Source organism: Papaver somniferum, chromosome 7 (assembly GCF_003573695.1).
Source record: "Papaver somniferum cultivar HN1 chromosome 7, ASM357369v1, whole genome shotgun sequence".
Classification (NCBI taxonomy): Eukaryota; Viridiplantae; Streptophyta; class Magnoliopsida; order Ranunculales; family Papaveraceae; genus Papaver; species Papaver somniferum.
The window spans coordinates 70189155-70261243 of NC_039364.1; the positions used below are offsets into that span (position 1 = coordinate 70189155).

At 36.1% G+C, this 72089-nt stretch overlaps 3 protein-coding genes across 4 annotated transcripts; 2 read left to right on the forward strand and 1 right to left on the reverse strand.

Annotated features, from left to right (window-relative positions):
• The first annotated feature begins 31744 nt into the window (after positions 1 to 31744).
• Positions 31745 to 33105, forward strand: LOC113294737 (uncharacterized mitochondrial protein AtMg00810-like). The gene is made up of 2 exons (XM_026543113.1): positions 31745 to 31948; positions 32119 to 33105. The coding sequence occupies exons 1-2, from the start codon at positions 31745 to 31747 to the stop codon at positions 33103 to 33105; spliced, it is 1191 nt and encodes a 396-aa protein (XP_026398898.1).
• Positions 33106 to 34105: 1000 nt separating this feature from the next.
• On the forward strand, positions 34106 to 36910 carry LOC113297572. The gene is made up of 5 exons (XM_026546083.1): positions 34106 to 34599; positions 34954 to 35049; positions 35147 to 35195; positions 35294 to 35429; positions 36642 to 36910. The coding sequence occupies exons 1-4, from the start codon at positions 34210 to 34212 to the stop codon at positions 35386 to 35388; spliced, it is 630 nt and encodes a 209-aa protein (XP_026401868.1). The 5' UTR covers positions 34106 to 34209; the 3' UTR covers positions 35389 to 35429; positions 36642 to 36910.
• Positions 35601 to 38137, reverse strand: LOC113297573. Of its 2 annotated transcripts, XM_026546084.1 has the most exons (4): positions 37745 to 38135; positions 37591 to 37644; positions 36112 to 36181; positions 35601 to 36015 (listed from the first exon to the last, which is right to left on the reverse strand). In XM_026546084.1, the coding sequence occupies exons 1-4, from the start codon at positions 37955 to 37957 to the stop codon at positions 35918 to 35920; spliced, it is 435 nt and encodes a 144-aa protein (XP_026401869.1). In that variant the 5' UTR covers positions 37958 to 38135; the 3' UTR covers positions 35601 to 35917. The 2 variants fall into 2 exon arrangements, with proteins under 2 accessions (XP_026401869.1, XP_026401871.1); XM_026546086.1 differs by lacking the exons at positions 35601 to 36015; positions 36112 to 36181 and adding an exon at positions 36857 to 37340 and having other exon boundaries at positions 37745 to 38137.
• Between the last annotated feature and the right edge of the window lie 33952 nt (positions 38138 to 72089).

Sequence of the window (72089 nt, forward strand, 5' to 3'; positions counted from 1 at the left end):
GTGTTGGCTTTGATCAACTTCTTACATCCTATATGCCAGCAAGGCAATTGTCTTACCAACTGGTTGGGGTCTTGGCTTCAACTGGTAATTTTGTATTGTTCCATTACCATTCTATGCTCCTCTCGTTAACTAGAAGTGATTTCAGACTTTTAAGAAGAGGGTTATGTTTGCATTATCAAATACTTGCACCGGTTCTCTATGGAGTTCTTATTATTCTAGAGGGAGTTAAAATGGTAATTCTATACTCCCCCATGTTTGATCTTCTATCTTTTTATTATGCTCCACATGAATACTGTTGTTGTACTCAAATGTAGAATTTGAGTGGTGGTAAAAATGATACTCTATGGAAACTTCGGCATGGTTTACTCAATTCTACAAGGGTTGTGTCGGGTGAATGGTTGAAGGTTAACGCAAGAGAACATAGGCAGAGAAATGTGCTGTCAATACACTCGCAGGAATTTAAGTATCTCCCGTTGCTTCTTTTTTCTGTTCCCACATATGTGAAAGATCATGTTCATCTTTTAGAAACTGGGCTCTTGCACTCTTTATTTACTACATCTGACGTTTATGGTAGGCTTAAGATTCAAGACAGAGTCCTAATGGCAGTTAAGATTTACAGTTGGAGATGTCGTCACACCTTGCACCATGGCTGGTAGTTTAATTCTTCCTGCAACCAACTGATGGGTATGTGCAAGTATGATTCCACTTGGCACTGTCATAGGACTTATAATTTTATACGGGGGTTGGAAGATCAAACTGAGAAGAATAAATTTCGAATGGCATGACAGTTGGTGGTTCCCTTGACTGGGAAGTTACAGCGAGTTGTTATGCTAAGCTCAGTTATGTAGTGGTGGTAGTTCCTAGTCAGGTTAGACATTTTAATGGATATTCAACTTCTGCTAGTGAGATGATTGCGAAGGAAACTCTGAATTTTGACTGGATTGGGTTCTACTTCTCAAGTCATACTCGATATTCTCCTTATTGCTTTCGCCAGATGTGGGAGTTCATAGATCAACTCGAGAAGTTTTTTAATTCGTCAGTATTCCCTACAAGGATAGTGGGAATTCTTGTCATGATTATTACTGCCCGCTTCCCAATTGCATTTAGGTTTATCGATTATTTGAGGTGGAAATACAGATGGGTTTCAATTAGTTTGTGGAGTGTGAGAATTGTTGGCTGGGCTGGTAACATTTTTATTTCAATTGTGTACCTCGACATTAACTTGAATTATAAGAGTAATTTGTTCTGCGAAATTGTGGTTTATAATCAAGTTGCAGCAATTCTTCACATGTTGATGTGGCTGGATCATCTGCAATGAAAGTTCAAATTCTTAACTTGAACTTCCATTAACTTGAATTATAATTAATTTGTTCTGCGACATTAACTTGAATTATAAGAGTAATTTGTTCTGCAAAATTGTGGTCTATAATCAAGTTGCAGCAATTCTTCACATGTTGATGCGGCTGGATCATCTGCAATGGAAGTTCAAATTCTTCTCAACTGTATTATGGAGTATAGAGAATAATAGGCGGGTGATACCAGAGAGAGATAAGAAATCTGCATCTCATATCATGTCAACTACCAAGGAAAGGGCTAGTAGTATTCTGAAGAAAGTGGATGTTTTATATGTGCTCCTGAAACTCAATGTTGGAATTGAAGTGATGAAGACATTGGCAAGGGTTTTGGTAATCTTAACCCCATACTTGGTATTCACTACTCAGTTCAGGGTACCCAGGATGGTCAGTGTGCAATTGAAGGAGAACATGGTGATGATTGATGAGTTTGGAATAGTTCAGCCAATGGAAGAACATCCATCTGGTTTACCCGATATGAGAACTACAAAGTTCCCTGGTGCTATAGTAGTTCAGAATGATAATAGAGAGGGTTCCATAGTGTTCAGCAAGCTAGTGAATGGATCTAAAACACGTTATATGGAAGAGGAATCTGGGTTAGTCACTGTGATGTGGAAATTTATAGCAACTTGTGGTGCTAGACTCAGCTGTGTAATAATGGGGTTTCCTAGTCAGGTTTTAATTCTGGATGGTTATACATCAAGACCATTTCTCTCTGAAGTTTATGCTGTCATTTTTACCGTGGTGTTAACTTGTGAGGTGACGGTCTATACCGTAGTTTCTGAACAGCCAAAATGGTTTGTATCCTCCTGAAATCTAAGGAAATGATGGAAGAGTTTCTTCATTCCAGTGCATATCAAGTCGAGACTGACAATACCAGGGCATCAAACAGTATGGGTCCAGCAAATATCTGGTCTGATTGCGGGTGGAAGATGAGAACAAGACAGTTTAGTGCATTGGTGGATATCGAGAGGGTGACTACCCCCATTTATGATCAGCACAGTTCACATGGGAATGAACAGTGGACTGTTGAGCTTGGTGTGGAAGTGCGCAAGGATCCAACATGTTTTCTGGACATTTTGGTTGCTGGTCTTAATACGCGACTCTGCAACACTCAGGTTGACTGATTTAACTCTCATCCTTGAGGACAAGGATGTTTTGAAGGAGTGGGTATTGTCATATCACGGACTTTTGGGAGGATGGTGCCCCATAGCCATTTCATTGTCTGCCGATAGCCGGTTGCATTTATCAGTGATTAGTGATAGTTTAATTAAACAGATAATTAGTTGTTAATAACTATTGTAACAGTTGGTTGAGATGTAACCATCTGGGAGCCTTATGGCCGTAGATCTTAGGTCAGTATAGTGAGGCTTTATAAGCGTGTGAGTCTGTAGAGAGAAGGTTATGAAAAAGATAATCAAAAGGATCGATTTTAATCGATTAGGCTTTGGTTCTGTGGAATCAAGGAGGTTACTGTGTTTCTATCAAAGTCTCGGTCCAATCTTGTTGTGGAAACATAATATTTTATTACCTAATGCTCAGACGAGCGCTATTTTAATAAATGATGAAACCAGCATTTAATCATCATTCTTTCACCAACTGGTCAACTCAGGATCCTGGTGCACGCTCACTCGAGCACTTGGGCACCACATGGTCGTCCATCATCCCATGTAGTCGGTCCCTCCTTCACTCAGTAACCTATTTTCAGCAATTCATCAATTGGCGAACAATTGATCAAAATTAGGGTTTCGAACAAACGCTCCACAAAATCATCATTCTGAGCAAGTTCAAACACTAATAAATTTATGTTGATCCAGCAATCAACATCTGGATTAATTACGTAATATTCGGTAATTTACCAATATTTAATTAATATTTTATTGGGTCACGTCACCAATAAATAATTCGTCGAATTGAGCAATACTTGTTCAGTTGCTCGAATATTGATCCAACTATCAATATTCAGTAATTTATCGGTAATTCGTCGAATTGACCGATACTTGCTCAGTTGCTCGAATATTGATCCAACTATCAATATTCAGTAATTCATCGAATTGATGCTCAGTCGTCGAATTTACCATCTTTGCTGATACGCACAATGTCAACATCATTCAAAGAACTATACGTCTCAACAGACATGTTCGATCCATGAATCGCTGAGCATTTGTCACTCATGCTCAATTCAACAAAACCTAGACTCATTGTCTAAACAGTCAACAACTGACTATTAAACACACGTCTGTCATGCAGACTCCACGATTCGTGAGACATCAATCACGTCACATGGGGGGATATCAATTAGGGTTTTGGTCTGGCGGCCTACGGCACGTGGATTCATCCACGATGAGAAATGTGAGTAAGTCGTGCAACGGTTGAAGGAGTTAGCAAAGTAGTGGGTGGACGGTTAACCAAGTCTCCGCACGACCTGGAACTGGTTTCATCACGATTTTCCACTTTCCCACTCTTTCAATGTGTTCGCTATTCTGACAATATAAATAAGTCTCTGGATCCACTATTGAACAAGAACAATTTTTCGAGCAATCACTCTCAGAAAATTTCATCAATCGACCAGAGCTTATTCACAGAACTCAACATTCAGCAGTTCATCAATTTTGCAGAAATCTTCAACACATCCACAATCCTTGATCATCATTGATCCCACACAATTCTTAGATTCCCTCCTACAGATCAACCTATCTCCCTCTTTGTGACCGAATTGACTCTGGAACATCCATTGTCTTGGTTTAGGCCGGATTCTTACAGATTGATCTCTCGAATCTAAGCACTCCCTTTGCAGTGCATCTGTGTGAGGTTCAACAGTTTACTCGGTTGAGGAATCTCGTCCAAAACTCGACTCTTCACTTCCCTAAAAAACCAGCAAATCATTTTTCCCCATCTACAATCCCCTTCGTGAAATTTTTTAGGCTTGGTTGCTCGTTCCCTGAATATCTTCTGCTGGTTCGGAATTCCTCGTCTAGTGGGATTCCACGTTTGTGGAGCTTTCCAATCCTGCGACACATGTGGACACTCGTGCAAGTGAGAATATTTAGGATATTGATTATTGTACTCGGTCATTATTCCGTCAATGACTGTGTTAGTGAGACGCTGGATTCGGAGAGGCTCTGCGTCCAACCACTTGGTGAAATATTGCTAAGGCGAGACTAACCACTCATAACGTTTGGTGATAGCTAAGTTGTGAGTAAGATCAAGTCCCCGGACCAGAGTAGCATATTTGTAAGTTGATAATATGGACGCATGAAGGGGAATGAGACTTTCTTGAGTGCGGAACCTTTTGATGAAAGCATGGGCATCTTCCTCAGGTTTTTGCGTTAGTTCCATCAAGGCTTTGACTTTCTCCAGATGCTCGAATGATGGAGTATCCTCTATTTCTTCTGAATCGGAGCTTTCTTTAACAGAGAAATGTGCAATTGAATGTGTCAGAGTTACCTTTCCAGCATGAATCCATGTTCGTCCAAGGATCATATCATATCCTGGGTCCTCCCTAATTATGTGAAATTTGGTTGCTGCCCAGGTTGAACCGGTTTTCATCTTGAGAATGATGTAACCATAAGCATCCATGGAGACTCCTTCATGGTCTCTGACTGAGACAGGAGCATGGGTGGCTTCTTTTCGAGTGATACCTGTAGGTCTGAGAGTTTTCAAAGGAATGATATTGACAGCAGTGCCAACATCGTCCAACGCTCGCTTGAATTCATTCTCTTTGAGATTGATTGTGGTGAGCATTCCCCAGTCATACATCTCTTTGTCAGTGACTGGAGGCTCAAGGAGCGTTTCTGGAATGGACAGTTGTTTCCCAGACACTATATGGTTCAAATCCGCAAACATGTCCATCCTTTGAGCCTTTGACAGATAAAGCAGTTCGCAGACATGCTTGATCAATGATTGAACTGCTTCTTTGACTGGTTGTTCAGAGAGTGTGAAGCTTCTGATTGGGCGAGGATTCTTGTGTACTCCTTCAGTCCCTAGTTCTCCTGAATCGGCTTTTTCCTTGAATATGCGCTTCAAAGTTCTGCAATCACTTGTCGAATGACTGACATACCTATGAAAGGAACAGTAGCGTGGATTCTCCACTTCCTCCTCTGTCGGCTCTCTCCTAACGGGAGGTAGTTTGATCGCACCATCTTGAATCCAGACTTCCAACAACTCGATTACCTCTTCAATGGGAAAAAGGAAGTATGGCTCTTCCTAACTGGTGGTTGTGCATTTCTGTCTGTTTGTCATTCCTTGGTGCTTTTGCAGGATGAGACGTTGGAGGAGCATTCTTATGTTTTTGTGCTTCGCCTTTCCTTTTGCTTCCTTCAGCAACATTCATGGAAGGTTGGAGATTGTACTGCTTGTTGATCAGGCACCTGCCGCCTCGAGTTTCTCGTGGTTCCTCGACTTTTGTAGTTCTTGTTCTTTCCGGTAGAGCCGGAGCAGTAGTTGTTGATCGCTTGGCTGCTTCATGGAGTTCTGAGAAAGTCTGGAACCGGAGATTTTCCAACAAGGCTCTATAGACTGGGATCATCCCATTGATGCAGAAGTCCACCAATTGTCGCTCGGTGACATTAGAGTCATGACAATCCAAATCTTGAATTATGAACCTCTTCACATAATCGTTCGTATGTTCAGTGTTCTTCTGAGCCAATCTTCCTAAGTCGGAGAGAGTAATCTGCTCAGAGACGAAGAAGTATTTCCTGTAGAAGGCATTAACTATTTCTCCCCAACTAGTGATGCTCTCAGGTGCAATGTTATTATACCAGGTGTATGCTCGGCCTGTCAGATATTTCGATAATTCCTTCAGACGAACGACATGGTTGTGTTCGTGCTCTCCTAGTGCCTCCAGGAATCGAGAGTTGTGTTCTCGAGCGTTCCCTGTTCCATTGTATAGTGTGAACATTGGGGAAGTGTAACCCTTTGGTAGTGGAATTCTTTGCGTAGCAGCTGGATGTGAAGGTTGATGACGATGAACATATGGTATTTTGTCTTTTCCTCGATCCTCCATGAAGCTTTCCAGGTCCTCACGGGTGATGAAGCCTGCAGGTTCCTTCGTTGGTGGATTATCTGCAACCTTTTGGAATTCATCATTGTCTACTACATGGATTGGAGTGACTTCAGGATCAGCAGTCGAAGATGTTTCTTTGGCTTTTCCCTTCTCTTGAGTTTTCTCTGACATCTTGTCAGTGAGAGTTTTGAGATAATTTCACAACTCTTTCTGTATTGCAGCCATGTCAATCTGATTTTTGGCGAGTTTCTTGCATCTTCATAAGATCAGCTATGGTAGGTGTATTTTCTCTGACTTCCTTGGGAGATCGGCTGAAGAGAGGATGGTAGCCGATGTTGGTTTGAGGAGGAGTGGTATCACCAGCACCGTTGTTGGAAGCAGGAGTAGTTTCTGGAGTACCATCGTTGTTTGTGTTAGGATTTGTAACTGAACCTGACCTAAGATCAACCATTTTGTGAAAGTTGAGATAGAGATTAATCTCCCACTGTGGTCGCCAATATGTAGATGGGGAAAAACGATTTGATGGTTTTTTAGGAAAGTGAAGAGACGACGGTTCGAACGAGACTCCTCAATCAAGCAAACTGCTTAACCTCATACAGATGCACTGCACGGGAGTGCTTTGAGTTCGAGAGATCAATCTGTAGGACTCCGGCCTAAACCAAGTCAATGGCCATTCCATAGTCAATTCGGTCACAAAGAGGGAGATGGGTTGATCTGTAGGAGGGAAGCTGAGAATTGTGTGGGATCAATGATCAAGGATTGTGGATGTGTTGCGGGTTCCCGCAAGTTGATGAACTGCTGAGTTCTGGAAAATAAGTTTCAATCGAGAAATTGTTGTCCTTTAATCATCAATTTAGAACTTATTTATATAACCAGAACAGTAAACACATTGATCCCTGTAAGTGTGACGATTTCTTGAGTGAAAGAGTAGGAAAGTGGGAGATCGTGGTAAAATCAGTTTCGTGTCGTGCGGAAACTTGGTTGATCGTCCACCCACTACTTTGCTAACCCCCTCAACCGCTTTCACGACTTACTCACATTTCTCATCTTGGATGAACACACGTGCTGTAGGCTGCCATACCAAAACCCTAATTGATATTGAAAAAACGGGGTCTAACAACACCTCCCAATATTTCGCTTAGCAATCTGTATGGACTAACTCCGAAATAATTTTTAGAGAATCAACTAGACAGTCAGACTCAGTCTAGGTAAAAGTATCTCGAGGAGTTAATATATCTATCTTGTTTTGATTTACTCAAGCTAATAGAAATCAGCGAGTCTTTAATCAAACACAAGGAATAACTTGGACGGCACCAAAGACCAATGTCCAAGGATCAATCAACGACAATCAACAACCAAGGGTTGGATTATGCTAATTGATGATCGAACGCACAACCTGTATTATTTCAATTATAAAGATAAAACAATATAATGCGGAAACTGAAATAACACAAACACCAGAAATTTTGTTAAACAGGAAACCGCAAATGCAGAAAAACCCCGGTACCTAGTCCAGATTGAATACACATTGTATTAAGCCGCTACAAACACTAGCCTACTCCAAGCTAACTTCGGACTGGATTGTAGTTGAACCCCAATCAGTCTCCCACTGATCCAAGGTACAATTGTACTCCCTACGCCTCTGATACCAGCGGGATACTGCGCACTTGATTCCCTTAGCTGATCTCACCCACAACTAAGAGTTGTTACGACCCTAAATCGCAGGCTTTGACAATAAATAAATCTGTCTCACACAGACAAGTCTATCAAAGGATCAATCTGTCTTCCACAGAAAAACCCTAAAGTTTTTGTTCCGTCTTTTGATAATAATCAAGGTGAACAAGAACCAATTGATAATCCGGTCTTATATTCCCGAAGAACATCCTAGATTAATCAATCACCTCACAACAATCGTATGGTAGCGAAACAAGATGTTGTGGAATCACAAACAATGAGACGAAGATGTTTGTGATTACTTTTTATATCTTGCCTGTCAGAGATATCAAATCTCAAGCCAATCAATCTGATTGTACTCGGACGATAGAAGATGTAAAATCAGATCACACAACTACGATAAAAGTAGTACCGGTCTGGCTTCACAATCCCAATGAAGTCTTTAAGTCGTTAACCTGGTTTAGAAGAAGAAAACCAAAGGCTAAAGGAGAACCGACTCTAGCACGCAAAATAGTATCACACGTAAGGTGTGGGGATTAGTTTTGCACAATACTAGATGTCTCCTTTATATAGTCTTTCAAATCAGGGTTTTGCCTTGGTAGTAAAGCAATCAATATTCACCGTTAGATGAAAACCTGATTTAGATTCAAGCTAATATTTCTCAACCGTTAGATCGAAAACTTAGCTTGTTATACACAAATGAACTGCACGCTTCAAGGTTTGTTAACCGTACCCAAACGTGTACATTGTTGGTTCAACAATAGTTAACCAAAAAGGTTATCCATATGAGCATTTTATATCAACCATGTTGTTCTTCACCATAACTAGTTCAAATGACTCAAATGAACTAGTTAGAGAGTTGTTCAATTGCAAGGAAATCTTATGTAACTACACAAGACACAATTGAAGCAAAGATGATTTGATTCACTAGAATTGGTTCATCAACTTTTATAGCCACGGTTTGCAAACTGCATTCCTTAGTCTTTTTAAAGTTTCAGTTCAGAAATCATCTTCAGATATATAACCTTCTTAAGTTCACACACTAGGTTCGCGGACTGAGTTTGCGGACTTGGCAACAAGACATTCTTCCGGTTTCTCTTGATCAACAAAGTTCGCAAACTTTGGTTCAAGGAATAAGACTTATACATAAATGTGTTTCCACAACAATGCTTATGTCCATCATTGGTTATGTAATCTAAACTCTCATTCCAATCGTTGAAACATTCTTAGAGGACGTTATATAATTGTTACACCATTTCTCGTCAAAGCAATTTTCAAAGTGATTGAAACATATCATGACTTTCGTCAATAGGTAAAGATAAACTTGGTCGAAGCGAAAAGCTTACCAACACATATTTCGAGATATAAATAGGCGAGGTATACTCGGCTCGAAATACCAAATGTGTATAATATAAGTTTATATATATAGCATACGACTTTTTGTCTCAAGAAGTAGGAGATAGAGTAGATAGACTTTTGAGTGACATATAAGTTAAAGTCTTCACATACCTTTTTGTCGAGAAGTTCCACCGGTTCCTTGAGTAGTTCTTCTACTTGTATGATGAATCGCCATGAAGTCCTTGAGCTCAACTACACTTTCTGTCCTAGTCCGAGACTTAGCTATAATAGACTAGAAATCAAGTCTTATAGTTTTGATCATTAACATTGACAAACATGCTTGAGATAGCAACGCATGCGAGTTCGACCGAGCAATGCTCTAACAATCTCCCCCTTTTTCAATTTTAGTGACAAAACTATCAATACATATGAAATACAAAAAAGATAAAGAAACTTAAGTAGCTCCTATTCCACATGTCTAATCTTCAACATTCCTCGAATTCTTCGTCACTTCCAAGTACTTCAATGATCCCAAAGGTTGTAAGTTTAGCGTCACCGTTGTTCAAGATCCGTAGCTATAACAATGAGAAAGCATCGGTCTCGATCGTTGTTATACAATGTCATAGTATTATTACACAGTGTCAAAGTTCAATTGTATCACAACTTTAACAATAATACTATGGTGATATGTATCACTCCCCCTTAGTTAATACTCCATCTCACATGGAAACCACTCCCCCTTACATAATAACCCGAAGACCATATGTATTTGTAGTGTGAACTACATATTAATTCTCCCCCTTTTTCAATAAAATTGGCAAAGGTACAAGAACGGGATCATAATGAAATTTCCGTAAGAGACATTTCATGACTAAAAAGAAAGAACACACATCATATTATTTAGATGCAATCATATAGCCGAAGCTAATAGCATTCATCGAGGAGTTTAAAGATACAAGATAACCCCTCAAAAATTCCACAGTCGCACACCCCTCAAGATATGACCATTAAGCACAAGCCCCCATTTGATGTCATTCCCGAAAGAACAACAACGAGCGACCTTAATTTCAAGAGAAAAGAAGGATTTCTATTGGACACCAAAACCATATGAATGATTTTTATATCCAAAAACTCAATCAAATCAATCATTAGTCAACCCATGATTAATTTAATTGAAATACATAATCAAATTAAACACAAAAAGTGATCAATTTAATAAATTGTGCTCAACATAAGTAAACTTACGGAGCAACGACTAAGTTAACCATACAAGAGAGTGATTGGCTTAATCGTTCTTATACTCAACACAAGAAAAAATTTATGGAGTATTGCAGTATACACATAAAATATGGATCAGGGATGATTAATACTGCATAATATACAAGGATTCATTCTATCTTCCATCACTATATGCATAATGACAATTAATAGACATAATCCTTGTTCACAAAAGATTTTAACCTATCTTCCATCAAGAATTGACAGTATAGGCTTAACTTTTGTATTTATCAAAAGTCTATTCACTCTTTTATCAATACAAGAATATCGACAATGAACGACTTTACTTTTGACAAAGTATGGGACAAACAAAGTTCACGAACGTAAACACACATATCCCATAACATATTGCAATATATAAAATCATAAAGATTAATACTGCAAAAATCATCTCCCAATTTTTTTTAGAATTTAAACAAATAAATATAAAAACATGAAGATGAAAACGTTGGACATAGCTATGTGTAATCACAATATTTTCTATTCCAAACTCTAGTAATCCTTCTCAAAAACAAAAATAATTTCTCATAAGAAGTTTCCTAGGCATCAAGACAAACTCGTAATGCACATATAAGATGATTTTTCCTTAGAGAGTATAATCAATCTTTTTCGCCCGGATTTATACCAAGAATATCTACCAAAGGCGTATAAAAATATTTTAAAAGAAGAACATACAAAGTCATTAACGACCATGCACCATAGTTCACATAAAATGATTGTGAACATTCAAGAATCCCATAGTAATGCGTACTACTTACCATTCTCGAACTTCCTTCTTTGTGATTCACCAACAACATTCTTGTAAAATCTAAAAATGAGCTTAGAAGAGTACTACTCCACGAATCCAAGTGCCCAAGTCCAAGAGAAGTGGAACAAGTGCAACGAAACGGAGCAAAACACTCAAAAACAAGAGACAAGACAAATGCCAATCTTAACTCATCCAAATTCAATAATTATCACTTCCATTTTGAATAGAATTCAAAGAGGAAGATAATTCAAAAAGAATGAGGTCATTCCGAGTTCGGACGAAGAAGATACGGCCAAAACAAGTTTACTGAATATCGACGTCAAGTATGCATACGGGTTTCCAAACGAATTTTCAAGTCCGCGAACTTAAACCCCTGTATTTTTTATTTTAAAAGATGTTATGCATACCTGGTAGGTGTACCATGAATTCCAAACATACCGAACCACTATTTTCAAACCTAAACGTTTAAGAACCTTAAACACAGATCAAGTTAGGTAGAAAAGAACGATAAGAAAGTTACGTGAATCATTATAAGTTCTCTAAACAAATAAAAGAAAATATTGCTCAAGTTTATAGACATACCTTTTTAGATGAATCCAATTGCATTCTACAGCCTTACCGAACATAATCTGTGCGCCCCAATTTTCGTGCTTCCCTCACCATATACATATCAGTACATTCCTTGGTGAGGATGCACTTACAACACAATCAAGTTGCGTTAGGGTGAACAATGTCTTGCTCACCACAAGTGACCTTTGGATTATCATGAAAGATATCGCTTTTAGAACCTTTCACATCCAATTCCATTTTTCCAAAAAACTTGTTAAGTTCCAACATCATGGATACTGCCTTCTCCATAGTCATGGAATTTTCTGGAAGATCATTCCTTTTCACACTCAATGCATCATTGGATTTCTTTGGTACCCACTTCTGAGTGCGTTTAGGAACAACCAGAACCTTCTTCCCATTACTCTCTTCAAGATTTCTCGGAAGAGAATTGGATTGACTATTCTTTTGCAAGTTAGTCTTTCTCCAATTGGGAGCATCGGATCTTGTTTTCGTCTTTACAAAGTTATTCTTTTGATAATCATTACAATTGTGAAAAGACTTCGCATGACGTTTATAGGCAAATCTAGGATTATCACAACACTGATTCCTTTGCCTAAAGGTTGGACGTTTACAACCCGTAATGTCAAGAGTGTTAGCCTTATCATATGATCCCGGTTTAATAACTTATTTTGACATCCAAACAAGAATATCATGAAATTTTTCATTCCTTATACGAAAACGACATCTCCTTTCCAGGTGACCTTTGTTTCCACAATAATGACAAATATAAGGAACGTTCTTACCCGGATTCATGTGTGCTGGTTTTGGAGGTTGATATACTTTGCTCTTTTGAACCTTAACTGTCGGTGAAGGTTCTTCACTTTTGCCATCAGTGGAAACTTTTTGTTGAGAAGAATCACTAGCCTTGAAAATTTTTACCTCTTTGCTAATACTTGGAGCATCTATTCCCTTATAGCCCAATCCTCGTATATCACGATGATTTTTACTTGCTCCTAACATAGTGATTAATTTGCTTGAACTAGTATTGAACTTTTTCAAGTCATCTTCCAACATCTTGATTTTATCAAGAGCAGCAGCTAAATCAGCCTCAAGGCGTTTTTCTCGAGCGAGATAAGCGCTTTCTCTGTCATCAAAACTTGTTTGCTGAGAGTTAAACCTTGCTTCAGATTCTGCAAGTTTCTCTTCCAATAAAAAGTACTTTTGATAAAGATTATCACATTCAAGTGACTTCATATGTAGGTTTTCCTCATAATCCTTGAGGATCGATTCGCAGGAACGATTTGAAAAATAAACACCTGCGTAACATCTTCTCAATTTCTTGTTTTCTCGACAGAGAGGAGTCAGAAGAGGTAAGACATGAGAAGTTGTAATCTTCTTCATATTCCACGGATCCAAAAACTTAACATACTCTGAGACTTCCTCATCACCATCTCTATCAATATCTGAATCACCTTCATCAGAAAGTTCATCCAACTGTTCTTCTAGGAGAGTTTTCCAATCAACAGTTTTTACATCAAGAGAATGTTTAGATATTGACTTAGATGTGACAGTTCTCTCAGGTGAATCCAATCTTTTAGAATCATCTGGTAGTTTCTGAACTGTTACGTTATTAGAGATAGACTCGTTCATAATCAGATCGCTACAAACATAGACTTATAAGGTCTTTAACATGTTTGCCAGCTCTAATACCAATTGAAAAAGCGGGGGTCTAACAACACCTCCCAATATTTTGCTTAGTAATCTGTATGGACTAAATTCGAAATACTTTTTAGAGAATCAACTAGACAGTCAGACTCAATCTAGGTAAAAGTATCTCAAGGAGTTAATATCCCTCTCTTGTTTTGATTTACTCATGCTAATATAAATCAGCGAGTCTTTAATCAAACACAAAGATAACTTGGACGGTACCAAAGACCAATGTCCAAGGATCAATCAATGACAATTAACATCTAAAGGTTGGATTATGCTAATTGATGATCTAATGCACAACCTGTATTATTTCAATTATAAAGATAAAACAATATAATGCGGAAACTGAAATAACAGAGACACCAAGAAATTTTGTTAACGAGAAAACCGCAAATGCAGAAAAACCCCGGGACCTAGTCTAGATTTAATACACACTGTATTAAGCCGCTACAGACACTATCCTACTCCCAGCTAACTTCGGACTGGACTATAGTTGAACCCCAATATGTCTCCCACTGATCCAAGGTACAGTTGTATTCCCTACGCCTCTGATCCCAGCGGGATACTGCGCACTTGATTCCCTTAGCTGATCTCACCCACAACTAAGAGTTTCTACGACCCAAAATCGCATGCTTTGACAATAAAAAAATCTGTCTCACACAGACAAGTCTATCAAAGGATCTATCTTTCTCCCACAGAAAAACCCTAAAGTTTTTGTTCCGTCTTTTGATAATAATCAAGGTGAACAAGAACCAATTGATAATCCGGTCTTATATTCCGAAGAACAACCTATACTAATCAACACCTCACAACAATCTTAATCGTATGGTAGCGAAAAAGATGTTGTGGAATCACAAACAATGAGACGAAGATGTTTGTGATTACTTTTTATATCTTGCCTATCAGAGATATCAAATCTCAAGCCAATCAATCTGATTGTACTCGTACGATAGAAGATGCAAGATCAGATCACACAACTACGATAAAAGTAGTATCGGTCTGGCTTCACAATCCCAATGAAGCCTTTAAGTCGTTAACCTGGTTTTAGAAGAAGAAAACCAAAGATTAAAAGAAAACCGACTCTAGCACGCAAACTAGTATCACACGTAAGGTGTAGGGATTAGTTTTGCACAATACTAGATGTCTCCTTTATATAGTCTTTCAAATCAGGGTTTTGCCTTGGTAACAAAGCAATCAATATTCACCGTTAGATGAAAACCTGATTTGGATTCAAGCTAATATTTCTCAACCGTTAGATTGAAAACTTAGCTTGTTATACACAAATGAACTGCACACTTCTAGGTTTGTTAACCGTACCCAAACGTGTACATTGTTGGTTCAACAATAGTTAACCAAAAGATTAGCTATATGACCATTTCATATCAACCATGTTCTTCTTCACCATAACTAGTTCAAATGACTCAAATGAACTAGTTAGAGAGTTGTTCAATTGCAAGGAAATCTTATGTAACTACACAAGACACAATTGAAGAAAAGATGATTTGATTCACTTATATCGGTTCATCAAATTTTATAACCACGGTTTGCAAACTGCATTCCTTAGTCTTTTTAAAGTTTAAGTTCAGAAATCATCTTCAAATATATAACCTTCTTAAGTTCGCACACTAGGTTCGTGGACTTAAGCAATCGGACAGAGTTTACAAACTCCAGCAGAAAATCTCGGCAAGAGACCTTCCACCGGTTCGCAAACTGGGTTCGCGGACTGGTACTCACGCAACTAGTTTGTCAACTCCAGCAGAATTTCTCAGGATGAGAAGTTCGGCAGTTCGCGGACTTGGCAACAAGCCATTCTTCCGGTTTCTCTTGATCAACAAAGTTCGCAAACTTTGGTTCAAAGAATAAGACTTATACATAAATGTGTTTCCACAACAATGCCTATGTCCATCATTGGTTATGTAATATAAACTCTCATTCCAATCATTGAAACATTCTTAGAGGACGTTATGTAGTTGTTACACCATTTCTCGTCAAAGCAATTTTCAAAGTGATTGAAACATATCATGACTTTCTTCACTAGGTAAAGATAAACTTGGTCGAAGCGAAAAGCTTACCAACACATATTTCGAGATATAGATAGGCGAGGTATACTCGGCTCGAAATACCAAATGTGTATAATCTAAGTATATATATATATAGCATACGACTTTTTGTCTCAAGAAGTAGGAGATAGAGTAGATAGACTTTTGAGTGACAGATAAGTTCAAGTCTTCACATACCTTTTTGTCGAGAAGTTCCACCGGTTCCTTGAGTAGTTCTTCTACTTGTATGATGAATCGCCATGAAGTTCTTGAGCTCAACTACACTTTCTATCCTAGTCCGAGACTTAACTATAATAGACTAGAAATCAAGACTCATAGTTTTGATCATTAACATTGACAAACATGCTTGAGATAGCAACGCATGCGAGTTCGACCGAGCAATGATCTAACAGATATCCACCCATGTGACGTGATTGATGTCTCACGAACGTGGAATCTGCAAGGCAGACGTGTATTTAATTGGTTAATTGTTGACTGATTAGACAGTGAGTCTAAGTATTGTTCAGTTGAGCATGATTGTCGAATGCTCAGTGATTCATGGATTGAACATGTCTGTTGAGACGTATAGTTCTTGAATAAATGTTGATAATTGGATCAACATGATAGATATTGATGAACTGAGCAAATATTGCTTGTCTAAGCAAATATTGCGTGTATGATGGATTGTTGGATATTGATAGTTGAACCAATATTGATGGATTGAGCAGGTATTACTCGTCTGAGTAAAATTACTGAATATTGATAGTTAGATCAATATTCCTTGTTTGGGTAAATATTGCTCGTTTGATGAATTATTGGTAGCATGACCAAATAAAATATTAATTAAAATATTGGTAGCTGGACCGAATATTATATAATTAATTAAGATGTTGATTGCTGGATCAACATAAAATTATTAGTATTCAAACTTGCCCAAAATCATGATTTGCAGAGCATTCAGTTCGAAACCCTAATTTTGATCGATTGCCCATCAGTTGGTGATTTGTCGAAGATTTAATCACTGAATGAAGGAGGGACGGCTACATGGGATGATGGACGACCATGTAATGCCCAAGTGCTCGTGTGAGCACGCACCAAAGTCCTTTGTTAACCAACTGGTGAAGGGATGATTAAATGATGGTTTAATCATTTATTAGAATAGTGCTCGTCTGAGACCAAGAGGGCATGAGACCGTCCCTTGGTGGTCGTTGGACCAGTGTAGTCGATCTCGGCCGAGACGGCCGAGATCTCGCCGATTTTCTCGGTTTCGGTTAAGAGCTGAATGATATCTTCAATTCCGGCGAAACGAGATGTTGGCGATACAATCGCTTAACTCGGCCGATTTTTACTGTAATCTCGCTCTGATATTCCGGTATGTTTCCCTAAAACGTGATATAGATGAAGATAAAGAAAAAGATATTAATAATTACACAGGTGATGTTACCTTTTTAAACGGATGTTAATACATCCGTTATGATCATGATAAGAGGGGAGAAGAAATCCGTTATGATCATGATAAGAGGGGAGAAGAAGTCCGGTGAGAAAGATCATACATGTGGAAGTATGGAACACAGTAAAAGATAGAGAAGAAAGCTAGCTTTTCGCGTACGTGTTCAGTATGTAACCAAGTCCAAGTTTCAAAAGTCAACACTATTAACCGCTCTCTTTTTAGTTATCCACGTAGCTACATTTGTTTGTTGCCTTTTTAACCAGTGACACGTTGGTGCAACAAAGCCTAACGAGGACCGAGTATCTATGCTTGCTGCTAGCGGTCATTCTGGGTCTCCCTACCTTTCTTGGTGTGTTGACTGTTGAATATCTTGTTTTGCACTAATACATGATGTGTTGTGCAATTGATGATATTTATCCTATCATAATTGATGAAATATGTGAAAATGTTTGTTATAAAAATTACAGGTGTACAATTTGAAACCGAGATTACACCGAAATTTGGAATCAAAATCTCCCCGATATAAAATTGTATCAGTGTCTCGGTCACGACCGAGACAAACCCAAATCCGATATTAACTATATTGTGTGGGACCAGCTGATGGTCGTTTGAGCAAATTCCAAGTTTGTTGAAAAGAGTTTGGACCCAATATGAGCAATTGAGCAAATTAGGTCAAAATTGTAAAGATGTGTGGGACCGGATCCTTGCAAGCTTTAGGGTCGACCTTGGTCGGTCAAAGAAGCATGCCCGTGTCACCATAATGTCTATGTCTCAGTCCTGAGAGTTTTGGTATTTTCTGGTGTGTGTTTGAGCAATATTTTGGATTTTCAAAAGAGTTTGATCTTTGACTGAAATTCTTGATTTTGCTCGAATGAGCAAGTAGAACTTTACTCGTTTGATCAATATTTTGAGAATATTAAAATAATAATAATATTTTAATATTTTCGTGAATAGCCTAGTCGGTCATGTGACCATTTGACTTTTTGGCTTTTTCATGTTTTGAGCAACATTTGAGAAAATATGGAAGAACCAGGGTTTTTGCTCAAACGGAGGAGTTTCATGAGAAGAGGGAAATAATAATTATGAAAACAAGGGTTTGCAAGGTGTGGGACCGGCCACGGCTAGGGCATGGCCGGCCGGTTAGGTAGTCCGGTCCCGTGACACCTTCCCCTATTTTTATTATTTTTCATCGTTTGAGGAAAATATGGAAAAACCGTGAGTTTTGCTTAAATAAGGAAAGTTGCTTGAATGAAGGAGTTTTCATTAGATCATGAAAATAAGAAAATAAGAAAAATAAAGGAAGAGGTGTGGGGGACCGGCCACATCGGCATGACCGGCCCGCCGGTGGGCTCGGTCCCTAGACGCCTCTTTTTATTTTTTATCATTATTTTCTCTCTCCTATTTTGTGTAGGATTCCTCGTTTGTCCATATTTTTGGGTGCTCGTTCGTGCATTTTTTTTTTTTTTTTGAAAATAAGACTTATATTACTAAGCCATCATTAATCGGCTAATTCGGGATTTTCAGAGACTAAATCTTGATAAGTTGCTCGTCCAATGACTGAATTTGTTGGATTAATCATGGAAGAACAAGATACATAGGTACTTTCATTAGAGTTACATAATTCATATGCTTTTACAGTTTCAAAAGCAATTGCAGGAAATAAAAAACTAGGAGCTTGATCAGTCCAAGAAGTTGTGTTACTTGATCGTCGCCCTTCTTTTGCCAACAAGTCTGCCACCTTGTTTGCTCTTTTGTCTACATACTGAAAACCTTTAAAAGAAACTAATTTATTTGCTACAAGTTTAACTTCTTACAAGATTGCTATGCATTTCCAGTTCACAGCATTTGTCTTTCCTTGTAAAAACTATATGGTTGCCTGGTTATCCCCTTCTATCGCCAGATTTTGAACCTTGTGTCTGTTGGCCGATTGTACTGCCCTTAGCAGAGCTACAACTTCTGCCTTTTGAGCTGAGAAGGTCCTGCACCATAAACATTCTGCTGCTCGAAAGGTGCTTGTTAAGTTTTGAATAACAAAACCAAAACCAACATTAGTGACTTCAGAAATCCAAGATGCATCACAGTTTGATTTCAAAGTATTCACAACTGGTAATTTCCGATAAATATTCCTAGGTTGAACAAAACTACGTATTCTATAATTTGTTTCCCTGTTTTCTGGATGCCAATAAGCAAAATGTCTGGCTATATCTATTGCTAATTGTTCAGGTGTTCTTGTTTTATTTTCAAAAACCCTTAGACAACGTTCCTTCCATATGAACCAACATTTGGTTGCTGCTAAGGCCATGGATATGGAATTTAAGTTTCCTGTTTGCCATTCATTATAGTGTTGTAAAAAGGTTTTAGCATGAAGTTGGTTTAGAGGTACTCCCTGTGAAGCCATTGGTGGCAAGCTCCAAACTGTCTTTGCATATGCGCATTCAAAAAAAAAGATGATAAGTAGATTCTTCCATATGCTGGTAGAAAACACATTTTTTTTCTTCATCGCTGGCTGCTTTTAGTTTAAGTTTTGTTGGTAAAACATCTTGCAAAACCTTCCAGATGAACAATTTTATCCGTTGAGACGTATCCATGCTCCATAACCCTTTCCAGAATTTTTTGGATGAATGAGATACTGGATTGTTGGGGTTAATTAGTTTTGCATATAAGGACTTGACAGAGAATTCACAATTCTTTGTTAAGGTCCATCTTAGCTTATCCTTTTTGAGCTGACCATTCCTGGTAGTGTAAAGGTTTATGTTAACTATTTCCTGCACTAAGGCATTATCAAAAGTAGATTGTAACAAAAGCAAGTTCCACTTTTTAGTGTCTGGATTAATTAATTCTGACACAAATGTTATGTTGGTGCTTGACCTATGAACTGAGTTAGCTAAGGTCTGTATTCTAGTTGGCAGGCATCTATCCTCCCAATATTGATCGATGATCCATCTCCAACCTCCCAAATACTATTATTTTTAATATGTTCAATGCCTTGAAGTATGCACTTCCATATCCAAGAGGCATGAGCTTTCTTCTTGGCATGTAACGCTCCTATTTTTTTGAAATATTTACCTTTAAAAATCTGAGCCCAAAGGTCATTTGGTTGGCTGACTAATCTCCAAGATATTCGACTAATCAAAGCCTGATTTACCTTGTTAGCTTCCTTAAAACCCAGACCTCCCTGATCAATAGGTTTACACAAAAAAAAAACACGAAAAGCTTTAATGTATATACCTTTCGAGTTGGTGTGTTTACCCCACCAGAAATCCCTCTGCATATTGTTTATTCTTTTAGTAATTTTCTTAGGCAGAACAAAACACCCCATACTAAAGATGGGCATACTAGAGAGGACTGACTTGTTTAGAACTAATTTACTTGGTTGTGAAATAATTTTCCCAAGCCAAGTTTTTATCCTCTATTCCATCTTTTCTATAATATTGTCGAAAGTTTTTAGCTTGGATATGTCTATGAAAAGTGGGATTCCTAAATGAGTGTCTTTTATGTTGATTTTTTTTTATTTTCATTAATCTGCAAATGATTCCCTGATGTTTATTATGTATTTTCTTGCTAAAAAAGAGACCTGACTTAGAGAAATTTATTACTTGTCTTGATGCTTTGATGAACAATTGAATAGCTTCTAGTAGATGATTACAACTATTGAGGTCTGCCTTAGTGAATAGAAGCAGATCATCTGCAAAGAAAAGATGAGAAATGGGTGTAGCCTTTGGTGTGAGCTTAATGCTCTGCGCTTTCTTTTTAGTTTCTAAGTGAGTAAGTAATCTTGAGAACACTTACATACATAAGATGAATAAATAGGGGATAAGGGATCCCCCTGTCTAATACCTCTTGAAGGTTGAAAATCCTTACAAGGATTGCCATTGAGGAGTACATCGATAGAAGTTGTTGATATGCACTGATGGATCAAAGTGCACCAATCTTCCGAGAAACCAAAAGCTTTTAAAGCTTTTAGTAAGAAGATCCAATAAACGCTATCAAAGACCTTGGACATGTCTATCTTAAGGCCGATGTTCCCTATTTTTTTCTTACTTTTTTTCATTGAATGAACTATTTCATGTGCTACAATTATGTTGTCAGAAATTTGCCTAGAAGAGAGGAAAGCCGATTGTAAAGGTGAGATTATGTGTTCTAGAGATTTTTTGAATCTATTAGCCAAGAGTTTGGCTATAACTTTGTATCAAGTGTTGCACAGACCAATTGGTCTGTAGTCAGTAGGTGACTTAGGGTGTTTTGTTTTGGGAATCAAAAATAGATAGGTTTTGTTTAGTTCTGTATTAAGAGTTTTGTTTTGAAAGAAATCCTGCACTACAACCACTAATTGAGAGCCTACAATGTCCCAGTTATGTTTGAAAAAACTCACCGGGAAGCCATCTGGCCATGGTGCCTTGTTAGATTTAAGGTTCTTAACCACTTGCCATATCTCCTCCGGAGATGGTATAGCCGTTAGAGAAGCGTTTTCTTCGAGATGGAACTAGTAATGTGTGAGAAAATTTCATCATCCTGATCTTTAGAAGATTCTGTGAACAGTTCACCGAAATATGAAGTTAAAACTTCATCGATGTTTTCTCTAGAAGACACAACAATATTGTTTTTGTCTTGGATACAATCAATATTGTTTCATTTTCTTCTTTTCAGTGTGTTATGTGAAAAATTTAGTGTTACGTTTCCCTAGAGCTATAATATTATTTCTAGACTGTTGTCTTGCTATTTCTTCTTGTGTGTCATAAAGGGATTCTAATTCTAACAGTTTCTTATCTATTAAGGATTGGGTAATAGGGGAAGAAAGTTTTGATTCTAGATTTTCTATAGTTCTTAACAGAACTTTGATTTGTTTATTTGGTTTTCCAAAAACGTCTCTTTTCCAAGTGAGAATATTAGACCCTAGGGTGTTAATGTTTTCTAAAAGATCCAAAACAGGTATGTTAGTGTTTCTGCACCAAGACTTCTTAATAACCTCAATGCAAGTTGGTTCCTTAAGACACGTATCGTAAAATTTAAATGTGGGAACCAAAGCTGTGTTAAGAGAAGATAAAGAAAGACAAATTGACCCATGGTCTGAGCCAATTGCCACTAAGTTTTGCAATGAAGCTTCTTGGAATTCTTCATTTCGTTCGGCATTTGCCATGGACCTATATAATCTTTGTTTTATGTTAGCACTCCCTTTTCTTTTGTTGTTCCAGGTAAAGATATTCCCTAAAAATCCTAGGTTTTCTAAACCTGTTCTTTGAATTAAATTCAAAATAGGTTCTATCTTTTTTCTATCAAAAGGGAGCCCTCCTAATTTTTCCTCACTGTTAAAGATGATATTCAAATCCCCTATTACCAGCCATGGCATTGCAACTAAATTTACTTTCTCAGCTATATTTTCTAGGTAACCCATTATTTCTAGTTTGTTTTCATGCTTGGGGGCTCCATAAAAACAAGTTAAGAGCCATTCTTTAGAATAAAAATTATTTTTAACAATGACATTGATCATGTTAAGGTTCCATTGAACCACTTCAAAATGTATTCCATCCACCCAACCTATTGCTAGACCTCCAACTATTCCATGTGGATCAACAATGTGGTAATTGGGAAGTAATTAAGAATATTTCTCATCAAGCTCCTTTGAGACTTGGTTTCAGACAAAAATAAGATGTCTGGTTTTTCATTGTTTAATAGATTATGTAAATGCTGCTGAGTTTTCTTCTGCCTGCACCCTTGTGTGTCCCAGGCTAGAATCTTCATAGTAAGTCTAATTTTAAAGAAAAGCAGGCAGAAATTATAAAGTACTGAGTCTAATAGAACCTCAGTCTATAATGATGGCAATAACAAGTGCAATACAAGCATAAAAAAATATATAACAGAGTGTAAACACATTAAAGGATCAAGTATATGCGAGTCAGAAATTTATGATTTTGCTAGCAATGAGGTAGATTTAGCATGTATGAGAATTAAAATGTTTGAGTCCTTGTATATGCAAATATCTAGAAATCTTATCCCGGCAAAGCTCAATTTTAGAAGATGTATAGGGATTTAAAGAAATAGAAAGGATTGCACAAGATCTAACATGTGTGCGAGGGAAAGCAGTAAATCTTTAAGACGTAACACAAGATATAACAAAGGATTATCTTAAATAGAAGGGTTTGAAATCAAAAGCTTGAGGGGAATACGACTGATCTGCAAGAAACAATTAGAGTTATTCCCAGCTAGGGACCCTCAAGCTTTTGTTACCTCTATTCCTGTTATGAAGTCTTGTTTGTTGATGCAACAAAAAATCTTTAAATTGAATCACCGAAGCAAGCACCAGAATACTTTAAAAGCAGAGATACGATGAAAGAAAAGAAAGTTTAAGACGAGAGAAACTAGAACAAAGGATGAGGGAAGCTTACCTTTGGGTTTTATCGGGTCAGAGGAGCAGCGGTTTAGATGTGAAGTTTATGACTGTGTGATGATTTTATTCAAAAAAAATTATAAATTCTCAAAAGCAGAAACACCAAAGGGGATAAACCAACTACCAGAGACTCCTATCAGAAAAACAACCAACATTACACTAAATACAAGCAATACAGCGAACAAGATGACTGGATATAAAACACCTTATCAGTAGATAATACTTACTAGTCACTAATACCCTAGTCCCTAATCTCTAAAAAGCTCAAAAACTATATGAAAATACCCTTAATGTCGTTCTGTAGCCCGAAAACGAGAGCATGATACGCAAACCAAGCCCCCAAAAGATTATCCTAACAATTTACTTACCAAGATACGGCTACTTTGAGCCCCCCAATATTGATTCCATCAATCTCTTGAAGATCTTAGTCCAACAATGATATTAATATTAATCCAAAAAATCCCTCGAGCAACCCCCTATTAAAGTTCTTAATAAAGACATAACATATCATTTAATATGCTTAAAAATCCAAACTATAAATGTATGTAACCACACACAATACCTTAGTAGACCAAATACATTTATAAAACCTTAAAATACCACATTAACTCTAAATTTTTCACCAATAACAAGTTTAAGAGAAGTTCTTTACAGAAACAACTCAACCTCCTTTGAAACGTAAGGCCCATCTCATCTATGAACTGAGAAAATAGAAATTTTAATTTGAAACTTGAAATTTAAAGATGATTCCTTTAAATCAAAGTGCACGTACAATTGATTCATAAAACATACCTAGCGGAAAGGACTTGAAAATTTAACACAGACAGGTGCACATACACCTGATCATGGGCAAACAACCAAGAATTACTTACTTTAGAAAACTAACCATTCCTGGAACAGATGAAGATAAAACAGAAGAGACCCTAGTGTTCACAACACTAAAACTTTATTAAGACAAAGCTAAAATTATACTATTTTAAGACAAAGAGTTAATCTTTAGAGAGGGTTTTTAGAATAAAAATTAACCTAAATGTTGCTACCAACATTAAGCTTTTAGAAAATAAAATTTTCTAGAGAGGATGCAGGAAAGTTCAATAACACAAAAGCGGCGGTTCGGGAGTTTTACCAAACAACTTATAGGCAACAAAGAAAGAAGCAGTCCCAATCATCATTGGGATTTCAGCAAAAGGAAAATGGAATGTAAGATTCAAATCCACATATCTGATCATAAATAGGATGCAAAACGACTAGCTAACCAATCAGTTCCAAGGACACACATAATGTGAAACGTAAAGGAAAGTCTAAGGGTATCAGACCAAAAGTAGAGTTAAACTTCTAAAACCCCGTTATTTGTATGCAAATGAACCATACCTACGACAACCTTGAAGGGGTTAAGAAGCAAATGAGCACTAAGCTACTAAGCAGGGAAAAACCAAAATGAATAAAAGATATTTGAAAGAAAGAACTCAGCTCCCCGTTGATTTTGTAACTAATACAACGATACCCACATCAACCTAGAGAAGGGGAAGAGAGATTCAATCAAAATCATAAACAATAGCAAACAATCCCATGAAATACCTGTGTCAATTAGAAACCACAGCTTGTATTCATACCCGAATTGAAGCCAGAGAACAACAATAAAGCAAATAAATGAAAATATGAAGACCTAAAATCTAAAAATTCATCACCACTTTGTCAATCAAAAACATCCAAATCCGCCCCTCATAGCTCATGACCCATTAATCACCCAAAGGTTAGCCTAGAGATTACTCTTCCATGATGGAAGAGTAGAAAAGTTGTTGTTTTTTTAGAAAACACTATTTCAGAGAGGAGAGAGAAAAAAAAACGTTGTGTATCATCGTTGAGTACACTTGCACCATTTTGGGGCTTACTCGGTGATAGTCCAGACGCCCGATTGTTGAGTAATTATTACTAATTCATGAAATTCAGCGGAGAATGATTCATGAAACTGAGTAATAATTATGAATTGTGCATTTATTACTAACATCCAGCCGGGGAATTCAGGGAACGAAGTAATGAGATACAATAGTCATCTATTACTAATCCATGAATCCATCCAGGGAATTCAGGGAACGGAGTAATGAGATATAATAGGTTATTTTCTAGGAATTCAATGGATGAATGTACGATAGAATAAATCTATTTGCATAATCGATATATGAGATAGTTGAAGCATCATACTCGTTATGAAGGGTGCATAGTCAGGGAACAACGTGCAGCGTCGACGTCCTGAAGGCGTTAAGCCCCCAAACAAACAATTATGTTTAGAGAGACGCATGAATATATACACGGTCTCTCTACGTAGTCAGGGAACAACATGCAACGTCGACGTCCTGAAGGCGTTAAGCCCTATATCAAACAATTATGTCTAGAGAACCGCCCAATCGTTATTCTATGTAGAGGTGGGTCTCTCTATGTAGTCAGGAAACAACGTGCAGCGTCGACGTCCTGAAGGCGTTAAGCTCTCTAACAAACAATTATGTCTAGAAAACTTCCCAATCATTTGATTCTACATAGAGGTCATGATGAAATGTGCAGCATGGAACACTCAACCGGGGAGGCCTTTCGAGAAACATTTTCATCATAGCTATGAGAGGAATGTTCGCTCGGTCAGAGATCGTGAAACGGTTCATGGATCATAAAATATGAATCGTCACATGTGTTCCTGAAGCCGGGTCAGAAACATGTAGTATCATGATTTTACGATTTTGACCTTTGTCGAAAATACACCATCAACAACACCAACCGAGTCCGGCGGAATAAAAGGGGGTGGGGCTGCTGGGTGTTTCATTGGCAAATCAGCGTAAGTGGACTCGTTGAGAGGGGCAACACCACTGGAAGACAACACCCGAATAGCAGCTGAAAAATGCCCACAGCTCATCTTCTTTTTACATGCATCTAGGTTGGCATTGTCTTGCTTCTTCTTTAATGGTTGTTTACGCGAAAATGAGCAGGTTGTTGAATCAATCTATGAATCAATACTGAGCAGCCAGAATACTCTTTCCAATCCGAAAGAGCTTGGTTGATTTCCTTGACTTGCAATTTCCTTCTCAAGCCTGACTTCTCTTCTGCGAAACTCTTGGGCCTGTAGACCTGCAAAGTGCCAATGGGGAGCAGAAGAAGCCTTATCCAGGCTGCAATGTTATCTGGTCTGGCCAGAACTGCGTCTAAACAAAGGTTGAGGGTTCTCGAAAAAGCAAGTTTACACTGATGGGGAATGCAGGAGACAATCGAGACATGTCTCTGAAATGCTAGATTAAGCAAGTTCAAAGTGAGATCAGCCTCACCAGCTCCACTCTCCCCCAATGCATTAACATCCGAAGCAACAACCACATCAGCAGGCAAGACATCAGGCGAGACACCGTCAACATCAGGTTTAAGCAAACCATGAATAAGAAAAGAATCAGTTCCATTTGCAGGTCCGACAATAATATCTCCATATACAGCGCCTCCCTTACCATTGCACGGTAGCTTCCAATCATGCAACTACATGCATTTGCCGCAAATCCACATACGAAGACGACGAAGAACACCATCCCAGGCATGGTAAACCCTTGAGTTAAAAGAGATTAAATCTCTGCAAATAACCATGTTGTCCTCATTGAAGAGATGTTTGTCCTGCAGATGTCTATGTAATGAACCCTTAACATATCCCTTACCGTTTATACCATCGTTGCAACTATCAAAACCCTTAAAGGGGCAATGGCAGTAACCTTGATTACCAGCCGAATGGGAAGAAGGCGATGGAACAACTACCAAATCCAGAGACGCGACATCAGAGGAACAATTTTGCAACCGTGAGGATGAAACCCTGGTGTTTCTGGTGGTTCTCGACATTTGGAAAAGGAAAAACCCTAATCTGAAAAACTACGAAGAACAAAAACTGATAGCAAACAAAAGGCAGCCGAAGGGAAATACAAAAATGAAATCGAAAAAGAAAAAGAAAACTAAAAGGAGATCATGAAATCAAGAACCACACGAATTTTTCCGGTGAATAATTCTGGTTTTCAGTCGCCAGAAAAATCAATTGGTTTTTATTTGAGTAATGTCGTGTTAGTTTTTATTTGAGTAATGTTCTGCTTTAGTTTTTGTTTTTATTTAAGTGATGTCGAAATGTAGTTTCCTCTTTTTAAGTATTATCAAAGTTCATTTTTTTGTTCCGATAATTTGAATTCAATTTTGAACCCTCAACCCAATTTAACCAACGACTATTTTGCAACGGCTACTTTCCAGTGGATATTTTCAAACGGCTATTTTCCAATGGTTACTTTCGATGAATATCCGATAAATTGTGTTACTCTTCTCCAAAAAACACACACTAAATTCAAAACAATATCCTTTCTATCTCCTTTAAGAATCTTTTTTGTAGAAGAAGATTTCGCAATCACCATATATTTTGTGAGTGTTGCGATTCTGCGTAATGTAGCACGACAACAACTCTATGCAATTGACGTTTGGATGATAGTGTTCGACATTTTTGTACAACAATTTGGAAATGGCCATCGAAGAACCAACCAACATTTACAAATTCAGATTTCTCAAATTTAAAGAGCAGTACATAAGTACGTTAAAATATAAAGAAGGATTCATGGTTACGCCCCTCCTAACATGCTCAGTACATAAGCACATTAACATAATCAGTTTTAACATGAATCCATGCTTGCACAAGAAAAACATCTTATTTGGTGAATCACTGCATATTTTTTCCAACAAATGGAATGCAATGTTTCGACCATTTCATTTAGAGAATGATTTCCTTTATACAGATAAATGAAGAAAGCATCTTGAATTAAAAAAACTATCTGTGATGTCCTTTATATAGAGAAATGAAAAAACATCTTGAATTAAAAAACTAGTCGTTATATAGTGGAAATAGTTGTTATATATGAAACGAGTCATTACAAACAAAATAACTAGCCGTTATGAAAAAAACAAGCCGTTACAAGTCAAAAATGAATGCAATAGGTCGTTAATAAATTCGAAAAACTATCAGTTCAAACATACTCTAAACTGAAATCAATTTCATTTCTAGTATATGGACCCATATACTGCCATAACCATATATATTTCTAGGTGCATCATAATCAGGATCTTCATACGTTGTCCTACTTTGATGGGGCTTTTCAGAAACATTTTGAGGATGGTAACCAATCTCATCTTGGTTGTTTGGTAAAAAAGAATCTGATGATGCACCTGAATCAAGAGAGTAGTCTGGGGTAGACGACTCACATGTATATATTGGTCAATACTCTTTGAGAAAAGGTATATGTGCAAAATCACCTTTGGGACGGAGTTGGTATTGTATATTCTTTGTATAGGCGAACATGTGTTGTTCTATAGCATCCTATTCCATCGCACTTTCTCAGCCAATCGGCACCACATCTCCTGCAAAAACCAAAAAAAGATTATTTTTTTTTAATTATTTTGACAATACCAAACTCCATCACAAATATAACATAAAAGTATTAATAAGACAAGTGATACTTCAGAAACGGAAACTCAATATCCATTTAAGCCAAGGTCAACACATTGACCCAGGCGGAAACTCAAGTTTCCATTTTGCTCTATTTCGTACGGAAACTCAATTTTCGTGTGGTTTAACTAAGAGATGACATACATGTTAAGAGACATAGTGTTGTCACTCTAGAATAGAGTATATTGCGTATCTCTGCAGATCTCTATGTATTTACTCGAGAGTATACGATATATATCTAAGTATATGTTAGTTTCCCTTTTCCCCTGCATGTAACATATTATGTATTATTCTCATTTACTTTCTAGGATATTGTCATATGTAGGAAGTATGTTCCTTTGTAATCTTTATATAATCAATATACACGGAACTCTTGATTTCATGACTACTCTTGTCATGGTATCAGAGCCACACAAGATCCAACTTTTCCGCTGTAAACAACTAAAAGAAAATTCTCTTATCAAAGTTTGAAACCCTACACATACTTCTTGTGTATCACTCGTATCCTTAATCTCGTTTATATCTGTGATACCCTTTTTCATTCATCCATCAGTATGCAGTTTACCAGCTTCGAAGTTGCTAAAAAAGCATGGGATTTTCTCTCCAAAAGGTATACTCAAATCAACTTTTCTCCGTGTTATAAACTCGAACAATATATTTGATCCTTGAAACAATAGAACGACCAGTCAATATCTAATTTCCATGTTGAGATGTCTATCATATGGAATCAGCTGACACTAATGGAACCTAAATGGACTATTGATGCACAAATGTGGGGAAAATATCGAGAAGAATCATGGTTAGTTCAACTTCTCATGGCTTTAAAGGATGAGTTTGACTCTGTTAGAGCGACTATTCTCCATCGTACACCTCTTTCCACTGTAGAAGCTGCATTATCTGAGCTTATCACCGAAGAAACACGGAAAAGAATCAAGCCTGACATCTCAGCTGTGTTTGTTGTACCTTCACGATCAAATCATAACTTCCAGAGAAATCAAACATCCTCAAAAAATCGTGTTATGTCTCAAGTCTAATGTCACAACTGGAAACAGCTTGGACACATTACCAGAAATTGCACTCAACCATCTACTGCGACAACATCATCAACAACATCACAAGATTTGGACATGCAGTGAACAATTGCGCATCACCAACATCCAAAATATGCTGAAAAGAGGAGAAACTCTAACACAACATTGGCAAGATTCGCTGTCTCATCTGATATTGAGAAGAAACATGAACCATCTCTAGCTGATATCTAAGAGATGATCAAAAAAGGTATTTACTCAACTGGATGGTTTCTATATTCAGGTGCCTCCAATCATATGACATTTAATTCACAGTATTTTGAGAAGTTATATTCAATAATAACTCCTAAGATACATACTGTTGATGGTTCGGAATTATTGGCAACTCACATTGGATTGGTTAAATCCTCAAACAAACTATGTACCCCAGATGTACTTCTAGTTCCAAAGATTACCATGAATATTATTTTTATCGGGCAACTATGTGATCAAGGACTTAATATTCACTTCTTTCCGTCTGGTTGTGTTATACAGGATCCCAAGATGGAGAAGCTAGTTGGGATAGGCCGTAGAATGGGTTGCTTATACTTTCTTGAGTCTCCCATTATCTTTCCACAGTCTAGAAGTCACGTTTCTGCTGTTTCAACATCTGCATCATCATCCATCGTTTCCCCATTAATGTTTTAGCATTCTAGGTTAGGTTATATTTCATTTTATCGTCTTACATATATGATTAATAAAGGTCTCTTAGGGTCAGTTCAACTAGATAAATAGCCTTGCTGCATCACATGTAAGCTGGATAAACAAACCACACTTCCTTTTAATAAGAGTACCACCTTTTCAACTGCACCTTTCGATTTAATCCATTCAGAAGTTTGGGGAAAGTCACCTGTTGTTTCTAAAGGAGGGGTTATATATTATGTGTCTTTTATTGACTATACAAGATATACTTGGGTTTATTTATTCAGTTCAAGATCAGATTTTTTGAAAATATATACTGACTTTGCTTCCATGATCAAAACCCAGCTCACAAAAACCGTTAATATCTTTCGTGCTGATCAAGGAGGAGAATACATATCTAATCCATTTAAAGATTTTATCAAATCAAAAGGTACTCTTCTTAAACTTTTTTACACAGAAACTCCTGAGAGAAACGGTGTTGCAGAACGAAAACATCGTCACATTATTGAAACTGCTAGAACCCAATTACTTTATGCATGTGTTCCCTCCAATTTTTGGGGAGAATCTGTCCTCACTGTTGTCTATATAATAAATCGTAGCCCAACAACTGTTATTCGTGTAGTGTCTCCATATGAACGACTTTTTGGAGAAATACCTAACTACTCATAATTTCGTGTCTTTGGTTCAACTTGTTTTGTTCTCCTTCCAGAACGAGAACGTAACAAACTTAGTAAAAAGAATGTAGTTTTTGTATTTTTAGGTTATGGTATAGAACAAAAGAGGCATCGATGTTATGATCCTAGCAGTCAAAAACTGCGTGTATCTCGCCATGCAACCTTCTGGGAGAGAATACCGTATTACTCTCTCCCAAATAGTAAAACTTATGAGAGTTTCATATATCTAGATCCTTTTGATGTTATGTCTCTTCTAATCCTACATCAGAACCCATCTCTTCTACTCCTGAGATTACTAATCCTTTTGAAACTTCTTCTGCCTTAGAAAAAATTGATACTATGGATGATTTTCAATCTCTCTATGACCACTCTATGCTTCATCCTGACATTGCTTCTCTAGAACAGGATCCTACACCTGAAGAGATTACTCTAGCTCCTCGAGAAAGGCATCCACCAGTTAAGTTATCAGATTACCATTGTTATTTATCAACTATTTTGTCATTGCATGAACCTAAAATTTACTGGGAAGCATCAGCTATTCCGGTATGGCAACGCTCAATGAACAAAAAATTGATTGCACTTGATAGAGCTGAACATATGACATGGTAGAATTACCACCTGGAAAGTCTGTGGTTGGATGCAGATGGGTGTATAAGATAAAAACAAGAGCTGATGGTTCGATGGAACGTTAAAAGTCCCATATTGTTGATAAGGGTTATACTCAAGAGTATAGAATCGACTATGAGGAAACATTTGCACCTGTAGCTCGTATGACAACAATACGTACTCTCATTGTTGTTGCTTCTGCTCGTGGATGGGATCTTCACCAAATGGATGTTACAAAATCCTTTCTTCACAGAGATCTCCAAGAAGAAGTATACATGCAGCCACCTCTAGGATTACCTCACTCTCCAAACCAAGTCTGTAAGCTTCATCGAGCATTATATGGTCTCAAACAAGCACCTCTTGCTTGGTTTCAGAAGTTTACCAGTGTTATCACTCAATCTGGATTTAGTCAAAGTGCCTATGACTCTGCTATGTTCGTTAGACTATCAGACAAAGGGATTGTGCTTCTTCTTCTTTATGTTGACTACATGGTTATCATAGATAGTGATTTAGAAGGTATTAATGCTTTGAAACCACAATTGAATTCATCCTTTGAGATGAAAGACTTTGGTCACTTGCGGTATTTTCTTGGTATAAAAGTGGATAAATCATTTACAGGATATTTCATCTCCCGGGTAAAATATGCTTCTGAGATACTAAGTCGTGCAGGGCTAATTGATAACAAAACAATTGATACTCCTCTAGAAGTAAATGTGAAATATAATCATATGGATGGAGAAATCTTATCCAACCCTACATTATATCGTCGGCTGGTGGGTAGCCTAAACTATTTAACTATCATTCGACATGATATTAGTCATGCAGTTCACATTGTGAGTCATTTCATGTCAGCTCCACGTTCAACACATTATGTTATTGTCCTTAGAATACTACGTTATATCAAAGGTACGTTATACCAGGGGTTCCATTTTCCTTCTACTTCTAATGTTACTGTCAGAGCATATAATGACTCTGACTGGGATGGTGATGTTACTGATCGTCATTCAACCACCAGGTACTGTATGTTTCTTGGAAACTCTCTAATCTCTTGGCGTAGTAAGAAACAATCAGTTGTTTCTCGTTCCAGTGCATAAGCTGAATATTGAGCCCTTATTCACACTACTTCTGAAATTGTCCGGTTAAGATGGCTTCTTGGTGATATGGGAGTCCATCTTTCAGAACCTACTCCACTATTCTGTGACAACAAATATGTTATACTTATAGCACACAATGATGTATTTAATGGACGTACAAAAAATATTGAGAAAAATTGTCATTTTGTACGACATCATTACAAGAAACAGACTGTTGATCTGCAATTTGCCAAGTCAGAGCTACAAATAACAGATTTATTAACTAAATCACACCCCTATAACCGTCTAGTATCCAAACTTAACATGTGTTCTCGACCATCTTGAGTTTGGGGGGAGGGGGTGCGTGCGAGTTAAGAAACATAGTGTTGTCACTCTAGAATAAAGTATATTGCATATCTCTATGTCTTTACTCTAGAATATACAATATATATCTAAGGATATATTAGTTTCCCTTTTCCCCTACCTGTAACATATCATGTATTATTCTCATTTACTTTCTAAACTATTATCATATGTATAAGTAGGAACTACGTTCCTTTGTAATTTTACACAATCAATATACATAGGATTCTTGATTCCATGACTATTCTTGTCAATGCGATCATAGTGAGGTGCACTTCCCAACCATTTCATTTAGCTTCAAATAAGCTATAGCTAAACCATAGTACTTGGCCTTGGTAATAGTTCATCTTCATGGGCATTCCAAAAAAATCAGTAGATAATACGTTTTACCTTTTACCGCAAGTCTTATAGATGGTGTTTTAATAGCACAACAATCTACATAGTCGTGTACAACGTCATCGCTTTCTTCGCCATATCGGCCGTCCAAACACCGTCTCTCGTATCGGGGATTCGGGATCGAGGATTGTATGCCTCTTCATCCAAAGGCCGAAAAGAAACTTTGAGCTGGGCCTTAATCACTGGATACCCATTAAACTGTATTTTTCTCTTTATTAATAGATGAATGTGGGATTCAAATCATTTCCAAACAGATCTCATTTGAAAATTTTGAGTTTCGCTCCCAAAAGTAGAGAGAGAAGGAGATAGCAATTCAAAATTTTCGAACTCAAATAGCGTTTCTAGAGAGACAAAGTGTCGACGAAGATGAGGAAAAGAGGTTCTTCAGTAGTGAAATCAAAGACAAACTTGAACCTAAAGGTATCACCAATTTTACTTAGAACTCCAAATCTTTCTCCTAAGAAATTCGATTTCAGTCCCAATGGAGGATTTAACGACAACTCTTCTCCTGTAACCAAGAAGAAGAAAACAACAGTATTATTAACTTCAACATCGAAGAAATTCACTTCAACAGTAGTAACTAGATCTCCTCCTCCTCCTCCTCCTTCGAATCAGATTACTTCATCAACAATTTTAGATCTGAAAAATCAAGTTACTTCTTCTACTGATTCTATTAAGCGAAATCTAGATCTATCTCATTCTGAAATTCTTAAAGAATTTGAAGCTTATCAATCTAGACTTTCCAAACGATTCAAGGTAATTTTTAATTTTTAATTTTCTGCTGTTGTATTCTGTTTTATTCCTTGTAAGATGAACTTCTTTAGATCTGTACGGAGAGATATGCTGAAATCATTTCTTATGCGATTTAGTTACATATCAACTCTTTAATTCTAAATCTGCTCTTAATCCAAGTTGATTTCATCATACAACGTCTATTTCAACTAAGCAGTGAGGTTTTGAGTTATTTTGTTTTAATTCAAGGTGAACTCGTTATGAATCGTACCCTGAAATTAGTTCGTACTTGATCTTGACTGTCTTTTTCACATGATGTGCATCATGTGATTCTCTGTATACTATCTGATCAGGTCACTAATGCCTATTTGACAACAGATTCACACACAAACATGCCAGCAAGTGGTAAATGAAGTAGAGAAGGAACATAAGAAGATGTCTGATAGAATTACCGAAAGCATGGATGTAATGAAGGTATTTGAAGAATTTCCTTACATAAAAGACATGTAATTCAGTTCTTGTCAGTTTGAAAGAACCTGCTAAACCTTCAATTTGTTGTTTTCCCTTTCAGGCTTCGTACTCAGAATTCATCAAAGAATCACAAGCATCAGCAGCTCGCAGTATACATCTTACTCTTATCTAACATATGATGACAGTATGTATCGTGCCATAGAAATTGTTTAATTTGACCATCTTTTCCTTTTGTTTGAATCACTAGTTTGCAAAACTTCAATTCCTGAGCTTACCCAGTCACTAGAGAACTCCATCGAATCACTACGAAATCGTTATGGTGTCACCTCAGCTTCGAAATAGAGAATCTACTTGGTCTCCCCCTTCACAGACAGCAGTAGTCAGTAAGTAAAACTACTCTCTCTCCACTTACTCATTCTTGATATTGAATCATAGATGGACTTCCAGTTTAGAATAAGTTCAAGTCTATGCTCGTGCAGATGTATGAATGATTGAATGTAGCATATAAAAAACTAATTCACCACTCCAGACATGATGCAGTCTAAACTCATACATACTGAATATCAAGTACTTTATAGGAATCGAAGAATAAACCAAAATGTGAATAAATGTATCTTCAGGCACATTACCACATTAGATAGAAAGCATTGGAAGTAATCTCTCACAGCAAGGGATGAAAAACCAATTTACCAAAATAATACATAACATAAAAACAGTTGCGAGAGCACACATCCCTACTAAGTCTCTCTACATGTTCAGGCAATCAGAAAACTGCAAAGAAACTGCAAAGAAATTAGAACATATAAATGCTGCAAATCTTTTAACACCTCTCTGGTATAGAGGTGCCAAAAAAACACCACAGCTGCTCTATTTAGCGGCTGTTTCCCCCAGATGGTCGTTGATGTGGTTGTAGGTTAGCCCTAGCCAAAGCATGTTGTTCTAGATTAGCCTTGGCCAAAACGTGTTCTCCTGACAAAACAAAGATACAAAAAATAAGAAAAATAGAAACAGAGAAATGGTTACTACATAAGCGATGGGCTAAAATCCAACCGAAGGGTTCCGTACTCTGTTCATTTGCTAGTGCTTTCTGGGTGCTTGTACGATAGTATAGATTTCCATTTCTCTGGTATACAGTCTGTTTTCCAAAGATGAAAGGATTAGCATAATCATATATAAACTGACAAGCTGAAGCATTCGAAGTTTACGTGATATGAGATGAACAGCATAAAACACTGAGACTAAACATAGCCAGATAGCAACTATTGTTCATCCAGATTTTACCAATTAGTTGATGACATTGAACTGAAATTCTGCAAGTCCAACTTACTACTTGTTAGATGTTCCATCATGTAATTTTAGTGTTCCCGCTTGATTTCTGTTTCTTCTAGTAAAAGTTAAGTTCTTTATTTAGGTATCTTGAACTCAAGAATTTAAAGCTGAAATTCTACTTTCAATCTTTTTTGGTATTCAAGCTTATAATACATGTCACAGAATCTGCTCTGCAGTGCGATTTTTTTATCTTTGAAACAAATGTACACTAGTATGCATGTTTGAACACTGCAAGGTTCCCTGATAATTGGTGTAATTTTTTTCAGGTTAAACAATCTGGGTAGGAAGTAACAAGTCCTGTAGAAAAGTTCTACTATGTTGCAGCAGTTGATCGTAAGTTTCTCACTGCCTATCAGGTGATACAGACAATATAAACCTCAAAAAAGAATTACTCGTACAAGCTCTTATAACTCCTTAAATTCAGTTGCAGAAAACAACTATATAATTGTAATTGATATGAACATGTAAACAATAGGAAAAAGGTTCTGTGCTCCTTTGTTTTGACATTTATTGAAAGGAAAAAACTACCAGGCCATCTGCGAAGGTAGTTGCTATACAGGCTGGAGCAAAAACAAGGACCACACACACACACACACCTATACATGTTAGACCCAACTATACAGTCTATACCCCTCTTGATTATAGAATGAGCAGTGTTAAACGTAAAAACCCCTGAGAATCTTGGTGGTTGAACACCAAGATAACGATATCACTTCCACTGAGAAGATAACGAATGAATCGACCCATATTCTTTGATTTGTCGCCGAAACCTATTATCCCTTTTCATCCAATCCAAATTGACCACCAAATTGCAGAAGAAATTAAGCTCCATAATTTCTTCTCTGTCTTTCTTCCTTTTTTCTGACCCAAAACTTTTTATACAGGTTTCGAATTCCCCGACACCAAATAGATTTTCTCGGTGAAGTAGTTCTAGGCTGCAATTGACTCCAGTTTTTCACTTGATGCTGCATTCAAAATCTTATAATAATGAAAATGTGGTGGTTTGATTCCTTAAGCTAAGGTTTTCAATTCATTAGTGGTTTGATTTAGAGTAAACCCTAATCAAATTCACCTCTCTACCATTATTATTAGTTTATTACTACTGAATAGAAACCATTCTATTGTTCACGAATCCGACAAATTACACATTCATAGAGAAACAAACTAGCAAATACTACAAGTAAAAAAATAAATTGTGTTGGAAAAGACACTTACGCGAGTAGCAGGGAGATTATGCAACTCTCCAAGAGAAATTTCATAACTTCTCAACTGAAAAATCACAAAACAACAAACGGAAAAAGCCCATTACTTCAAATAGAATACAAAACAACCGTGTTTGGTGTGAAAAGAAAATGATTAGGGTGTTTACCTGTTTGAGAACCGTGTTTTGGTAAAGTTCATAATAATAATCGCCTTCAGGAGTTTGAGCAGTTTGAAGAAAAGGATTGATTTGGGTATTGTATGAACTGTCCTGGTTGAAATCATCATTGTAATAAGAGGATGAAGAAGTAGAGCGTCGAGCAGAAGAATGAGATGGCCGAGTAACTACAGCCGCAGCAGCAGCGGCAGCGGCAGCAGACATGGTATTTCTATAAGCAAATCTAAGTTTTTACGAGAAGGAGAAGGGAGAAGAAGAGGAAAAGATTTCAGATTTGATTTTGATTGTTGAATAGATTGAAAAGTTAGACAAGATATATAGACAGAGTGTTGAGGTAGGTCACAGTAAGGTATACTATAAGAGGGAAGAAGAAAGCTGTGAGAAAGTGTGAAAGAAAGTTGTAAATCGAATTTATGTCTTTTAGAAGGTTACAATCGTCCTTTTGATGATATTTCGGATAATTTTATTCATCCAGGTGATAACGTTTTTGCATATTATCAGGTTCAAATAATCAGATACATGTATATCTGTTGACTCGCTTATCAAATTTCATAGTTTACTAACAACTTCTTCGGCTATGTCGTGGTGAATATTATCCTTCGTAAGTAACGACTATTTCTTTAAGACGTGTCACGTGTGTGTTTTTGCTTGCAGCAACACGGCGGCTCCAGGCTATATCCAGACATTTACAAACGAGTGTTTTCGTTCGAAAAGTAGCGACTGTTTCTCTGTCCAGGCTGTTTTTGCCTGCAAAAATGATACTTTCTTAGCAGACTGTGGTCTTTTCTTTTCTTTCTTTCTTTTTTGAATAAAGTGTTGGTCGTAACATCGATTACCAACTTATTTTAAGACTATGACCAAGACGAGTGATCGCCACGGCACATTGATATTTATTCCACACTGATATATATCTTTTATATATTTTTCTTTCGAAGCATAACACTTGAGATGTGATCACGTAGTATATTTTTGGCTCATCTCGTAATTAACAATAAAAGAAATTGAAATCAAAGCATAACACTTGAGATGTGATCACGTAGTATATTTTTGGTTCATCTCGTAATTAACAATAAAAGAAATTGAAATCAATAAATTTTGTATATGCATGCAAACTAACGGATTCATTAAAGATTTGTTGTTTTAGGGGATATGATTAAGCATTATATCCTCCCGCTTTAACGAGAGTGAGACAAAATCAAAATTTTAACCATTTTTTAGTTCACCAAACTGATTAGGTACTAAACGGTAAGATTTAAAGATTTCAGAATAATTAATAATTTTTATAAGGACTTAAATAAAAACGTGTCAAAAATTGACAATTAATAATTAATTAATTATTAATAATATGATTTCTGTTGAATTTCTTTTGTCGTGGTTCAAAACTGAACAAAACTCTCTTCCTAAAATTTCTAACCCCACCAGAGAGTATTTCGGCTAATAAGAAATTTCTGTTTTTTCACGCAAACAATATGTCATCCAAAAACACCCCATAATATGAGACCTAAAAAAAAACGAGACTTGCATCTCAATCATCGGAGTTTAATTTCCTTCTTTTACCACACACAACAAATCACGATTCTCTCCTGCGACAAACTAAAACCCTCATCACCAATGGTTTACCAAAACGGTGGTAAGAATCGTGGTGCGAATGTCAAGAGATCACCGATACTGCGTCTCTATCACATGTAGAAATAAGATTCCTTTGTCCTCTCTCACACGACTAAGCGGCAAAGAGAAAAGATCTAGGTTTCTTCGTTCCAACTACCAGTTACATATACTCTAGGTTTTTCTCACATGAAATTCAGGGTTTGAGAAACAAGTTGAATATTTAGAGTTACAAGAAAACAATGGTCGCCTCTTCCCCTCTCTGTCTATTTTACTCCCTCTTATTTTTCGTTCTACCTCCATGTTCTAATTTTTGTTATTCTTTTGCAGATGATGATAACTTAATTCCATTTACATCTTTTTTTCATTATTTTTGATCAAACAAAACTGGATTAATATTTTTTATATTTAGTTTTTGCAGGAGGTGATCATAAAAAAAACGAGGTAATTGATTCGGTGCATTGATTTACATAAGTTTTTTTTTTGTTTTAGTTTATTCGAACACTTTTGCTTTATTTGTTGTAAAGATCACTATTGATTCATTGGGTGGTCTTCATTCAAGCAGGAGCATAGTTGTTTCTTGATTGTATGTGAATATAATATACCCTAACCCTAGATGAATAAGGCGTGTTTAATTGTTGTATATAGATATAACTAATGGTGCAGAGATGCGGTGTGTAAATGTGGTGCTGGAAATCAATTTATTTCCGTTCTTAGTTTGTTTTTAATTAAACACGGGAACTGATTTTTTTTGGGATTATGAATACTGGTGCAAAATATTGTTAATAGAAATGTATGAGATTCTTATCTGTAAAATTTAAAACTGTTACAAGAACTGAAGGGTGGAAATTCTTAAGAGCTAATAATGCTTTTCTTGAACTCGAAATCCAGCAATTCTTAAGAACTAATAATGCTTTTCTTGAACTTGAATTCCAACAATTCCCTGGTGAAATTGAATGGGTAAGTCTTATAGACTTTTCACAATTAATTTGTGAGGCACGGTGGTCTGTCGGTTTAGTCATTATTTATTTCTTTAATTATTTTTAATTCTAATTTGGAATTAAGATCAAGTGATATGGAAGATGTGGTACAAGTCTCCATAGATACTCTTCGATGTAGTTTAATATGGATACTTTTCATTGACTAATGCTTGAAACATTTCTACATACTTAAGGATCCAATTTCTTTTTGTTGACTAATGCTAGAGATATTTCTACAGACTTAGGGATCCAATTTATTTATATCGAGGCATATAGACGGAGTCATGGAGAATTTTCTAGCATTAGGTTCTGCAATGGTTCCCAAAACGAGAACACCTAATGGGTGGAAGTTGTGCAGTACTTAAGTAATTTAATTACAAGGTATTCGAACAAGCCGGTATAAGTGAATTCAGGTTCTTCTTTGGTCTAAATACTCTACACATACAGACTTACAGTCCTAAATGCGCATTTGTTTTAGACCACAGGTGGTGTTCTCTACTTGATTGTTAATATACACAATCCCCTCCGCATGGGAGAGAGATTAATTTTTTTTAATGAACTCAATCAGATTCAATTCCTTATTGGTTCATATGGATTCATTTATTTTCTTGCCATACTGGTTATAGTTTGTCATGTTATTCATATATTATGGTTGTATAGGTTTTATTTTTCTTTTTCGAATGATGGGTTGATTGTTCCAGGGATTTGTTTTTCAGACTCCAGTGATGCAGTTGTACTGTCCAGCAAGAGTATTTGACGCGTATTTAAATGAAGGAGATCTTGCTTCTGAAAAAAGTAAATTTGTGTACTCCTGAAAAAAATGTTCAGTAGTGGCATTTTAGTCACCCCTACAAGGATTAATTACACATAGATATTGGTGCCGTTCCCTTATGCTTATGTTGTTTTTGGTTACTATCCTTTGGACTTTAGCACTTAATTTGGTCAATAATGAAGTATGGTACAGAGTTCAACTATGTCTTCTACCGATTCTCTGTTAATGTTGGTAATGCAGGTTCAACTATGTCTTCTATCAAGCTTAAGAATATCCAACTAACTCAATGAAAATTGAACTCATTCATGATTATTCTTACAGTTTTGTGGTTGTTTTCCAGGTCCTTATGTATTACTGTTCTGTTATTCTTTATACAGATCTCTTGAACTTTCCATTTCCATTGCATGGTATTTGTACACAATCTAGAAATAGATGGATATCTAACCTGCCACTTCTTTATATTAGATGATGATTTTCCAAGTTGTAATATGTTGATGTTGGGTTTGTTTTGTTGAAATTAGGAGGAAGATTCTGAATCAATTATGATAGCCGGACAGGTAGCTTTCTGTTCGCAAGGATATAATCAGAGGAATGTAGGTAAACGACTTTGTATAAAAATTGGCTGGATCGACGAATTTAAGTATCTTCTAACAGTTACAGTTCCTGCAAAATTGTGATCTAGATACATTCTTAGGGTAATTTACTTATTTAGATTATGAAGAAGTATATTTGTTTCAACGACAATGCGAAATTTTAACTTCACATTTTTTTATTTTTATCTTCTTTTTCCATTCTTTAACATAAGCCCGTGTTGGGGGCAGGAAATGTTACTGTCAAATATGGCGGGTAGAGAAGTTGTTCATGGTGTTGCTATGAGTTAAGCATCCTGAGAATGCCACCACTATTTGCCATGATGCTCCTCCTGAAAAAAAGTTTGGTCACATCGCCCACATAGAAAACTAAAGTTCTTCGTGGATAGGCTGCTGGTGCGGCTGCTAAGGCAGATAAACTTAGTTCTTGGCTGTATAGATATTAGTGTGTAAAAGAGAACCGAAATTAGGTCTCTTTGTGAACCACACGGTCTGTTGTTTGATAAAATACTGAATGTAACAACTTTATTTGGTACAAGTAATCTTTGTGGAAGTCAGTTCCATAATACTATCAAAAATGTGGAAAACAGTTTCACAATATTGAAAAAGACTTGGATCGTGCAATACTGAAAATATTGAAACCTCTCCATGACTTGAGGGAGTGGTTGCAAAGATGAGAATGACAATCTATAAAACATTTGAAAAGTAATTAAGGTATTTATGGAAGTCGTGAAGTATGTACCATTTAGTCATCTGGACACCAAAATATATTTTTCTCTACAAAATGTCTAGGCCTGTGCAACGCACGGGCACAACATCTAGTTTTTATAAAAACGAAGACGTATATTTTAAAACTTTTCAAGCTATATGTCGGATTTTTGTGAATTTATATATTTGAAAAACTATGTGAATCTACACAACGAGAATATGCAATAATATTAACTTTTAATATATTTGTATTTCTCTAAAAAAAATAATACTATTTGTTGATAATTTATTTATTTATTTCAATCAGCAAACAAGAAAATATATTGATCAAAAAAAAGAAGGGTATAAGAGGATTATACCACCCTAAAAGGATACAAAGAGAAAAGAGGAAGAAAAAAAACGAAAACGGTGGCAACAAGCTACCAGACCATTAAGAAAGATAAAAATAAATTCGCTTCCAGTTTTTCTTGACCTCACTCAACTCAATCTCCTCGGAACCTTTAATAACCAGGGATCAAGAGAACAAAAATAATAGCTTTACTTGAGACGGGATTTGCATCGATGTTCTTGGCACTGTAAACCTTTTGGTTTCTTTCGCGCCAAATACGCCACATAATCACAGCAGAAGTAAAAATTCCAGGTTGTGGTCTTAGCTTTATCGGTAAGGGATAAATGCCAAGTTAGAATAGCACTCGGGATATCCCGTGGCATCGTGAAGAATTAACCAATTCAACTTAGCTTGAAAGATGATCCAAACTTGTTGGGCGAAAGCACAATAGAGCAGAACATGAGAGGAAGTTTCGCAAGCGTTACAAAAAACACAAGTAGAACGAATTTCAATTCTTCTTATGTGAAGGTGTTGGGATTATACGTTTTAAAAATATTATTAACTTCCAATAAATTAGTATCTCATTTGAATGATTTTATTGTGACATTTATTCTTCCTTTAAAGAATAAATTAATTTTGTTTTTAATGTCAAAAACCGTTTTTTGTTGAATTGGTTAATGATGCTAATTACCAACTTATTAATGCATTTCATTTAATCTTATTTAATTCTTTGATTATTATAAATCATATTTTGATGAAAAGAATTGAGAGAGTAGTTGAAATATTTTTAGTGAGAGAGTTTTTCTTTTATGTTTTGATGTTAAAAAGAACTTGGAGAGTTGTTGAAATCCTTTTTGTTGTGAGAGAGTATTTCTTTTATGACTTGGGTTTACAAAAGAAAAGATTTTTATAGAAAGAAAAATAAGTGTGTGAACATCTCTTATTTTTCTAAATGAGTTTCTGAGCAAGAATGATGTGTAGAAGTTTCACATCCTCTCACCGTGCAAGAGCGATTGTGTAAGAGATTAATCTCGGCTGTTTTATCCTGGGGACGACGCGCCATTGAAGAACTGCTTGCACAATCTTGGGCAGAGCCGTGAAACGTCTTAAAGATAGCGACCCAGTCCGCGACTCAGCCATAACGTTGTTTGTTTCATGTTTGATTTTATTTGATGTGCAGGCATAATTCGACAATTTTTCCAACAATTTTAAGACGTTTTATTCTGCCATGGATATCAAAAAGAAAACAATTGCTTAAACGCGATAAGTATCATGTTTTATTTTCATTTTATAGAATTATAATTTGTATAATTTTTCTTTGACAATTGAAAATGATGCTTGAAATTTTAGGTAACCTATACCTAGATTTAAATTTTATGTCTGATTTTGATGGACTAGGTTTGTAACATGGATAATATTTTTATCATGAATATCTAACATAGAAAAATATTGTTGATGTGAAACGAATGTTTTTTAACATGTTGTAGAGATGTATTTTTATCTCCTATATGGAAACGAATTGGGTCTTGAAATTTTAACCTGATATATTAGACATCATGAGGGTCATCCATGCGAAATTTCAGAATTTTTGGAGTCCTAAAATTATTTTTAAAGTATTTTAGAAAACTGCACAACGTTGCTGAAAATTTCTGACGAGCAGAAATTTAGTTCTTGTTGAATTCGCTTTTATGATCTTTGTGTTGATATTTTGTATTTGTGTATAATATGAAACCTGTAGATAAGGAACTTATCTTCAAAACCCATTTTGACATTTTCCATTTGGATTTTTAGTTTGAGAGACGTAGTGATTTTAAAATCGTTGTGTATGTTTTTCCAAAATATAAGACGTATATGGTACTTGAGATTAAAGATTAGAGATGTAAGAAATTACTTCAAAAATCATGTTTTGATTCTATTATTTCTTACTTTTGTTTTGGTAATGAAAAGGAAGATTATTGTTAGCAATCAAATTAGTGCACCACATATGTTTGATAAAATGCTTGATAGAGAGTTATAAATATATGATGTTATAACTATATAGTTTTGAATCTTTATTTGACATTCAAGAGAAACAAAGAGTACTATGTTTTGATTGGTTTTTAAGTAATTATGTAAGTGCATACGTTACTTATTTTTGGTTCCAAATGCTCACATGTAAATGATTGTGACAGGTGAAAATTCATTTACTTGAGCAAAATTTTATTTTCCAATGAAATAAAATTGAGGGAGATTAATCGATTTTTGGAGCAATGGGGTTGCTGATTTCTTTGTTGGTGTGCAAAGAATGGACAATGGTTTATAACCAATTGAGCTTTGAAAGCAATGGAGGTATGTTTGATGAACTATTTGTAGTTATTGTAGTGATCAAATAATGACATTCTAAATTGAATAAATTGATTGTTCAATCTTAGAATAAATTTTAGGGAAACAATATATTAAAAATTATTGTGTATGACAATAAACATGTGACTCATATAAGTTTGGAACTTATGAGGTGGAATTTTATACGAACCCAAAACCGAAATAATTAGAAACCTAGTCAAAACTAATGTGAATATCAACTCTCACCAAGAAATGAACATAATATTGATTATGAATTTATTTGCTATTCTTGCTGTAAGGATATAAAATGTTATTAACAACACTTTTCAAGCCAAGTTAATGTGAATTGTGGATACGGCGATAGGTTGGTATATATTGGTGTTTTACACTATGTTTGTTTTGATAGGTTATGGTTCAAAAGTTGAACCTAATCATTTTGAAAGAAAGTGGTGTTGAGATATACTCACATCATTAGGATTTACGGTATTGGTACGATCTCAAAGTTTACTTTGGGTAGAACAATTTTATTAAAAAATTTCATACTTCCGAAATGAGAAAATATTCTAGTTTCCACCTATCTTGTTATTAACAAGATTCATATTAGAAATTTGTTGAACTTGATCATTGCACTACTACAAATGATAGGTTATGGATAAAATGTTTGAATATAATATTACAATTTTATCATAACATGAATTGAATTTTGAATATTTGAAATATGAGATTTTGTCATGCTTTTAAGAAATGAATGAGTTAGTAACGAATGAGAGCATGTTATAGTTTCTTATAAACTTGGTGAATTTGTGAGTAACATGTATGTAATCTTACCTAACTCATAAAAGCATGTACACTTCTAAATCTTACGCAACTTGCAATGGTTTTGGATGAAATAAAATATTAGAGAATTATATAAAATGCTTAGAGTAACTTGTTTTGATATGATCTATTGAGTAGTGAATTAGAAAATGTTATTATCATGAAAATTGGTTGAATTTTTATTCTCTATATTGTGTAAAACGTTTTGGGTCTAGATCATTGGTTCATTAGTTTTTCACATTTTTTGGAGTCTTTGGACATTGTTTTGAAATTCTTGTTTGAGTCAAAAAATAGTGGGGGTCCATACCCTATGATTTACCAACTTTGATTTAAATCAGAGGAACTAGAAAAATGAAGGTGACAAGTAATTCACTAAGAATGAACCTAGAAATGCATAACTATAGTGAGACTAAAAGTTAGTCATGAATATTTTGTTGCTGGAAAATAACTTCTTATAGAGAGTAACTTTGTTCTTCAAACTATTAAATTTTGGCAAAAAGTTTTTATGAGCCTATTGTTTTTAGACAAGCAAACAGAAAATCGTCGACTCTTGCATTCATGTCGCTAAATAACTTACATGCTTGTTTTGTTGATGTTGTTTCCACAATCTATGATTTGTTATAGTCATACGTAGAAATATATATACTTCTGTGTAAGTTAAGGATGAGAATCTATGTAAACCAAGCATGGAAAACTGTGTAGTTTCAACAATAAAAGAAATTATATAAGTTAGATAAGTTATCATTTATATTCTGAAAAACAACTTTAAAACAATTTATAAAATAAAAATTGTTTACTTGATTCATTCGAAGGATTTCAGAATTAATGAAAGTGAAATGCACAATACTATTTGTTTTGTATGCATTAGTGATTTTTTGAATTTTTATTCTAACTTATAGGATGGAAATGAAATTGAGAACATGCTTAGTTTGCTATTTGACATGAAAGACTTGAGTGAAGATGGTGTATATTTTTGAAATGAATTTTTTCTTTCTCTGGATCAATTTTCATTTCAATGAAAACATAATTTTTAAAAGAGGCTGAAATATATATAGTCTGACTGTAAACAAGTTTTCACTCATTTTTTTTAGTGCTAATGCTTTTGATATTGTGTGTGATTGCACTAGACATGAGTATGGTAGCTCAGTATGCTTCTTTGTTACGTGATTGACTATATATATATAAGTATTTTTTGTAGTGGGGGTGTAATATATTGCTTCCATAGTGGGGGTTTTATATTCAGATTTACCAATCCTAGTATGGAAAATTGGTAAAATATTGAGAAGGTTATGAGGCGTTTCAAACACATCATACGCCTAGAAATACACTATCTAAATGGTTACCGCAATCCTTTAAGGATGTTGCGAAGCTGATTGTACATCCTTTCAGTTGAATCCTTTAAGGAATGGAACGATTCGATCCTCTAATAGATAGAGGAACATACATATTAATCCAATGTGATAGTACCGCGGCTACTGCATGAATTGAGAACGTAACGACAACTACAAGAGTTGATTTTATGAGAATATGGATTATATAGTGTCTGAAAAGAGTTTTCATTATTTCTTTGACGAAAGGATTAATAAGAAGATGTGAATACATCTTAGGGATGAGGTTGATGCCCATTGATATTGAGTCATCTGTGATGGATACCCAACCTAGAAATAGGTTCAAAGGGACTAGACGAAGTCATAGGTGATATGGAGATGCGAGAATCATGCTTTTAAAGAATTCGGCATGATATCCTGAAGGGAGTAGAGGTTGAGTTTAATTTTTAGATTTTAATTTTTATACTCTTAATGATGTTTATATCTCTATTTAGAGTGGGGTACTTTCAGGAGTACTCTTGATAAACTCACCTATGTGAATGTGAAAGTGTGGCCGCTTTCTATGAGAATATGGGCAGTTCTCTAGATCATTCATTAAACTGGGATACAAGCACAGGGCCGTAATGTGCTGGCTTTAGACTTTACACTAGTATAGTCGTGTGGTTTAAGCAATCTTTTTATTTCCTAGAGTTCAAGACTTACGTTCACTCTATGGTCAGATTTTAAGAGAGCCTATTGACACTACGTAAAGGTTCAAGTCGCAAGACACCTTTGCTTATGCACAACTCTGTACATTCGTGCTCAATTTTTTGAAAAATATAAGTGCGGGATTGTTGGGATTATATGTTTTAAAAACATTATTAATTTCCAATAAATTAGCATCTCATTTAAATGGTTTTATTGTGACATTTATTCTTCCTTTAAGGAATAAATTAATTTCGTTTTTAATGTCAAAAACCGTTTTTTGTTGAATTGGTTAATGATGCTAATTACCAACTTATTAATGCATTTCATTTAATCTTATTTAATTCTTTGACTATTATAAATCAGATTTTGATGAAAAGAATTGATAGAGTAGTTGAAACATTTTTAGTGAGAGAGTTTTTCTTTTATGTTTTGGTGTTAAAAAGAACTTGGAGAGTTGTTGAAATCCTTTTTGTTATGAGAGAGTTTTTCTTTTATGACTTGGGTTTACAAAAGAAAAGATTTTTAGAGAAAGAAAAATAAGTGTGTGAACATCTCTTATTTTTCTAAATGAGTTTCTGAGCAAGAATGAAATGTAGAAGTTTCACATCCTATCACCGTGCAAGAGCGATTGTGTAAGAGATTAATCTCGGCTGTTTTATCCTGGGGATGACGCGCCATTGAAGAACTGCTTGCACAATCTTGGGCAGAGCCGCGAAACGTCTTAAAGATAGCGACCTAGTCCGCGACTCAGCCATAACGTTGTTTGTTTCGTGTTTGATTTTATTTGATGTGCAGGCATAATTCGATAATTTTTCCAACAGAAGGAAATCTCCTATAGTAAGCTATAAGCCATAAGAAGAAGCTAATCTTCGGAGGACACTAATGATTTCAAATATGATGAAAAATAGAAGCAATTAGTATCTGGACCCTATTATCAACTAAATTATCATAGATAGATTTAAAGGAAAATACCTTTGAGCTAGTTAGGAATCATTCCATAACATCCAGAAGATTATTGAAAGCAAAACAATTTAGTTAGTATAAGAGAATCGTCCACCCATTTCTTGCAATAAGATTAAGCCTCCTTGGAATACCGAAATTCCATACAATAGCATTTGCACTTTTCTTTACAACCTCCTTGGAATACCGAAATTCCATACAATACCATTTGCACTTTTCTTTACAACGTCTACAATTTGGTGATAAATTAAAAGAACCTATACCTATATGTTGCTTAGATGATGTTCAAACTTTAAACCCTTTAATTTAGGGTGTTCCTTTATATATCCCAAAAAATACTAACGGTACCCCCAATTATTAGTTATGTTAGTTGTAATTTGGTTACCAAGAAAATTGTTGAATTATTTAAAAATTTTGATACCGATACCCCTTCTAATTTTTTTGAAATCCATCTCAAAATCGAACGATTAATAATTATAATCGAGTGATTTTACACGATTAACTGTAGTCCTATTTTCCCTAAATTGACGTCTTCGTGATATTTTCTTCTCTTTAAATTCCTCTTACTTCTTTTCCATCTAACCCTAATCCTAATTTAAAGATCGAGAATTTTGTCAAATGAATCTCCATGAACTTTATTAAAAAGCCCAGAATCTTCCAAAACGTAGCCTTTCTTTTTTCTTTTGACAGAACACGCAACAAATTTTCAAATTCTTTTATCCTCATCTATACAGACGTTGATAGGGTTTTATTTTGAAAATCATTAAGTTTTTATACAAACTCAATTTTCATCGTCCTGCTAAGCAATGTAGTGTAGTTTTTTTTTTTTAGAAATCCTAATCGTTTTTCATCAATCTCCATTGGTTCCACTAATTCTTTGATCTCACTCTAACTCGACTGGAAAGTGAAATATCAAGGCATAAAAACAATCTTTAGTTCTGTTGGAGAACTTGTGCACCACCTTTTCATGAACGATGAACCCATAAATCCACATTCTTTTAACTACAACAAAGTGTATATATATATACACCATTAAAGATCCGATTATCCGGTTTTCTCAGTGTTCACGTTCAATGTCAGGTTAAGGTTACGAAGGAGAAGATACGGGTTTCTATTTTCGTTGGGGGTATAAAAATTTATATGATATGATGGGGTAGGTAGATAAATTGTGGGGTACGCAGATAAAAGGGTATCAATAGTATTTCTGGGGTATATACAAGAATACCCTTAATTTATAAGTACACAAGGAAAAAATTCGATTTCGTTTCGGGTGAAAAAGCATATTAGCAACGGGCTTAATAGGAAAAAAAGTGTTGCGCACATGGAACACACATGCTCACTACTTGTATTATAAGGGGTGCTAATTTAATAGCTAATATTTATAAGAGCTTGGATGAGGTCATCCTTAATTAGATTTTTCTCTTCTTTTTTATTTCACCATTTTTATAAAAGTATGAAAGTTTAAAAATTTTATACTTTCAAAATTTAGTATGATCGACCTAACAAGCACAAGTAAACCAAGATTTTTTTTACAAAAAAAATAATCAAATATTTACTCGTGAGATATTTATTTCTCTCAATGTTGTATACCACTCTAAAAAAACGAAACAAACTTTAAGGAGAGTTTAATTTATGACTCTCTCTTTTTGACCATATTTTATCATTCTAGTCATACTCGTAGTCGTTTAGTTCGTATTTGGTCAAATTCAATACAAAGTTACAAAATAAGATTATGCCTCCTCCTCTGCTTTCCCGCAGACAAATTCAGAATTTGATTAAAAATATTTGTTTAATCGAGATAAAAATTGCTTTGGTTTATAACATGTATATATTTTTGCTCCAAAATTCTACCAAGAATCGTAAGATTTTGGTAAATATTACAGATATTTTGATGTTTTTATTAGTGTCATTAGTAATAATGGTAATGTTGTTGATGATTCGTGTTTGGTGAAAATCATAGATTTGATTGTCAATAATTTAATGTTGATTTAGTGATGTTTTGGTTATAATGAAGAAAACTGAGAATCAAATATATAATTCCACTATCCATGTCCAGATTCCAAAAGAATCAAACTGCACATCGTAAGAAACAAAGGAGACAGAAAGAACAAAAAGGGTTATAGAGAGATTAAGTAATTGTGCACCTTCTACTTTCTTTAGTGTAATTGTGGGTGTGTGTGTGGGGGGGATTGCGAGTGAAACTTCTATTTTTCTGCTTTTCAATATGATTCTATGTGTGTAGGAGGTGAGAGAGAATTGCGAGTGCAAAAAGAAAATTAAATCATTGAAAACTTTAGACGAATAGTGTGAGTTGGAACATGCACCCCGTTTTATCAGGGTGCACAATAGTTTTTTCTTTATATGTACAAATATATATAGTCAAATGCCATGAAAAACGCTACCAGGCTTAAAAAGGCTACCAGATCTGAAAAAGGCTACCACTCAGCTCACCAATTGGCATAAGCCAAATTGGAAGTCTGGACCAAAACATAATGACAAAATTTTCTTTATCCCACTGGGCCAAAACATGAGCTAAATCAGTTGACACACAACACTGAATTAAACCGCTATAGTCACTGACCTAATATCAGACTACAGTCTGGAATGTAGTTGAGATTGGATCAGCCCTCTTGAGCAATTCAACTTCAGTCATGCTTCTTACTTCTCTTGAATCTCGTAAGACTTTACTGATAAAGCATCGTTCGGTCAAACTAACAAGTTTTGGTATGTCAAGCTTGTTGTCAATGTTGTGAAGACTAACTATCTTATCTACTCCTTATTTTTACCATTTTATCTATTGATACAATGTCGTATAGCTTTAGTATAATTGATGATATGCAAAAAAAGAAATTTCTAGTTCAAGCTTATACTAGATTAATTTCGAAACATATTTTCAAGCAATGAATATTTTATCGCTTTTGATGTTGAGAACAATTTATTTCTCAAGAAACTATGACCGTGAATTTATATAAACTTAAAAACATGAAGTCATTCACGAATAAATTTAAGGGTTCGCCAACTATGCAATGACTTGATATTCCTAGACTCCAATGTGTGGAAGAGACCGCAAACCTATTTATGAGTTCGCGAACTATGTAATTTCAAAGTGTTACAATACACTTTGCAAATTTATTCTTGTGCTTGCGAACCAACTTAATGCTTCGTGAGCTATGTAATTTTTTGTATGTTCCTGAAGCTATTTAAAAATTGCTCTAGTACCCGAACTAACTTAAGGGTTCGCGAACTAGACACTTTTGAAAATGTTTCCGGACATTGTTTAAACATCTTGTACACGAACAAATATAAGGGTTCATGAACTAGCATGTATTTGGATGTTCCCTCTAACATTATTTGATGATTCACAAGCCTATTAGGATACAATATTGTGGGATTATGAGAGGGTACAATCTAGATCTAAGAGTAAAGGAGTATGAGAAAGATAAAGAATGAGGAGGGAATGTATGACGTATCTCTAGAAATAAAGGGAGTGCTTATACCGTTGAGTCTTTAAGAGTTTCTGAATCAGTAATAGTGATAGAGATCCGCCGCAAACTGATGGACCTTGAGAATAAAAGGAAGATAAGGATATGAATAAAAACATACACTATTTTTACTTCTTAGATGATGTGCAGTTTTATAAAGTTCACATATATTTACATTTTAATTAAATAAACTAACCAACAAGAAAAATTCAGTGCGGTTGTTGAGGTGCTAACTTCTAAACAAGGAGTGTTGAGTTCGAATCTCTCCACCCAATGCTATTTTTGATATTTAATTTACCACTAATTTTCGAGCACATATTAAATACGGGGTCAACCCGCCAACCTGCCAGAGCTGACCAGTCTAGAGTTAGGGTTAAACATATGAACCCGTGAGTAAAACGGTCCGGGTTAAGGTTAGAAAAAATCAACCCGCGGTTACCTAACCATCCACGGATTGATCCTAACCCGATCCGTTGACATATCTAAGCATGACTAAAGCTAAATTTCACGGAGGTTTGATTCGGTCCCAATTACATTCCAATACGAAGTCTGATAGTATACTAGCAACTGATCGAAATTTTATAGTGGTAAATAGAGTTGTCGTTCACTCGGACTTCGTTGGAATTGATTTTAGGCTTAAATATAAAACGTACTCAAAAATAAAAAAATATATATACAAATATTGTCACAGGATGAAGAGACACTAGGACGCAGGGTTTCACTACTTTTCATATTCTTGTGGTTCAGTCATTAACTCTAGACAATATAGCTCAAACAAAAGAAGTTGTGACTCTAATTCTTTGCTAACAATAGATTTCATAAAACATCAATTGTAAATTACAAGCATAGTGTATCTAAAGCGCCTAAGACTAAGCATACACTATCTAACAAGATAACAATTGATTAATAGAAATCATAAAGCAATTAAATCTATGCAAAAAGTCATATAAAGAATTAATTCATTTACCACAATCATGAAAAGTTGCTTCATCCGTTGTCCCAGTGATGGGTTCTATCTCCGCATGATGAAAACACGCTCAAAGGAATTTTTCATTGCTCAGAAAGGTGTTCACAATAATGAAATGGGAGAAAAATAATCAAACCGGGTTTGTAACAATTATATTTGTTACAAACCGAACTGTTACAGAGTACGATAAATGATAACTATCACTGTTACTGTAGCTTATAAGACTGCTTTCTGTATGTCGTTTCCACTGTAGCAAATACGACAGTTGTAGGTGGGTCTTATGTTCTTCGTTCCTTCTTCAGCAGCAGCAACGGCAGTTTCCTGCAACTCGATTGTTTGTGTCTCTGTAGTGTTCTAAACTATCACAAACTCTCCATAATCTTTCTCTAACATCCCAGAACTCTTTATATACTCGACAGGCGAAGAAAATCATCTCTAATAATGCCGAAAATATTCTTCATGCAGGCCATAACTCGGGAATATTTTCTTCCCTGATTTTTTTCTTCACGCGTTTACAGCTTCTGAAATTTCCTTATATAAATTCTAGACGCTCCTGCAGAGACCTAGTGGCATCCAAACACGATCAGAACACGTCAAACTTGCTGAAATCACGTGAATATCTCTTACGGTGTGTGTGTTGCTCTGATTTCTTCTTGCGAGTTATCTAGTCACTTTTAGTTGACAAAATAAACCATACCATGCATGTTTATCTCAGTCAAGTGTTCCCGATGAATATAAACCATTGAATCTCTGTAATACGTCACCAAAATCTTGAATTTTCTAAGTTTTGATGCCATGTCTTCCCGCCAAAACTGATATTTGACATAAGGAAGATGGGTGTTGTGGAGAAGATGGGTGCTGTGGATAAAATTGGGATATATATAGCCGTGGGTGACACTTAGCAAAAATAGGGGGTCCGTATAGCAAATGTCCTCCGGGGTGCTCCAAGCAACTTTTCGAGCCGAATTTTCCAACAATATTTTTTTCCAAAAAATACCTAGAAACACACAAAACACCATAATAAGTACGAAATCGAGTACTAACAATACAGAACATTGAGGAAAAATTAGACACAAAAAAGTGTCTATCAGCAACCTATATGGAAAAAACCTAAAACAAATCACAAGTAGGTCAATAGTAAGACCCTTGAAGAAGATTGTATATAGGGTTTTTCTCTTTCTCTTCCGCAATCAATATGTATTGATCAAAGGTCCGTGTACTTGATTGTGCAGAATAGTTTTTCGATGATATCAAAAATCAATATCCAAGATGAATCTAGTTGTATCTGAATTCTAATAAAAACGAGACTTATAATTTGTCTTTCAAGGTATCAATTCAACAAGAACGAGTCTTTATAATCTTCATCAATAAGGACTTAAATTATCTTGTGACAATCCTGTTATAAAGATAAAAAAATATAATGCAGAAAAGGAAATAACACAAGACACCAGAATTTTGTTAACGAGAAAAACTGCACTGACAGAAAAACCTCAGTACCTCGTTCAGCTTTGAACACCATACTGTATTAAACCGCTACAGACACTAGCATACTACCATATATCTGATTGGAATGTAGTTGAGACCGAATTGACCCTTCAAGCAATTCAGCTTCAGTGGTCCTCTTGTACGTGTCTGAAACCAACATGGTTCTCCATACTTTATTCCCTTAGCGTCCTTACATCCTGAGAGTTGCTTCAGCCTCAGTGAAGACTTTTGCTACATAACTGCCTCTCACAAACAAGCCTATTTGATTTTCCTTTCGATATATTTCAATCAAGGTTTGGAAATTTGTTTGTCGTAGATAAGTCTAGCAGCTCTCACGGATCTGGAATAGTTACATTCTTATCAAAGATAAGTCTATATCACTAACCACCTCATAAGAACAATCCAAACAAAGCGAAGAAGAGTTTAAATATCTATCTTGTGCAATCACAAATTCTGAGACAAATAGAACTTTATGATTTCTATCAATCTTGTTCCTGATCTTAAGTTCACCCGAATTTCAGTAAAAAGTAGAACAAGATCTGTATACAAGAACTATTTGGTAAAAAGATAGTCTGACCAGGCTTCACGTATACCTAAGTAAAGTCTTCAAAGTCGTAACCTAGTATAGTTCCATAAATTGAGAAACCAAGGTTATAGAGGACGACTCTAGCTTTGAAACTATGACACAAGAGTGCTAGGAATTAAAAAATCCAGCTGCAAAAGTCTCTCTATTTATAGATTTTAAAGGCTACGAATAACTTTGAATAAAATCTAAGGTTGATTGAGATTCAAGAAAACACTTTCCCATTTTAGATAAAATTCCAAGTAAAGAATTCATGTAAGCATGTGAAAAGTATTGAAAAGACGAGGTACCCAAATACACCACTATCTTTTTGTTTTCAACCTATAAGTCTTCTTACCGAAAGTGATCGTCTATGGACAAAGTCAAGACAATACAACTAATCGGTATTCACACTTTGTGTGATTGTCTATGGATACGAGATCGAGACAATACGACTACCAAAGTGTGATACTTGATAATAGGTTCGGACTTAACCAAACTCTATAGGATCACTATCAAGTATATCAGAGTTAACGTTTGTGTATTTTAATTTTAATTATAATCAACAATTATAATTTCGGATATAGAAAAGTAAAAGACATTGTTAGAGCACTGCTCGGTCGAACTCACATACGTTGCTATCTCAAGCATGTTTGTCAATGTTAGTGATCAAAACTATAAGTCTTGATTTATAGTCTACTTATAGCTAAGTCTCGGACTAAGATAAAAATTGTAGTTGAGCTCTAGACTCCATGGAGATCATCATACAAAGACTAAGAACTACTCAAGGAACTGGTGGAACTTCAACGACTAAAAGGTATGTGGAAACTTGAACTTATCTATCACTCAAAAGTATATCTACTCTATCTCCTATATTGAGACAAAAGTCGTATTGCTATATAGACTATGATTATACACATTTTCTATTTCGATCTGAGTTTATCTCGAGTATCTATTTCTCGAAATATGTGTTGGTAAACTTTCGCTTTTGCCAAGTTCATCTTTACTAGTGACGAAAGTCATATTAAGTTTTAATTATTTGAAAATTTCTTTGACGAAAAATGGTTTGTGAATAACAACTATATAACGTCCTATAAGAATGTTTCAATGATTGAAATGAGAGTTTAGAATATATAACCATTGTTGGATATAAACATTGTGTGATAACTCATGCATGTGTAAATCCTTATTCCTTGAACCAAAGTATGCGTTCTTTGCTGATCAAGAAAACCGGAACTAAAGTCCTCGTACCAGTACGTGCACCATCGGAAGTTCATGTCCCGTGAAAATCTGCTGGAGTTTGTGAATTGAAAACAAACTTATTTCGGGTACTTAGGTCCGCGTACCAGTCCGCGTACTTAGGTTGGTTATTTTCTGAAACAATTATTCGTGAACTTAAACTTATATAAACTAAGGAATGCATATTTGCAAACCGTGGCTATAAAGTTCATGAATCGATTCGAGTGAATCAAATCTTTTTTCTTTGATTGTGTCTTGTATACTTCTATAATATCTAAGCAATTGAACAACTCTCTAACTAGTTCATTTGAGTCATTTGAACTAGTTATGGTAAAGAAGCATATGGTTGATATGAAATTGCTCATATGGCTAGCCATTTGGTTAACTATTGTTGAACCAAATAAATGTACATGTTTGGGTACGGTTACACAAACCTAAAACGTGCATTTCATTTGTGTGTAACAAGCTAAGTTTTGATCTAACGGTTGAAAGATATTAGCTTGTATCTAATCAGGTTTTCATCTAACGGTGAATATTGAATGCTTTGTTACCAAGGTAACTTAGATTGCAAACCCTGATTTGAAAGACTATATAAAGGAGAACTATAGCAATTGGGAAACCTAATCCCCACACCTCTTGTGCGATACTAGTTGTATAAGGTAGAGTTGATTCTCCTTTAACCTTAGGTTTCTACCGAGACCCTGTAGGTTAACGACTTGAAGACTTCATTGGGATTGTGAAGCCAGGCCCAACTATTTTATTTGTAGTTGCGTGATCTTATCTTGATTTTTCTATCGTACTAAGTACAATCGTAAAATTGGATTGATATTGATTTCTCAGATATGCAAGATTAAAAGAAGTCACAAACATCTTCGTATCATCGTTTGCGATTCCGCAATATCTTCTTTCGCTACTCGATTAAGATTGTTGTGAGGTGATTGATAATTCTAGGTTGTTCTTCGGGAATATAAGTCCGGGTTATCAATTGATTCCTGTTCACCTTGATTTATCAAAAACCAGAACAAAAACTCGTAGGTATTTCTGTGGGAGACAGATTTATCTATTACCGTAAACTTTTCTGTGTGATACATATTTGTTTATTAAAGTCTCCGACTTTGGGTCGTAGCAACTCTTAGTTGTGGGTGAGATCAGCTAAGGGAATCAAGTGCGTAGTATCCTGCTGGGATCAGAGACGTTAGGAGCACAACTGTACCTTGGATCAGTGTGAGATTGATTGGGGTTCAACTACAGTCCAGACCGAAGTTAGTTTGTAGTAGGCTAGTGTTTGTAGCGGCTTAATCCAGTGTGTGTTCAATCTGGACTAGGTCCCGGGGTTTTTCTGCATTTGCAGTTTCCTCGTTAACAAAACTTCTGGTATCTGCGTTATTTCTTTTCGGCATTATATTTTATTATATAATTGAAATATCACAGGTTGTGCGTTGAATCGATCAATTGGGAAATCCAACCTTTGGTTGTTGATTGAAATTGATTGATCCTTGAACATTGGTCTTTGGTACCGTTCAAGTTTTTTCTCTTGTATTCAATTAGACTCGCATATTTCTATTTGCTTGAGTAAGTATTGAATCGATAAAGTGAGATATAACTCTTTGATATACTTTTATTACGATTGAGTCTGTCTGTCTAGTTGATTCTCTTAAATGTATATTGCAGTTAGTCCATACAGATTGCTAATCGAAATATTGGGTGTGGTTGTTTTACCCCCATTTTTTCAATTGGTATCAGAGAAGGCAAACACGTTTAAAGACCTTATAAGTCTGTGTTTGTAGCGATCTGACTCTATGGACGATAAGAATATCTCAGATGACGCAACATCAGCTCAGAGTTACCCTCGTGAGTTTCAAAATCCTGAAGCTTCCAAGAAAAACTTTGTTTCTAGTCCTTTGACTGAATCTGCATTCAACTGGGAAAAATCTCTTGATGAACAGTTGGATGATCTTTCAGATGACAATGATTCAGAAGAAGGACAAAGTATTGATGAGGAAGTCTCTCAATCTATCAAGCTCTTTGACCATGCTTTGAAAGAAAAGAAGTCAATATCTTGCTTGAGTAAATACATGGCACCTCTCTGTCAAGAAAACAGAAAACTGAGAAAACTCTTTAAAGGTTATGATTGTGGATATAAGCTTTTACAATCTATTGTTAAAGATCGAGAAGAAGAAGTACTCTCAAAAGGGTCCGAATGTGATAATCTTCTTCGAAACCTCTTTATGTTGAAAGAAAGACTTGCAGAATCTGAAGTAAGATATGACTCTCAACAAAAGTGTTTTAGTGACCGAGAACTAAGTCTTCTCGCCAAAGAAAAATCCTTGGAGACTAAACTTGTTGCTGCTCTTGATAAACTAAAATCACTGGAAGAGAGTATGAGTAGATTCAATTCTAGCTCTACAAAATTGTCTTCAATGCTTGGAGCATGTAAAGAACATCGTGATACACGTGGTCTGGGTTATAAAGGAATAGACGCTCCAGGAACTAGTAAGATCAATTTTGTTAAATCTAATGATATCTCTTCACGTGAAAAACCTTTTGCATCTTGTAATGTTCCTAGAAACAAGGATCATACTCCTTCTAAATCTACCCACACGAAAACAGTCAAGAACAATTCCTTTAACTGCTATTATTGCGGAAATAAAGGACATCCTGAACGAAGATGTCGTCTTCGATTAAGGAATGAAAAACTTCACAACATTCTTGCGTGGATGTCTAAAGAAGTTGTTAAACCTGTCTCTCATATTGTTGGAGAAAACGGCATTGTCGGCAATCAAGAAAAACACTGTGATAAGTCTTTTCTTAATTTTGTTTTAAGACTAAAAATGCCTATAATAGTAGAAGGAAGAATGGCAGAAGGATAACTGACTTCTTAAATAACTCTGAAAAGATAAAAAGGCATAGGAGAAAGAAAGAAAGGTTAAATTCCTCTTCTCTCGCTGAGGAAGGCTGCAGTCCCAAGATGCCCGCTCCAGACTTCATACATGTCAATAATAGAGTCTCAAAACTTAAGGTCTGCATAAACAGACTCAAACGGAGCATAAAAAAGACAAGGAAAGCAGCCGGTTCAGGTACTCCTTGTTCCCCTCTTGTTAAAACTCCTTCAACTAGTTCTAGTGATTTTTCTGCAAATCACATTGAAGGAAAGAGAGAAGAAGTCAATATTGTTGATGAGAAAAATGCTCATCCAAATACAACATGACTGCTCAATGTAGCATCCTTCATGTAGTTGTAGAAGGATGCTCATAGTCTCAAGAAGTGTGTCTTGAGAAAGCAGTCGAAGTTGTATGTTTTTTTTTTTGATGATCTTAAAAGCTGTTGAGCCTCTCTCCAGTTCTTCTCTTATGAAGATAATTTTCATCATCCTCTTTTGAGAAAAATTCCCTGTTTGATTGTCCCTTCTTCGAGTAGTTGTTTTTCAACAATTATTTTATGATTCTTTTGATATAAGAATTTCATCCTTTGCTTAGAATGACTCTTGAGTTCTCAAGACGAAGTCTAAATTGGGCTCCGCTATTCCCTTGGTCACATACCAGGGTTGTGACCACAAGTGCATGTACACCTGACCTACACGGACGTAAACAAGTTTCCCTAGGGTTTTCTATGGAACTCTCTTATATACATTTGTGTCATGACTCCTTCTTGATACATATTTTTTTCGTAAGGTAAAAAAGTTCTATTGAATTTTGGTGTGCACAATGGGTGGATGCAACAAGGATGATGAAGTCAAGAAGGACAAGACTATCGAGTTTCACAAGAACCTTGTTTCCATAACATGTTATCATGTTGTTGATCATGAAAACAAACTTCCAGTTCAGCTGTCATCACAACTGGTAGGAAATCTTCTTTGAGATTTTGAGGTCGTTCGTGAACAACTCGGAATTGCAACAAGGAATCTTGATTTTCTAAAGAACGAACTGAAGAAAGCAACTGATAAGCTCGTCCATGTTCAATCTCTGGTTGCTGACCGCGTTTAGTGTTTTTCGAATCATGTTTTCTAAAGAGTTATTTGTCTAGTAAATCTTCTTTTCTTGTTTTGTTTAGAAGAATAACTAGAGTTTGGAATAGCTATTATTGTGATTACACATAGCTATGTCTAACGTTTTCATCTTCATGTTTTTAGGTTTATTTGCTTAAATTCTAAAATTGTTTAGAAGATGATTTTTGCAGTTTTAATCTTTATGATTTTATATATTACAATTTGTTATGGGATATGTGTGTTTGCGTCCGTGAACTATGATTGTCCCATACCTTGTCAAAAGTTAAGTCTTTCATATGTCGATATACATGTATTGATAAAAGAATGAATGAAATTTTGACATTACAAAAGTTTTAAGCCTATTGTATGTCATTATGCAAATATTGATGGAAGATGGGATGAACTTTTGTTTACAAGGATTATGTCTATTATATGTCATTGTGCAAATAGTGATGGAAAATAGGATGAATCCTTGTCTATTCCGCAGTATTAATCTTCCCTGATCCATATTTTTATGTATATATTGTGCGACTCCGTAAGTTCTCTTATGTTGAGCATTTCCAATTAAATTAATCATGGGTTTTCTTGTGGTTAATTTGATTAGTATCTTTTAGATTCAAATTCATATCCGTATGTGATTTGTTATGTCCAAAGAAATCCTTCTTTTCTTGTGAAAGTAAGGTCGCTCTTGTTGTTCTTTCGGGAATGACATATTATGGAGGAGAGTTCTTAATTGAACTTGTGCTTAATTGTCAAATCTTTGTGGGGAGTGGGGCTGTGGAATATTATAAGGGTTATCTTGTATCTTTATAAACTCCTTGATGAAAGCATTTAGCTTCGGCTATATGATTGCATCTAAAAAGTTGATATGTGCTTGCTTTTGGTCATGAAATGTCTCTATGAAAATTTCATTAGGATTCCACTAGTTTCGTACATTTGCCAATTTTATTGACAAAAAGGGGGAGAATTAATGTGTAGTTCACACTACAAATACATATGGTTTTCAGATCATTATGTAAGGGGGAGTGGTTTCCATGTGAGATGGAGTATTGACTAAGGGGGAGTGATACATAACACCATAGTATTGTTGTCGAAGTTGTGATACAATTGAACTTTGACGTTGTATGATAATACTATGACACTGTGTAACAATGATTAAGAATTATTATTTTATCATTGTTATGGCTACGGATTTTCAATAACGATGATACTAAACTTACAACCTTTGGGATCATTGGAGTACTTGGAAGTGACGAAGATTTCGAGTAATGTTGAAGAACCAAGAAGATCAGGCATGTGGAAGAGAAGCTATAAAATTTTATTTATCTATTTTTGTATTCCATATGTATTGATAGTTTTGTCACTAAAATTGACAAAGGGGGAGATTGTTAGAGCACTTCTCGGTCGAACTCACATGCGTTGCTATCTCAAGTATGTTTTCCAATGTTAGTGATCAAAAATATAAGTCTTGATTTCTAGTCTACTTATAGCTAAGTCTCGGAATAGGATAGAACGTGTAGTTGAGCTCTATACTTCATGGCGATCATCATACAAAGACGAAGAACTACTCAAGGAACTGGTGGAACTTCATCGACTAAAAGGTATGTGGAGACTTGAACTTAGCTGTCACTCAAAAGTCTATCTACTCTATCTCATATCTTGAGACAAAAGTCGTATTGCTATATAGACTATGATTATACACATTTGCTACTTCGAGCCGAGTTTATCTCGAGTATCTATTTCTCGAAATATGTGTTGGTAAGCTTTCGCTTTTTCCAAGTTCATCTTTACTAGTGACGAAATTCATATTAAGTTTCAATTATTTGAAAATTTCTTTGACGAAAAATGGTTTGTGATAACGTCCTCTAAGAATGTTTCAATGGTTGAAATGAGAGTTTAGAATATATAACCACTGCTGGATATAACCATTGTGTGATAACTCATGCATGTGTGATTCCTTATTCCTTGAACCAAAGTATGCGTACTTTGCTGATCAGGAAAACCGGAACTAAAGTCCGCGTACCAGTACGCGAAACATCGGAAGTTCACGTCCCGTGAAAATCTGCTGGAGTTTGTGAATTAAAAACAAACTTATTCTGGGTACTTAACTCCGCGTACTTAGGTTGGTTATTTTCTGAAAACGATTATTCGTGAACTTAAACTTATATAAACTAACGAATGCATATTTGCAAACCATGGCTATAAAGTTCATGAATTGATTCGAGTGAACCAAATCATTTTTGCTTCGATTGTGTCTTGTATACTTCCATAATATCTAAGCAACTGAACAACTCTCTAACTAGTTCATTTGAGTCATTTGAACTATTTATGGTAAAGATGAATATGGTTGATATGAAAGTGCTCATATGGCTAACCATTTGGTTAACTATTGTTGAACCAACTAAATGTACATGTTTGGGTACGGTTACACAAACCTAAAAACGTGCATTTCATTTGTGTATAACAAGCTAAGTTTTGATCTAACTTTTGAAAGATATTAGCTTGAATCTTATCAGGTTTTCATCTAACGGTGAATATTGAATGCTTTGTTACCAAGGTAACTCAGATTGCAACCCCTGATTTGAAAGACTATATAAAGGACAACTCTAACAACTGGGAAACCTAATCCCCATACCTCATGTGTGATACTAGTTGTATAAGCTAGATTCGATTCTCCTTTAACCTTAGGTTTCTACCGAGACCCTGTAGGTTAACGACTTGAAGACTTCATTGGGATTGTGAAGCCAGACCCAACTATTTTCTTTGTAGTTGCGTGATCTGATCTTGATGTTTCTATCGTACTAAGTACAATCGTAAGATTGGCTTGAGATTGATTTCTCCGATAGGCAAGATTAAAAGAAGTCACAAGCATTTTCGTCTCATCGTTTGTGATTCCGCAATATCTTCTTTCGCTAGTCGGTTAAGATTATTGTGAGGTGATTGATAATTCTAGGTTGTTCTTCGGGAATATAAGTCCGGGTTATCAGTTGGTTCCTATTCACCTTGATTTATCAAAAGACGGAACAAAAACTCGTAGGTATTTATGTGGGAGACAGATTTATCTATTACCGTAGACTTTTCTGTGTGATACAAATTTGTTTATTAAAGTCTTCGACTTTGGGTCGTAGCAACTCTTAGTTGTGGGTGAGATCAGCTAAGGGAATCAAGTGCGTAGTATCCTGCTGGGATCAGAGACGTAAGGAACGCAACTGTACCTTGGATCAGTGTGAGATTGATTGGGGTTCAACTACAGTCCAGACCGAAGTTAGTTTGTAGTAGGCTAGTGTCTGTAACGTCTTAATACAGTGTGTGTTCGATCTGGACTAGGTCCCGGGGGTTTTCTGTATTTGCGGTTTCCTCGTTAACAAAACTTCTGGTGTCTGTGTTATTTCCTTTCCGCATTATATTTTGTTATATAATTATATTGGAAATCCAACCTTTGGTTGTTGATTGATCCTTGAACATTTGTCTTTGGTACCGTTCAAGTGTTTTCTCTTGTATTCAATTAGACTCGCGGATTTCTATTTGCTTGAATAAGTATTGAATCGAGAAAGTGAGATATAACTCTTTGATATACTTTTATTAAGATTGAGTCTGATTGTCTAGTTGATTCTCTTAAAAGTATATTGGAGTTAGTCCATACAGATTGTTAATCGAAATATTGGGTGTGGTTGTTGTACCCCCGTTTTTTTAAGACACAACAAGATTTTGTTAACGAGGAAAACTGCAAGTGCAGAAAAACCCCGGGACCTAGTCCAGAATTGAATACTCTCATAATTAACCGATATACAAAATCTACACCAATTTCGTATAGTTGAGACCAAGCAACTACCCCTAGTTCACTTAGTTTCCTCAGTATCCCTGCGCTTCCGACTTAGAAGGTCATGAACCGGTACAATTTATTTGGATCGTATTCCAAACTGTAAAGGAACAACAAATCTGTTTGGTAACAACTCTTTTGATTCTTTTAAGATAAAGTCATCTCAAGTCATACGCAAAGGCTCTTCCGTTTAATCTAATAAAATCATTTGGCTGGTTAGATCAATCTATCCAATAACTACAAAAGCAGTTAAGTTTAGATTCGCTATCAATTAGTATAGATCTCAACGAGAAGCTATAAAGTGATGACGATCTCACGCCTCTAATCAATCGAATAAATCTGATTCTAGTTGGATCCCAGCCGATCAAGGTTTGTGCACACGCAAAGATATGAGAACTAATAAGAAATCTTCTTCGTCTTCAAAATCTTCTTTAATCTTCAATGATAAGATGCACAACAACACTTGAATCTCTTGTGATCAATCAAACACAAAACGAAGTTTGTTAACAATGGATTATCACAAAATGTCTTTAGATCAACAAACTGTTTTAAAGATCCCGTCGATACTTCGATCTAGTTTGAGTGAATCTTATATCAGAAGAGAAGTTTCTCATGAATAAACAAACTAGGTGTAATCAAAGTTTCAACAACCATTTGTTAATCAAATCAATCGAAAACTAATAACAGTGCAATTATCTAGTTTCCCACCAACGATACTCGAAGAGCTTCTTCATCCCACAGAAGTCTTTAAACGAGCGGTCGTAAAAGATTTCACATAATTAGGATACTTTCCTCTCCGAATAGACTGCTCCACTAGAAACAACAAGAAATTAAGTTTGCGTGGCTCTTAGGATAGTTTTCTAGAAATGCAAACTTAGATATTTATAGACCAAGGATGTTTGGACACCAAGGAATTTCTAAAACCGAAAATATTCTCAAGATATGCAATGAATAGCAAAATTCGGTTTTCCTAATTCCAATAAATGCTTGTCCAAAATTTCTGAAATCTCTCAATTGGAAATTTCCAATTAGTAAATGCACATTTCTAATTTTTATTCTCTAGAGATATGCATTTAATTGCTGGTAATTAAAGCATATAAAACCAAAAATCTTAATTAAAATATTCTCAATTTATTTCGGCGCAGGATCTCCTTCAGTACTAAGGAATATCTTTGAACAATAAATGATAAGAGTTATTGTACATGTTCAAAGTATGTTGACATCTTTTCATTGTAAATCCTTATTCATATTTACATGGATTTACATTTTTGGAATCAGTTATACCACACTTCCAAATAAGTTTAAAATTGGTTGACATGTATTCCAAGATAACTATGTGATTGATCAAATATCAAATCACATACATGGGTTCAATCGGTTCTACCAATCACTAGGATCGGTTATACTTCAATATGGAAATACTTGTGATCGGTCACACAAGTTACCAGGACCGGTTACATCAGTTACCAAGACCGGTTACCATATTCCCATGGCATTGCTTGTGATTGGTCACACTAGTTACCGTTACACCAATTACCAGGACTGGTTACCGATTATAAGGATCGATTACACAATACTCTGTGATCGTTCAAACCAATTACAAATATCGATCACACCATCTCATGGTGATTACTTAGGATCGGTTACACAAATCATAAGTCAGGCATTGTGATTAGTTATACCAAGATACATAACAAAGTTACGATCGGTTCTACCATCTCACACATATTGGTAATCCAAAGATTTGCAATGAATAGCCGTACCAATAAGCCTAATGATTTACCTTACGATTCATAAAACAAGTTCGTGAATGTACTTCCTTTAAACGAATGTAAAACATTGTTTCCTAGGATGAAATCTTCACCATAACTCATTCACATAATCATAACAATATATACAAGAGTATGTCGATGTCATACCTACGAAGTTCAAAAGATTACCGTTATTCTTCGTAGTCTAATCCCTAATACTATGATCATACTGAAAAGATGAGGCTACCCAAATACACCAAAATATTTAATTTATCCACCTATAAGTCCTCTTACCGAAAGTGATTGTCTATGGACAAAGTCGAGACAATGCTACAAATCGGTATTCACACTTTGTGTAATTGTCTATGGATACGAGATCGAGACAAAACGACTACCAAAGTGTGATTACTTGATAATAGGTTTGGTCTTGACCAAACTCTATAGGATCACTATCAAGTAAAGCGGAGTTAACGTTTGTGTAATTTACTTCAAATTATATAAACATATATAATTTCGGAAATAGAAAAGTAAATCACACAACAAGATTTTGTTAACAAGGAAAACTGTAAATGCAGAAAAACCCCGGGACCAAGTCCAGAATTGAATACTCTCAGAATTATGCCGTTGTACAAAATCTACACAAACTTCGTATAGTTGAGACCAAGCAACTACCCCTAGTTCACTTAGTTTTCTCAGTATCCATACGCTTCCGACTTCAATGAGTGCACGCATTGGATCAATTCCTTTGGATCGTATTCCAAACAGTAAAGGAACAACAAATCTGTTTGGTAACAAATCTATTGATTCTTTAAGATAAGATATTCCAAGTCATATGCAAAGGCTCTTCCATTTAATATAATATACTCCTTTTCCTGGTTAGATCAATCCATCTCTATTACCGAAGTAATAAGATTCAGATTTGTAACAATCAAAATAGATCTCAAGAGAACTATTAGGCGTTACCAATCTCATGCAACTATCAGTCGAATAAATCCGATTCTAGTTGGATCCCAGCCGATCAAGTTTTGTGCAACACAAAGATATGAGAAACCAATAAGAAATCTTATTCGTTCTCAAATCTTCTTTAATCTTCAATTAAACCTGCACAATACCACTTGAATCTCTTGTGATCGATCACGCACATACCGGACTTTGTTAACAATGGATTATCACAAGATGTATTTAGATCTACAAACAGTTCTAAAGATCTCGTCGATACTTCGATCTAGTTTGAGTGAATCTTATATCATAAGAGAAGGTTCTCAAGAATAAACAAATTAGGTGCAGTCAAAGTTTCAACAACCGTTAGTCAATCAAATCAATCGAAAACTAATAACACTGCAATTATCTAGTTTCCCACCAACGGTACTCGTAGAGATTCTTGATCCCACAAAAGTATTTAAGCGAGCAATAGTAAGAGATTTCACCTAATTAGGGTATTTTCCTCTCCGGATACACGGCTCCACCAGAAACAACAAAAAGATGAAGTTTGCCTGGCTCTTAGGATAGTTTGCTAGAAATGCGAACTTATGTGTTTATAGACTAAGGATGTTTGGACACCAAGGAATTTCCAAAACCAGAAATATTCTCAAGACATGCAATGAATGGAAAAATTCGGTTTCCATAATTCCAGTAAATGCTTGTCCAATATTTTCCGAAATCTCTCGATAGAAAATCTCCAATTAGTAAATCCACATTACTAATTTTTATTCTCTAGAAATATGCATTTAATTACTGGTCATTAAAAGCATATATAACCAAAAACCTTAATTAAAAGATTCTCAATTAATTTCGGTACAAGATCTCCTTGAGTATTAAGGAATATCTTTGAACAATAAATGATAAGAGTTACTGTCCGTGTTCAAAGTATGTTGACATCTTTTCTCTGTAAATCATCTTTCATATTTACATTCTTGGAATCGGTTATACCACACTTCCAAACAAGTTTAAAATTGGTTCACCTGTTTTCCAAGACTACTATGTGATTGATCAAATATCAAATCACATCCATGAGTTCAATCGGTTCTACCAATCACTAGGATCGGTTATACCCTAATATGGAAACACTTTTGATCGGTCACACAAGTTACCAGGACCGGTAACATCAGTTACCAGGATCAGTTACATTAATTACCAGGACCGATTACCATATACTCATGGTATTGCTTGTGATCGGTCACACCAGTCACTAGGATCGGTTACACCAATTACTAGGACCGGTTACACCAATTACTAGGACCGGTTACACCAATTACAAGGATCGATTACACAAAACTCTGTGATCAGTCACACCAATTACTAGGATCGGTCACACCAATTACAAATATCGATCATACCATCTCAGGTGATTACTTAGGATCGGTTACACTAATTAATCAAAACTAATCATGCCAAATCATAAGTCAGGCATTGTGATTAGTTGTACCAAGATACATAACAAAGTTACGATCGGTTCTACCATCTCACACATATTGGTAATCCAAAGATTTGCAATGAATAGTCGTACCAATAAGCCTAGTGATTTCCTTTCGATTCATAAAACAAGTTCATGAAAGTACTTCCTTTAAACAAATGTAAAACATTATTTTCTAGAATGAAATATTCACCATTACCCATTCACATAATCATAACAACATTCATAAGATTATGTTGATGTCATATCTACAAAATTCAAAAGATAAATGTTATACTTCTGTTTTAGGGTAAAAACTGTTTCTGCTGGTTTTGGTAAATTTGGGTGTGTTGATGAGAAATGAATTTAGACCTAAACAAATGTACTGCACGGGAGTACTTTAGATTCGAGAGTTCAATCTGTACAATCTTGACCTAAACCAAGAAATGGTCGTTCCAGTCTTGCTTCGGTCACAAAGTGAAGGAGAAGGGTTGGTCTTAGGGAGGGAAGCGAAGAAGGTGTTGAGACCAGAATGGTTAATTCTGAAGGTGTGGCTATTTTATGACTTGTATCAGAATATGGAACTGGCTTGCGGAATGTAAGCTATCAGTTCTTTTATGTTTTTTCTGGATACTTGTGTTGTTGTTAACCAAAACTCTGTCGTTTGGTCTAAATAGTTAGAAACCTATTTATACAAGTCATAATTGAACGCACCCTGATCTCGTAGGAAGTGGGAGTGATTGAGTGATGGAGAAGTGGGGTAATGTGTAAATGCTAGAAACCACGTCCCCACTATGAAGGAAACGAGTTAGTTTACACCCACTACTTCTTGCCGCCCCTAATTGCCCGCTTTCCTGACACTTTATTACAATGGGCGTGTTGCACGCCGCATGCTGTAAACCTCCAGACCAATACCTTGATGAGCATCCCCCAGTTTGTGACATATTTGATGTCTCGAGTATTTTCGTGGAAAATGTGCAGCAGATTGCTGAGTGGGTCTTGTGTGCAAGACCTAATTATTCTGATCAATCGTGCGCCAGCTAGGTGACGGATGATCATGTTGTGGTAAGTCAAGCCATGGAACTTGCCGTAGGAAAATGGCGTGTGAACCTGAGACTTATCATGGGCCAGTTAACTCTGTGGTGAAGTTGGACGGCCGTGATTGCAGTTTATGAGAAAAGGTGGCCGTTGATTACGGCCACATCTCGTTGGCACCTTGTAATGGCATCGTGGCGTAATTGGCACATGCCAGTGGCATAGTAGCATGATTAACGCATGTGTTTAAGGGTGAAAACTATTTCTGCCGGTTTTGGTAATTTGGGGTGTGTGGATGAGAAATGAATCTAAACCTTAAATAAATGCACTGCACGGGAGTGCTTGTGATTCGAGAAATCAATCTGTACAATTCTGGCCTAAACCAAGAAATGGTCGTTCCAGACTTGCTTCGGTCACAAAGTGAAGGAGATGGGGTTGATCTTAGGGAGGGAAACGAAGAAGGTGTTGAGATTGTGAAGGTGTTGGCTGTTTTATGACTTGTATCAGAAAGCTGAACTGGCTTGCAGGATGTAAGCTATCAGTTCTGGTGTTTGAATACGATTGTATCAACATTTGGTTTCTGTCTTGTCTGTTGTGGAAATAGGGAGGAGAACCTATTTATACAAGTCATAAAGCACAACCCTCTTCTCTCGTGGGAAGTGGAGGAAGTGTAGTGATGGAGTAGTGGAGTCATGTTAGTGTCACACGATCAGTATTTGCCCACTTCTCCCATCATCACTAACCGTCCATGTCTTCCTGACACGTTCTTGTGATGGCGCGTTGCACGCTGCACGTTGTAAACCGCCAGACCAATACCCCAGTATGTATCCCCCAATTCGTGACATGCTTGATGTCTCGATTGTGTGGATCGTGGGACCCACAGAAAGTAGCATACGGTGCTAGGTTAAATAACTAAGTTATTTGGGAAATCGATATTTACGAAATATCGTGTGTATTCTATGCATGTAATGCATCAAATATATTCAATATGCATGAAGCCTCGCTGTTTTAAAGCTTATCGGAGTAAGCCGCGGATTAAGCGTCTCAAAACAGCTGCACGCATAGCTACCTTCAAGTGATCGTTTGGAGGCTGCGTAGGCAAGCTCTCCCTTGGACGATCACATGATGTGGTAGAGTGACGGATGGTGATCACCCCGGCACCTTATTGGCTAACTAACTCCTAGCCTGGACTGCCTAACCAAGCCGGTAGAGTTGGACGGACGAGATGATATATGACGCTCATCTGCGACCGTTGATGAAATTTTAGGGTTTTGAAGAGGTGCGCAAGCATCACTCTTCAGCTTGGTCGAATCCAAGCATGGGAGACGTTTTTGGCAGGACCGACCGGGCATGCATGTAGACGGGTTTCCGGTGCACACGTCTGTACCTCACTGTCCCATGAAGATGTAATCTAAGCCACTCAATTTGACAGGCAAAGAGGAGCGGCTGAGATTGATTTGCAACAGAATTCCCATGTCGCAAATGAATGGGAATCCACGCGTCATGCTCACTTTGGGCGCACAAACCGAGGCGTCTAACCATGGTCGGTCTTGGTCGATCGGTCATGCATGTAGATGGGACCACGGTGATCATGTTGACATGCTCGGGCCCTTTTGAATCTACATATACACCCTCCGTCCAAGCTTGCGAAGATGGACGCTCGTGATCAATTTGCGACGCATGTAACATTTCGCAAACCCTAATTAGGGTTTTACACAGTTCACACCCGTGCAATTTCAACCAATCGGTTTTGCATGCAATGTTCCTCCTTTGGGGAGACCGATCGTGTGGGGCCCACGTTGGGCCGGTGGTGAACATGGTGATACCTGTTCGACGGCTATAGGCCTGATCTAAGCCATCCAAACATGACGGTGAAGTTGGATGGTCATGATCGATTTAAGACCTTAGTGGAATTTCCCGTGACCTTTTAGCATCACGCCAGCCATACTTTGGGCGAACGCACGTTGCTCTATGGCCAGGTCAGGAGATAGTCGACCAGGCAAGTAGAGAGGGGGCCCGCCGGTTGTGCAGGAAAAGCTTGTCTGACCGGTCATTGGATAATCCACGCCGTCCAATCATGCCGGCGAAGTTGGACGGCCGTGGATGGTTTTGAGACTGCCGTTGGCGGTCTTGCTCGTATGAGCTTCTTCCAAGATGCTCCTTACCAATTCGACCACCCTTTTCCAGGCTGGTATTTGGTGGCTTTGTGGCTTTTGGGAGTATGGCATGTGTTCGACCGACCAGGGAATAAACGGGCCCACTGGTGGTCATTGTGGTGATAACCTGCTCCTGCTGAGGATTGTCTAGGCTGGTTAAATCATGCGGCCAATTTGCGTGGTCATGATTGTTTCTGAGACTGATATGGACAGTCTAGATTCGAATATGCTCAATCGGGCTAGTATAACAAACCGAGAGATGTATGCTCAGTCGGGCTAGTATAACACACCGAGAGATGTAGCATGTATGGGTATTTCGTGCATGCCTCATTATTGACACTTGGAGATTAGTGTTACTCTGCTGAG

Bases quoted from the DNA above. Each gene is read 5' to 3' on its own strand.
- LOC113297572 (XM_026546083.1), top strand. From the start codon at position 34,210: ATGAGGAAAAGAGGTTCTTCAGTAGTGAAATCAAAGACAAACTTGAAC. The intron at 34,600-34,953 runs GTAATTTTTAAT...ATTTGACAACAG, and splicing joins GACTTTCCAAACGATTCAAG to ATTCACACACAAACATGCCA. The intron at 35,050-35,146 runs GTATTTGAAGAA...TTTCCCTTTCAG, and splicing joins AAAGCATGGATGTAATGAAG to GCTTCGTACTCAGAATTCAT.
- LOC113297573 (XM_026546084.1), bottom strand. From the start codon at position 37,957: ATGTCTGCTGCCGCTGCCGCTGCTGCTGCGGCTGTAGTTACTCGGCCA. The intron at 36,182-37,590 runs GTAAGTGTCTTT...TTTGGAAAACAG, and splicing joins ATAATCTCCCTGCTACTCGC to ACTGTATACCAGAGAAATGG. The intron at 36,016-36,111 runs GTACGGAACCCT...TTGTTTTGTCAG, and splicing joins AGCACTAGCAAATGAACAGA to GAGAACACGTTTTGGCCAAG.
- LOC113294737 (XM_026543113.1), top strand. From the start codon at position 31,745: ATGGATGATTTTCAATCTCTCTATGACCACTCTATGCTTCATCCTGAC. The intron at 31,949-32,118 runs GTATGGCAACGC...ATTGTTGATAAG, and splicing joins GGGAAGCATCAGCTATTCCG to GGTTATACTCAAGAGTATAG.